The 72,089-nt window shown below is 45.1% G+C and overlaps 1 protein-coding gene and 1 pseudogene across 1 annotated transcript; both read right to left on the bottom strand.

Moving 5' to 3' along the window:
- Positions 1 to 43,407: 43,407 nt before the first annotated feature.
- On the bottom strand, positions 43,408 to 52,881 carry LOC125711304 (germinal-center associated nuclear protein-like; annotated as a pseudogene).
- A 1,222-nt stretch (positions 52,882 to 54,103) lies between these two features.
- Positions 54,104 to 57,076, bottom strand: LOC125711311 (germinal-center associated nuclear protein-like). Its single transcript, XM_048980104.1, has 10 exons — positions 56,946 to 57,076; positions 56,690 to 56,843; positions 56,215 to 56,479; positions 55,965 to 56,062; positions 55,500 to 55,890; positions 55,145 to 55,396; positions 54,932 to 55,061; positions 54,564 to 54,743; positions 54,318 to 54,468; positions 54,104 to 54,224 (listed from the first exon to the last, which is right to left on the bottom strand). Exons 2-10 carry the CDS (start codon positions 56,780 to 56,782, stop codon positions 54,138 to 54,140), a joined length of 1,647 nt encoding a protein of 548 aa, XP_048836061.1. The 5' UTR covers positions 56,783 to 56,843; positions 56,946 to 57,076; the 3' UTR covers positions 54,104 to 54,137.
- Positions 57,077 to 72,089: the final 15,013 nt, after the last annotated feature.

The following is a 72,089-nucleotide window of genomic DNA, read 5'->3' as shown; positions in this document are numbered from 1 at the left end:
TAATTTATTTAATGGTAAATAAAGTTCTTATATAGCCATTTTAGAATTAGTGCAGTCTTTCGTTTAGAATTAGCGCAATATTCTTAAAAACTGCATGTTCAAACCAAACGCCATGCCATAATAACTGCTTTACAGATATTTCATTCAGGAATCTATGGAGGGTATACTGTAGGTAGGCCTGTTTGTGTGTGTGTGTGCGCGCGTTTGGGTGGGTGGTTATGTACATAGTGCTATAAAAACATGTTATTTTGACTTTGTAGGGACATGTTTTCGGTCCCGAAAGTAAGATACTGAATTTTATTAAATTCTGTGAATGCAGTCAAATGAATAATTCAAAAAGTCTTGCATTTTGTTTGGTTGCTTACTGTTACTGCTTGGTAACTACTGCAATGTTTAAGGTTGCCATAGTTAGGATTGGGGTTACGCCCATACAAATGAATGGAGAATCCCCACAAAGATTGAAATACCTAATCTCTGTGTGTGTGTGTGTGTGTGTGTGTGGAGTAGGTGTATATTACATTGTGGGGACCAAATGTCCCCCACAATGTGACAAAAACCCCGTTATTTTGATGTTTTGGGGGGCATTTTCAGGTACTCACAAAGATCTGTAAATACAGTCAAAAAACTAAAAATGCCAAAAGTCTTGTATTTGGTTTGGTTACATATGGTTAAGGTTAGGGGTTGGTAGGGGTTAAAGTTGTCATGTTGGGATTACAGTTTTCCCCATAGAAATGAATGGAGAGTCCCCACGAAGATATGATTACACAGCTGTATGTGTGTGTGTGTTGTGTGTGGTATCAGATCAGTCCCTGAGAGTTCAGTAGTCAGGCGCCATGTTTCTGAGTCTGGTTGTGGAGGCCTGAATGCTTTTCCAGATGCCAGAGTGAAAAGATTATGTGAGGGGTGGGTGCGGTCATCCACAATGTTGGTGGCTTTGCGGATGGAGCGTGGGATGTGAATGTCCATGATGGAGGGGAGAGAGACTCTAATAATCTTCTCAGCTATCCTCAATATCCGCTGGTCTTATGATCTGAGGCGAGGCAGTTCCCTATTCAGACCGTGATGCAGCTGCTCAGGATGCTCTTGTCTAAGGAATCAAAAATGTGGTTCCATGGGGTTCCAGACAGTGACCTTTTTTGGAGACAGTGAGACTAAATTTTATACCTAGGTGCACCAGTTATGACATTGGTCAGGTAGGCTGTGGTCTGTTAGTTGGTGACAAGTGGCTGGTGATCCATGCAACCCAAGCAGAAGTGAGCAGAACTTGTATCAGCCAAATAGACAGGAGAAAGCGGATTTTTCATTGGACTTCAGGACTCCTGAGTAACAGATAAAGACAGAGAAACAGCAAAGTTATGGAGAATCAGGAAGTAAGTGCCAGTCTGCGCAGATCTGAGGTCAGTGAGACACACATAAGGCTCCTCTGATGCTCCTCTTCATCCGCTGATGGGCCTCCAGGTGAGAATCACAAATCAAACATAATAACAACTGACACAAAGGCCTGAGGTCAGACCCTCTGTATGCAGCACACAGTGTGTCTGCAGTCTCACCCTCACATCGTGTATGATGACATTTCTGCTTTTTAGATTAAGTGCCTGTCTGAGAATAACTTCTGCATCATGCTAATTATTTAGCTGTTTCGTGCTCATGGGCAAAAGAAAAATGAGGATTAAGTTAAATATATCAGAAATAAATTTCTAATGTGGCTCAAGGCCACAGTAAAGTGGACCATCACATCAAGTAAGTACAAAACAGCCTTTACTAATACGCTAAGGGTTAAAACAACATATAAGATGTACATAATCTGACAGTATATCAGCGTGAGAGCAAGGCTGGCCCTGGAAGTGGTGTGCATGCAATGGCAGAGCAAAGTTAGAGACACCCGCTAAAAACTTTCATTTCATCTCACTTGCTCCTTTCTTCTTTTTCCTTCTTTTTTTCCCTCCTAATCTGTCCATCCTCTTCGGCCAGCTCACCCACTGCAATACTTTACGGGTTAAAAATGAAATAAATACATTTTTTAAATTTAAAAAATGAAATCGATCAACATGAGAGGCCTATACAGAGTTTATAGAACCCCTCATGGTAAAGCAAACATGTTTGTCACAGCAGTGCATTCAGACCATGATTCTGCTAAAGCTGCCGGACAGGACAAAGGGAAAAAAAAGAAGAAGGTGGGGGTCAGTGCAGCAGTGGGTAGTTCAGGTCCAGAATGTAAAAATCCAGACCAAGATTTAGTTTCAACCAAACAGCTGAGTACTCTGTATCAGTGTCATTCTTAAAGTCGTGTTTCAACTTCTGGCAAAGTTCTCCCAGGAGCCCATCTCTGTTGTATGTACAGTCGGCATGTAATTCATTCCTGCCCAGATCCCTGACAAACAGTTGGAGGCAGAATTACTTGTTATCAGAGTATGTGAATTTTTACACACACCAGCAGCTGTGACAGAATAAGATATTTCCTTTATACTGCTGCCACATAGTGGACACAAAGAAGACTGCAGTCAATTCTAAAATCAGTCGGTCAACATGCTACCACCACAGACTATAATCGGGAAGTGATCAAACTTCATGGAACAATATGAATATAAACAAACAGATGTAGTAAGTATATTGTGCAAAATGTATCTTCATCTTAACTACGCTGAATGGTGGAGTCCCAGAGTAAGTGATCCTCACCTGGAGGCCCATCAGTGAAGATGAAGAGGAGCATCAGAGGAGCCTTATGTGTGTATCGCTGACCTCAGATCTGTGGAGACTGACACTCACTTCCTGACTCTCCTTAACCTCACTGCCTCCCTTTTTGTGGGTTTTAAATGTTTTAAAAATCATCCATCTATCTTTGATTTTCATAAACTGTTTGTGCACTGATGCATTTCCTGTCTATTTCTTGTCTGTTAAAAGGAAAACAGTTTGATGCTGCTGTTGTCCTGCTCTTACCAGGAATAAATATTTTGATTTCATCTAGAATCTTATCATTTTAGAAACATGATTTCATAGCAAAATTATTGATAGCTGGTCTTCACAGTGAATCATTCATGCTCACAGAGTTTAAACTACAAACAAATTAATCAAATAAGTCTAGTTCTTTTCTAAACTGTTACTTCCTCATATTGCAAATGAGCAAAGAGCAGTGAAATCAGACTTATTCTGAAAAGCAGAAAAGTCGTCATACAGGATGTGAGTGTGAGACTCTGCAGAAACACTGTGTGCTACATACAGAGGGTCTGACCTCAGGCCTTTGTTTCAGTCTTTATTATGTTTTATACAGTTTTAAAATGTCACTGCAGTAGGTCCTTTTCATATGTGTGGATCAGCACAAATCAAGAGGTCCGTTAGGAAGGTGTCTGTATGACAGGGGTGGGGGTATCCTGGGGGGGGGGGGATGGGTGGGGGCAAAGTCAGGTAATTCACTTCATCTGGGTCTTATCAGCAGTCCTGTGTTTCTCTCAGCACCACAATGATGTTTCACACATAATGGGGTCCGTGGGCCTCCTCAGTTATATTCAGGCTTTCAAAGTTCTTCAATCATAAAAAGTCACATGGATCTGACACTCTGACACTGTTATATTAATTTGTTTAAATTCATTGAAAATACTATATATTACAGCTAGTATTTGGATCCGTCTGCTCTTTATCCGTTCCTCACTGGCATACCTGGGTCTCTGTGCAGTGCTTTCCGGAAGCATCAGAACCATTCATAAGGGAATCTATGTGTGGCTGCCCTCTAGTGGATACACAAAATTCGGCTACTTAAGTAGCTTGACTATATTTCCCTCCTAGTTTAGTTTAGTTCCTAATTTAATTTAACAGATGAAACTGAAGGCAGAGCTGGAAATTAGTTTAGTCATGACTTCAGAAGTTACGCTGACATGGGATTCTGTACAATCAGAGATGAAGCTGCTGGATGGGATGGTCATCGCCTGCTTTTTCTGACTGATGTAGGTCTGGATGTAAAGTTACAAACTGCTTAATGTGTATCAATCTGTTTTATAATGTTCACACAAAAAGTGCTTTTAATGTGTCTGCACCTTGTATCTCCCACAATGTGCTTCTGCATTTGATATCTTCTTGACTTGGGGATAAAGAGATTTAACTGGATGGATTTTACTTTTGTGAAGCACTACAGTCCAAAGCTGAACTGATTGTTCAAAGCTTTTTGGTTTTTAAGCAAAACTACTTCATTTAATTTATCTGAAACCCACTTTGCGCCTTTCTAGACTCAACAAAGCATCATTGCCAACAAAATAAGTGAGTTACAGTTAAATCAGGTAAAGAAGTTTCATTTGGAATTTACTGATCCAGGTTTTCAGCACCACGGACACCAACTAGACTTACTGTCATTTAATGGGAGTGAAAGCAGAAACCAATAGATCACACAGGGATATTTTCATTTGATGGTGTCTTTCTTTTTACTTTTGATATGCCGTCTTCCTCCTTAGCTGATATGTGAGGCTGCTGTCAGCTGAGACAAGCTGGTGTGATTTTACGCAGAGTGATAAGTGGGCGGTCCTGTTTTCGTGTGTTACATTTTCATTTGATGTTGGCCAATATGTATGTGGTACTGTTTCCTCCTTAACTGATATGCACAGGCTGTTGTTAGCAGAGACAAGCTGGTGTATTTGTACCGCAGATTGAAAAGTGGGCGTTCCTGATTACATCACTCTTTTAAAGAGTCCCTGATTGGTGGGCTCTGACGAGGAGGGGTGACCTAAAAACTCCAAACCATTTATCCATCCATCCATCCATCCATTTTCCAAACCGCTTATCCTACTGGGTCGTGGGGGGTCCGGAGCCTATCCCGGAAGCAATGGGCACGGGAACAACCCTGGATGGGGGGCCAGCCCATCGCAGCCAAACCATTTAAGTTTGCGAAATTCATTTTTAATAATTACCAATTTCAGAAAAATATGAAATGTTTTGTAAAGTATCAATTTATTAATCATGTATTTAAACAAATTATGACCAGTATAAAAGACACATACAAAACTGTACAAAAGTCTTGGGCTGTCGAAGAAAATGATGTTCAAATGATCTTCATCTTGGTCTAGAATTATAATATTTACATTTACATTTACAGGATTTGGCAGACGCCCTTAGCCAGAAATTATGCAAAGACTGCAAAGAGATGGACTGACACAGAGGCGGAGCTATGGATAGGCCTGGGTGGGATTGACAGCTGGGCCCACCCATTCAGATTAATGAAATTACATTTTTTATATATAAATTACCGGCTTCTAACTGTTCCTATACATCACTGTTGTTACTGTGGCAAGTACAATAGAATGTGTGAGCTCCCTCTAGTGGTGCTCTAGGTAGAACACCACAGTCGTAGGTGTATTATTGTTGCAGTCACCATGTTGTAAATATATAAGCCAATTTAAGAAAATTTGGGGTAATGAGTTTCACTCAGAAGTCCATCCATCAGCCACTTTTCCATATTTAAAGGCTGCAGGAGGATGCTCACATGGAAAAAAAAGACTAATTCATTTCTTTATCCAAAACTATTTCTTTCCTCATTCATTAAAACGAAAAGAGCTTTAACTTGTGCGTGCATTGCTTCATTTTAAGCAGCATTATGGAGTATCATTGAAGATAGAAAAGTTTATGAAGGGTCTGATTTTCGACATCTTTTACTCCTGGTTTGGGCTATAAAATTGGAAGGAGTTGCCAAACATGACCGTGCAGGGTCTGCGCTGTTCTCATCTGTGAACAGTGTGTGGGTTTGTGGGTCAGGCATAAATTTGGGGGGAGGGGCTCCCTCCAGCATTAAAATAGGGAGATATCCCCCAAAATAATATAATTCTTCATATTCAAAAAAGTACAGATAAAATTAATCTATCTCACCAGTTAATGTAAAGTTTTTTCACCCCAAGCACACCTACCCTTCCCGAAAATGGTTTAGTCTGAAGTCCTGCTCTGGGGTACGTTTCCTATACCACGATGCACTTTGCAAAAGACAAATATATATCAGGAAAATATATAGCAGGAGATGAAAGAAAAAAGATACATTCTGCGGGCCATGGCTGCTGCCGCCTGGCAGAGGGTATGAGGAGGAAGTGCAGGGACGATGTCAGCATCACCAAAAGGATGGTTGCAGCACTCTGGAGGGAGCAGGTGAGGTGGGCTGGGGGGAGCACCAGTCTGCATTCTCTCACTCCTGGGGAGGACCGAGTATTGGCCATCCTAGATCTCAGAAGCACTTGAGGGAGTCCCGGGGTGCATAAATCTCTGTAGTCTACCCACCTCCCAGACATCTGTGCTTTCTACTCCCCAGCCACTTCCTCTTGGCCCACCAACATTTGTCCCCCTGTAGTGCGATCACCAGGGTTCCTCAATGTGTGGCACCTCCACACCTGGCTCCTCTACATCAGCCATCCCTCCTATAGGCCCCTCTACATCAGGGCGACACTGTCCCCTGAGTCCCCAGAATACCTTTCAGTCTGGTAGATCACCAAACCCCAACCATCCTGCTTCCTTGTCACCACACGCCCCTCCTTCCCCCCACGCACTCAAGCCCACTGGTGCAGAAACATTCGCTGCCAATGTAGTGAAGAGCTCCTCAGGTCTGAAGGTGGAAAAAATATCTGTTCTGAGGGGCATCCGGGAGGAACCGGCAGCCCTGATGGAGCAGTATGAAAGACACCATAAAGAGGTGATCGCCTACCGGAGAGAGACACTGGCCTTACTGGCCCAAAGGGTCAGGAGGCCCAGTGTGACAATATACTGTATCTCCCCACCTCTTAATGTCAAGGGCGCCTCCAAGGGGCGGCCACATCCCTCCTTGGAAACCTCTGGCCACCCCTGTGGCAGCCCCCAAATATGGCTGTAGAGAGATTGTTTTATAGCGAAAGCTGTGGTGCACTCAGGGACCATTAACTGTGTAGCACCTGGGGCCTGCATCATGAAACTGAAAGTCTGAGTTAGAACAAAAGTTTTAGCCTAATAAAGTCAAACAAATGCAATGCGCGATCATAAAAATCATGCCTGTAAGAAGGCTCCTGCAGTTTTAAGGGCGCACCGGTGCATGCAAAGGACTGTGGGTGCACTGTGGGGACACCGAGGCACGCGCTGACAGCGTGTTAGAACTTAAAGTTTTTCCTGGTCAGCAATATATGGAAGTCCTTACATTATATGTATGTATTAAGTTATATAATTGTGCTATGTAATTACCGAATGACGCTAAACTCATTTAGTTTGGCTTTAATTATGCTGATGTTTAATGCCGGTGTTGTGCTGCAAACTGCCCCTCTGCCACGGATTGTAATCTTTCATTTTAAAGGAAGTGTAACTTCATTTATCTTGCTTTAAGCAAACTGAAAACTCACATTACTTGTTTATAATGATATTTTACAGACAAACCTGAAGTTAAGATTAACTACCTCCTGTAAAACGTCGCAAATGTGACATGATTTAAAGGCGACAGTAATGCTTCGCTTTTCGACGACAGACGCCTTCAGTCGCAAGAAGTGTTTCATTTTCTTGAATAATATTTTTGATACTTTGTTGAATTAATTCTGCCTCGATATTTTTGATATTCTGTCTTCTTTTCATACTTATAATGCGGCGAATAGCTTCATACTCGGCACATCACACCTGGAAATAAAATAACATCGAACTAAGCAACAGAAGTAATCAGAACATAAGAACATAAGAACTATACAAACGAGAGGAGGCCATTCGGCCCATAAAGCTCGCTTGGGGAGAACTAAACTAATAGCTCAGAGTCGTTAAAATCTTATCTAGCTCTGATTTAAAGGAACCCAAGGATTCAGCTTGCACTACATTATCAGGAAGGCTATTCCATACTCTGACTACACGCTGCGTAAAGAAGTGCTTCCTTAAATCCAGCTTGAAATGTTCTCCCGCTAATTTCCACCTATGGCCACGAGTTCGTGTATTTAAACTAATGCTGAAGTAACTATTTGGTTGAACAGCATCCAAACCTGTTAGAATCTTATATACCTAGATCATGTCCCCCCTCAATCTCCTTTGCTTGAGACTGAACAGATTTAGCTCAAGTAACCGTTCCTCGTATGACATTCCTCTAAGACCAGGAATCATTTTTGTAGCCCTACGCTGCACCTTTTCTAAGGCCACAATGTCCTTTTTAAGATATGGTGACCAAACCTGCACACAATATTCTAGGTGAGGTCTCACCAAGGAATTGTATAATCTTAGCATTACCTCCCTTGACTTAAACTCCACACACCTGGAGATATACCCCAACATCCTATTGGCCTTTTTTATTGCTTCCCCACACTGGCGAGAATGGGACATGGAAGCATCAACATACACACCAAGGTCTTTCTCATGATCAGCTACCTTTATTTCAGTGACACCCATGAAATACCTGTACTTTATATTTCTGCTCCCTAGATGGAGTACCTTACATTTATCGACGTTAAATTTCATCTGCCAGGTATCGGCCCAGTCACTAATTAAATCAAGATCCCGCTGTAGCTGCTGAGCCACTAATTCAGTATCTGCTACACCACCCACCTTGGTGTCATCTGCAAATTTCACCAGTTTACTGTATATATTGGTATCCATATCATTTATGTAAATTAGGAACAATAGTGGTCCTAAAATCGAACCCTGCGGTACCCCACTATGAACGCAAGCCCACTGTGACATTGTGCCTCTTATAACTACTCGCTGTTTCCTATCTGTTAACCAGTTATCAATCCAGGTGGCTACGGTACCTAAAATACCTGTCACTTTGAGTTTAAGTAGGAGCCTCTTGTGGGGGACAACATCAAAAGCCTTTTGGAAATCTAAGTAGATGACAAGTAGTCAGCACCCTGCACTTCTTAGTATTTAGAAGTTATGTTTTTCATTGGGTCGAACTTGCTATATCTTGACGTTAAAATTTAGAAAGCTATGTGATTTAAAAGTACTTTTTTCACTTTAATATGACATTATTTTATTAATGCTATATTATTCGTTAAACTTTTGTTTTAGTAGTGTGTGAGATCACAATCACCAGTTACAGCTACTCTTTGCTGAAACAGACATTAGACTAATTATGTCTGGATAACTGAGTACATACTGTATTGTGCATTTTTTCCCAGTGGCGAGTCTCCAAAGTTAGCCAGACTTCTGCATCAAGCTGCAAGGATATTAATGAGACAGTCTGAAAATTCAGACATAGTTGTAGCAGAAGCGACATCACTGGTGTCAAATCAAACACCTGGGGTGTCAACCTCAGCCAGTCTTTCTGCACTTGTTGCACATTCTGAATTTAACACATCTAGACAGGACCAGATTGAAAGAAATCTAGTCCAGATGTTCCAGTTGTATGACCGTTTTAAGAGGACAAAGGGACCCATACCAAAGGGTGAAATAGAGAGCAAGTATAACAACAGAGTCATGGACACATGACTTCTTCTGTTTTGCGGAAAAAGATGTCCATCCTTTGCCAGAAGAACATAGTCATTTACAGAACTGTGGCCTAGGTAGGAAGCGAATAACATTCCCAGATAAAAATGGCAATTACAAAGACCTCTGAGATGTCCTGTATGCAGCTTATCCACCACTTAATACTTCTGGAGGATTTCAAATTTTGGCATGTTTTAGATCAATATATTTGGAACCTCTGCCAATACCACCCAATGGATATAGCGTGAAATACCTTAGAACAGAGAGTGGTTTGAATCAGGCAGTCGACTATATCCGTCCACTCCGTCCAAGTTAGCATAAGCACAGATGGATTGTGTAAGCTTAATGAGGTTAGTCACAAAAAATCTTGCCTTTTTTGTACACTTGTAAATGTTTCATGAAAGCATCTCACTTCTCCTACGAAATATCTTCAATTTCTTTAAACTACTACAAATAATTACTAAATAGAGTTATGTTCAGAGATTTACATATGTCTTGTTTGTATTATGCTGTGTTTAACTGTTATGCTTTCTACCTTAAGGGCCAAGCATTGGTGCTGGAAAAATGTCAGACCTGTAGAAATTATATTCCCATGCAGTCTCTAGTTCAGCATGTTGAACAGTGCTCAAGGTAAAATACATGATTTAGACTTTTTTTGTCTTGCATCACCTGAGACATTATTTCAATGTGTGTTAAATGGACTTTAAAACTCGCTGAGCATTTGTTAAAGTATTTAGATGTATGCTGAGTGATTTTAATGTATCATTTAAATGAAAATGTCTTTATATTCCTCTTCTTGTAAAGCAAAACCAACAGCCAGATACCAGATGCCAGGCAGAGGAAGCACCTTGTACTTCACAATCACTAGCTAACATCCAAGCTGATATCACCCCGCAGATTTTAACTTCCACTGTTATAGACACAGAAAGTCCATCTGTTTGTACATACAGGTATGATTAATGTAAATGAGGTCTCAGAAAGATAGAAAATGTAAGAACAACCTCAAATGAGCAAATTTTTTCAGGGACTATTTGGACCTTGTTTGCTCTGATGTGAGTGAGTCAGAGGATGAACAAATCAGTCGAGCTATAGAAGAGTCATTGATAGAAATGTCAAGTGAGTTTAATGTTCAAATGTCGCAATTTTGTTATGTAGTGTTTTTTTATGTTTGGTTGTGTGACTGTCTTTTCAGGCTGCAGGATGTCTTGCAGATGCTGCAAAAGGAATATTGATAAGGATGAAGCTCTTCGCTTCAACATCAACCGGAAGAACATTTAGGATGGTGCTGTCCGCACAATGAGGAGACCAAATTTCTCTGCCAGAAAGAGAATTGATGCCAAATTCACTTATGAGGGAAATTCTGTAGAAGCAGTTTATATGGGTGGCCCAATGAGGGAGTTCTTCAGACTTGCATTTCAACATATAAGGCAGAGCCCAGTGTTCACAGGTTCTGACTACCAGCGAGTTTTGGAGTGCCATATATGTGTGTAAGTGTTGCAGAGGGAAACCATCAAACATTTCATATATATGTCAGGCTTTGGTTACTGTTGAGAATGTAATTGCATGATTTCTCATCTTTCTCTGGTAGCTTTAAAAGAAAACAGCTACTTTTATGCAGGAGAGTTGATTGCAATGGGCATAGTTCAAGGAGGACCATCCCCACGTTTCTTTGCTCCAGTCTTGTATCAAGCCATAGTGTCAGGTGCAGAAAGTGCAGACATTGAGGACATTCATGATCATGAATTAAAAAGCTTGCTGTCAGAGGTAGGGGAAGAACGTGAATAATTGCATTTCAGACTGCTGTACAATTTTAAAATGGTGTTTATAGCAATGTTTACGTATTCTTTAGTACGTTTTGTCAGTTCTCTTTATGCTCATGTGCATTTGAAAAGCTTGATATTAATGTTTGCATGAACAAATAATTCACTGTAAAAATAAATGTTTTCAATCCAGTGTCAAGTTGTGGCTTCAGAGTTTAAGAAAAACCTGAACAAAGCTGTTGAAAGATGTGAGACCCACCTGATGCTGGCTGGATGTCTGCGAAGCATCTCTGTCAGTAATAAAAATGAAGTGGTGCAAGACGTCATTAATTGGTTTGTCCTTCAGGATAAGGAAACACTTTGAAAGGCATGTTCCTCATCATGTATTATCCATGTTCAAAGTTTATAGGGCATTCAAAATTAGTGGATGTTTTTTTTCTCTTTTGATCAATGTATCAAAATTTTTTATAGGTTCCAGGATGGGCTTCGTAGCTGTGGACTACTGGATGCTATCCAGAGCCATCCAGGCGTATTCAGAACGGTATTTACAAAGATCAACGAAAAGCTTACAGCTGAGAGTATTGAACAGCAGTTTACAGAACAAAGGTCTGAGCGAGGGAGCGACAAATACAAAATCGAAAATGAAGCTATCTCTTGGATGCTAAGAGAAGGTATTCCTCAACCACAATTAGAACCAAACTTAAAAGGATGTGGAATTCTAAAGAATGATGGTTCTTCCTAATATCAGCACTACATATATTTAAGTAAAATTCAGCCTTATTTACTTTATACATGGAACCTGGCAAAAGCAGCCAGCCATTACTGACACATGAGAAATTATAGATAGAACATTTTTCTTCTAAAATGTATAGTAATTTGTATCAAAATTGTAACTAATTAAAAATTAACTGACTAAGTATATATGACTATACTATACGCTACATAGTGCAGGACAGTTACACTTATTTTTGCATTGTTCATTGATTTTGCATATGCTTCATACAGGTTGATAGAACTGTTTGTTGTTACATTATTTTTACACTACAGAGACTTAAACTGTGCCTTATTGGCTCTTAAACTCAGAATCTCTCGAGTCCCCTTTAGGAACAGGCTGGGTCATATGATTTGACATGTTACACACTGGATAACTGTAACAGGTTTTCTCCTATATATCCCATACATGGGGATGGCACAGTGGTGCAGTGGTTAGCACTGTTGTCTCACAACTCTGGGACCATCCAACCATCCATCTTCTGAAACTGCTTCTCCTGTTCAGGGCCGCAGGGGCTTCTCCTGTTCAGGGCCGCATTTAAACCCAAATCCCAGAGGTGTGAGGCGAAAGCGCTAACCACTGCATCACCGTGCCACCCGCCTCTGGGAACATACTGCGGTTAATTGGAGTTAACAAGTTGACCATGAGTGTGAATGGTGCACACAGGCAGGCATGTAAGTAGGCAGGCATGTAAGTAGGCAGGCATGTAAGTAGGCAGGCAGACAGGCAAGCGCGCGCGAACACAGACAGGCAAGTATGCACACATGCATAAAGGCACTCCTCCAAACAGTCAAGCACACACGCACACAGGCAGGCACACACACACATAGGCACGCACAAATGTACGCACACAGGCACGCACGCAGACACACACACACATAGGCAGGCACAGACACAGGTAGGCTCACAGGCACTCAGAGGCACCCATGCATGCAAGGACACACAGAGACACAGGTGCATACAAGCACACAGGAATGCACGGACACAGGCACGCAAGCACAGGCATGCACAGAGGCATGCACACACACAGACATATACACACAGGCAGGCACACACACGGACACACACAGGCGCGCAGACAGGTAGGTACTTACACAGGAATGCACGCACCCACACAAGCACGCATGCACTCACACAGGCAGACATGTACACAGGCACGCAGACAGGTAGGTACTTACACAGGCATGCACACATGCAGGCACGCATGCACGCACAAAACTCCTCGTCCTTAACCCAGGACTTCCAAACATAAGCAAAACACAGTTACAATATTAGTTGTAATTATTAGCATTAGTAAGATTCCCCTTACATTGCATAATAGGTAAGAAATAAATGGATGTAGGGGCGGCATGGTGGTGCAGTGGTTAGCACTGTTGCCTCACACCTCTGGGACCCAGGTTCGAGTCTTCGCCTGGGTCACATGTGTGTGGAGTTTGCATGTTCTCCCCATGTCATCGTGGGGTTTCCTCCGGGTACTCCGGTTTCCCCCCACAGTCCAAAAACATGCTGAGGCTAATTGGAGTCGCTAAATTGCCCATAGGTGTGCCTGTGTGAGTGAATGGTGTGTGAGTGTGCCCTGCGATGGGCTGGCCCCCCATCCTGGGTTGTTCCCTGCCTCGTGCCCATTGCTTCCGGGATAGGCTCCGGACCCCCCGCGACCCGATAGGATAAGCAGTTTGGAAAATGGATGGATGGATAAATGGATGTAGAGAAGAAACATGTTTACAATTCAAAGTATATTAGAGATGCTGTAAGTATGTATGTGAAGGGTTCAATGGGGCTAATCCCACAATGATTAAAAACAATTTGACAAATTCAAATAACAGGCTGAGAAGGATGTTCAGCTTCAGCCACCGGCTCTCGTTTTTGACAGTGGGGTGTAATTTTGCCGGTTCTTTCCTTTCTTCTGTTTCCCATACGTTGTTTGCAGAGGCCCCTTCACCACATCGCCATGTGATGTGGACACCTTCACACTGCCTGCTTCTAGATCATTTATGTTGAGGTGTTCCACTTTAGTTTCAGCAATGTGTAAATTAACATCATTCAGCTGGAATTCATCGTCTACAACTTCTAATAATAATAATAATAATCAATACTTTATTAATCCCTGTGGGGATATTGCGTTTTTTGTGTCTCCCTCAACATGCCCTTTGTGGAGTAAGTTGTCTGTGAAGGGCAGCTACCTGTTGGGGCGTCTAGGGAGCTGGGGGGAATTAAGGGCCTTGCTCGAGGACCCGCAGACGTGCTGAGGCTGGGTTTGAACCGGTGACCTTCCGATTACAGGCACAAGGACTTGGTCTATGTATTGACCCCTGCCCCCCAACTGTGTATGAGTAGCATTTATGGTGTTTCTTGAATGTGAGCTAGTACATAAACCAGCTAGTACCCACCCTTGCAAAAATACTCTAGAGTTCCGTCATACACATTCTTTTATTTTCTTGCATTGTCCGTTTTTGTTCATAGTCTGTAATTTTCCGAATAACGGCAATTTCAGATAACTACTGGAACTATGAATTCCGGAGGGGAGAATATATTCATGCAAGTTCCATTACATGCTATAGATATATTGATCTGATACCTTTCTTTATCAGACTGTTACTGTACCACTGTTAAAAACCACAGATATTTTATTCTGATTGTATGCATTTCCTTATTAGGGCACATTAGTTAGTTCTTTTAAAAAATCAGTTTATTCTGACATCGTAAATTTCCTGATCAGAGTTTACCCTCTTTAAAATGACAGGGTTACACTTGTGCCATTTAATTTCCGTAATCTGTGGCAGTCAGTGACAATGACTTATTTACTACCAAACAGCACTGAGATTGAGTAGAGTGAGGGGCTTAGGGCGTATTACGGAAGAATAAAAGCTGAGTCCTGTATCCAGGCGAGATGCGTAGCTGACAGGCTGATGAACGTTTCAAACTCTTACCTCCACCGTACTGACAGGAACGGCGAGCAGCTGTGGCGTCATGGCATCAAACTTCTGTTTCTCCAGGCAAGAAAACAACCAAGACCAGCCTTAATAATCTAAACACTTTGAAGACTGATATAAATGGTAAATATGAGGCGTGAATACCATCCAACACTACCAGTTACTCAGTGAATACTCAGTCATGCAGAAATATAATCTAAAGTTATAATTATGGGGACATGTGGCCATCCACTGCAGGTGACAATGTCCTAAACTCTTTCATACTTAAAGAACGCTTACAGTTATTACTTTGTAAGGATGCATAGAACTCCAGTTCAGTATATTTATGGAATATATACAGCAGCAACTACTTTATGGTCATTTATTAAGTAACAGACTTATTTTCTACCTGCGGGATCTTATAATTATGCTGAAATAAAAATGTAACTTACAGCGTAAAAACATGGAATCCAGTCCAAAATTTATTTAGTTTGACATGTGATCAAAATTCAGAGTAAACTAATACATGATAGCATGCATGCAAAAGATCAAGGGCAGAACAGGGGCTGTGAACCCAGTCTGCATTAAAATGGAATTAACCATCTCTCTCAATATAAAATCGGGATAATTATTCTCTTCAGAGGCATCCATAGAATAGTGTATCCATCCCCTCACTCCTGTGTATAGAGGCATATCCTAAGGCTCCGGCAACAAATTTCAGCTCAACAACAGCATCAATAATTTTACAGCTAGTTTTAAAACTTGCTTTAACATACAGTGATTGCAGAAAATGATAAACAAATTAGGTAATATTAATTAAATCATTAAAATGTGCAGAAAAGGTTTTGAAGTTTACATCACGATAAATGAGAACTACACGTGATTACTAATTACTGTTAACTAATTTGCTGTCTGGACTTTTTACAGTGAGGGGGGAAAAGTCATTATATGTCAGGATGCCAGTCAGTGGCACAGACACAAGTTGGCCAGATGGCCTATTCATTCAGCACCAGCCCATCAAGTAGAGAATTTATTTACGTAGTTTTAAGTGGACAGATTTCTGACTAATTTTCAAGCATGTGCAACAAGTAATGACAGATATTGACGTTAGTTTCACACATTCAAAAATATTCAGTAACTGCGTTGCTTGTGACATTTGCGTTTGGTTTATACTTTCATAAGGTGTTCGAATTTTTAACCAATATGTTTTGTTTTGCCATTTCCAAATATATGTGTTATTCTAACATCCGGAATACGGCACGTATGGTAGATGTTCATGGACGTGGATGGTACTCACACAAAGGATGTGAGGACCGACTTCAAATAGCATATCTCGGGGGGGCCAATAGTACTATTGGCACACGTTTCCCTTCGTATCAAAACATGGGTTAGTATGACGTGTTCGTAGTGAGCATATATATCCTCTATCAGTTTTATCACAATCTCGTATATCATACCTTTTGTTAGTATAGGTATCTAGCTATTCTCCCTTTACCTGTAGAGTCCATTAATCACGGCGGGGGTTGCGGAAAATAAGGAGGACGCTATAGCGGATCAGTCCAATATTTATCTTCTCCGTCAACTCCGGGAGAGAGAGCAACAGGACAGAGACAAAAAAAATCCAAAATCGAGGTAGTGAAAACAGACAGGTGGTCAGGCGATCGGCATCGGCAGTGAGAGGGCTAGGCTATAAGCGAAGGGCGGAAGAGGCAGAACAGAGGTGGAGACAGGTCAGGGAATAAACGCTGGAACTTAGCACGGAGGGCTGAAGACCGGCAGGTGTGCCAAACACGAATAAAAAGGCTCGCCGATTACCCCGACGGGCATCAGCTGGTAGAGGAGGGCAAACGGTAACCGGTCCTGCCGGTTCTCGGGACAGGTGTAGAAGCGCTACGGCCGCTGCTCAACTCCCTCCTAGGGAAACAAGCGGGGGTGTGGCAGGGGAGTCCCGCGTGACATCATAGGGGCTTCCCCTGGGCGATCCACGACACCATTATGCCCCTCCAGCTATTATGGACAACCCGTGGAATCTACATTGAGCTTGGTGTGTAGCTACATTATACATTCCCCCATGCCCAGTGCATAAAGTATCATTACACTGAGGTATTTCAGGCTTTAGATGTAACCACATAGTAGAACTAATACTCCACAGTTGCTTCCATGCACTATGATTAGATGTCAATAACATTCGTTGAACATTATTTCGTTGTATTTTGGCATTTAACATAGCCATAGTACATGCAGTCCAATTCATCCATCGAGTTCGGTCACAGCCACTTGAGGGGGCACTCCGGCAGACGCAAGGATGTTCTTCCCCCTATAACACCCCCTGCAGAAGTACATCTCACTTCCATTAGTAGGGGCCAGTTCAGCATGGTTGGTTTGCTGGACAGGTGAAGTTGTCTTGCTGTCGATCTTGTATGCTGCTTCTCCATCCAATCCTAAAAGTGGAAGTGTGCTCCAGCTCGGTCATTGGGACTGTATCATAGCCGAAGGCTGTCAGCAGCATTGGCCACGCCGTCCACCAGGGCCATTGCGCCATCCTTCACGCATAAAGAAGAACTGACATCCACATTACTGTAGTTTTCTCATAAATAACATTTATTAGCTGGGATACGTCACCAACTTTCGGCGCCTGGCTTCATAACGGCCACAGTGTTATCTTGTCCCACTGTTTCTATAAGGAAACATTCCAATTATTCCTTTTTCTGGATCTATTTTTATAAATGAATTGTGAAGGAAAAGGAAAATATGCAAAGGAGGCCAAACTAACACTGCAATCTGGAGTAATGTATTTTATTCTTTTTATAATAATGGATGAAGTTTAGCTTCCTTACACTCTCTCTGTACCTCTGTTTCTAATGCGGGTTTACGTGAAGAGTTGTACTGTATTTAATCTAACTACAGCTAGATCAGTACCAGAGATAAAAACACTGGATGTCGCGTTGAATACAGCCGTCTTTGGGAGCGAATGCGTCAACAGAGCCGCCATCTTGGGACGGGGTAGAGCTCCTTTTAAATGAATGAACGTCTATCAGGGACAAGCTGGCATTCAGAAATAAAGAACCATAAATGGGCAAATTTGAGAAGCGATTTTTATTGTCTTGGTTCATTATAAATGTCAGACATGTATTTACGACCGAGCCACGAGTAAATCGACAGGGAAGCGGTTTTTCTTAACACAGCCTACTTTTATGTTCAAAATGTAATGCGCATATAGGTATTTTTTCATTCTTCCAATCGAAATAAACATACACTACTCTCCTACTACGTGCAGAACAATGCAAATACAAAACACCACAAAAAAGGCCAGCAATGTTAGCTGAAAGACCCTGGTAATCTCCATGATAAATCCCATTGTGTTACCACTCATGCATTTACATTAATGCAGGCCGGCTCGTGGCATTGGCAATATAGGCAATGGGCCAAGGGCGCCATTCATCCAGGGGGCGCCACAAACGGAGGAAGAAAAAAGTGTAACATTCCACTATTCTTAAAGCTAGTTGGTATTAATGTGTCTTAATATGAAAAGAACAAGCCCACATGAATTTACCTGCTAAACAAAGCCTATTAAGTAGTAATAATAATAATGATGATGATGACGATGATGATACATAACTTTCCTATGAGCCCCCCCCCCTTGTAACCTCCCTCAATAACGAACACAAGTTGATCTCTGATCACGGGCATTTATTCACATATCTATCCGGTCGAGCATGCCGTGAGAACTAGATAAAATAAAGCACATACATCAAAAAATGAATAAGTAAAAACACAGGCAATTTCCTAAAAATAACCAAACACAAACAAATAGGCTACAGCTCGCTCACGCCATTAACTTATGACTGCAGCTCATACAGTAACTCCAATATCCATGAATATTGACATTATAACTTAAAACACTTTCTCAGCCGCATAACAAATGCTGCACTTATAACTGAGCAAAACAGAAAATGTTACCAGCAAAACTGACCAGACCTCAACCCAAACGCAACATTAGTTCCGCTATAGTTTCCCTACGCCTGGGGGGGCGCCGGCGCTGATGCTCGCCTAGGGCGCCTCATCGGCTAGGACCGTTACTGCATTTAAGCATTTGGCAGACGCCTTTATCCAAAGCAACGGGCATTTGTATAGACTTGTAGAGAACTATAGACAATGAACTGTACACAATACATTTTCCAGACAAAGAAAATACTTTATTTTTTTTTTACATTTAATATGAAAGATGAACATCCGTTTACCTGCTTTTTGGAAAAATAACTATAGACAGGGCAGGTCCATACACACAGGCATCTTGTGTATATTTGTCAAGAACTATAGCCAATGAACTGCAATATATACTGGTGTCAGTACAGAAGCTGTGTCTTTCCTGTGACGTGGGGGTGGGAAGACAGAGGCTCTGTGTCTAGTATTTAGTATCCTTGTAACAATACTATTTTACACAGTTTCTTCCTCAAACTGCTGCTCTGTAGTTGGAGAGTATGTACTTTTGCCACATGGTCTTCTCTCAACTTGTGAAAGCAAGACAAGTGAAATTAAATTGAAATGATGGTTGCCAATGCCATCTTGAGTTTCAGCAATGTGATCACAACGATTAAATATATCCTGAAAACCTACATCTGCTTTCACAACCCTATTCAACAGAGACTGGATGTTGGAGGCCTGTCTGATGCACTGCTCAGCTGAGCCAGTCACCTTTACTGTACCATGGCTTAGTATCAGCAGGCCTCCATTGTTACGCAAGGTCAGCAGATGATAGTTCTGACGAGACGTGAAGGCACGGCTGTACTAACCAAGCTACTGCAGCACATCACACTTCAGCTTCTTCACGACCTGCCTAACAACAAAACCTGTGATATACACCAGAGCATTCTCAGTTAGGGCTCCAAAGCTGGCTGGCAAGTAGCTATGGTCTAACACAACACCAGTGACTTGCTCAAAAGGAGAGGACCCTCTTGTGTCCCTGTCCTTTGGCATGGCTTTGAACAGCAGAAATGCCCATGTTGCCTACATCAAAAGCTTTCTTGCATATCTTGCAGTATGCCCGATGTACATTATCTGTCACATGCCCTATCCAGTACCTGAACTCAGGATTTATCGTCCATTCCACCTTAAACGTACACCTCCTTCACATGATTCTGCTCTCCCTCACTTCTGTAATTAGAAACACATTCTCTAAATTAACCATTATAGGCTACTATTTTCCTGCAACACTGCCTATTAGTGTCAAAGATATTAAATACAGTAATGCACAAAAATGTAGGCTAAACAGAAATACTGATCCAATACAGATTTTCTGTAGGCTAACTGTGGTAAACTGAATGTGAAAGCATACCCATATAATTCCTCTAGAGGGAGCTAACGTTCTGGGGAATAATGGAAGCTAGCTAGAACAAGAAGTTGAGCCAGAAGCCGTTAAGCCTGTTTGTAGTAGTGCAAATAAACGGCACAAGCCAAGTAATATTTATTGTGTGGTGATTACTGGGCTTGAAGGATATCACAGGAACCTACACAAACACACAAACACAGGCATTTAGATGTAGGCTTCAAGTAGCCTAAGCTCAATTTGTTTTTAAATGAAAGAGCTCTAAGTCTAATCATTTTTAAGACTGTTATCGTCTTTGTGCTGTTTCAGATTTGGTTCACTGAATTTATTTGCTTAACAGTGGGACCACGTAGGCCTCCAAAATGATTTTAGATCGATTACCGTCATTGACAATTAGCACTATGCTAACACCTAATGGGAACTGCCATTAACAGGCTAACAGAAATTAGCATCGCCAATTTACTTGACATGTTTAACATGCGGCCTGGGTCCACATCAGATGGTATGAAGTAACAAAACTATCAGTTGCACCATATGCACTGTGGTCATACTTACAGTCATGAACTTGAGAAATTTCAATTGATGAACTGATATCCTTTTGTTCTCCTGTCAGCTACTAACAAGCTAGAGCAACGAGAGTCAAAATATGATAGGTCGCATTAAGTTGATGTCATTGTCCAAGGTATGCATAATGAAAACGAAGCGGCGGCCATTTTACTGGGGTGCGAGAGACAAGAGCAGCAAGAAAACTGGAGAAAAACTGAGTAGGGGCTATGCTGTAACAACGCGAGACCTCGACGAGAAGCACGGCAGTATTGAACACGGCGGTGCGCAGCTGACTGCAAAAAGGTTATCAATCGGATTCTTTCCACGCCAACTTATCTCTAGACAGCCTTAAAGGTAATCAAAATTCATTTCAGTTTTCGTTTCAAATTTAGCATCCTGGAGCACAGTGAAATTCTGAACAGTTTAGAAAATTGTATAGACGAGTACTTCAAGAGAATTGCTATGCGGAAATCAGACAAAACACCGACCACTTCCACCTGTAAAAATAACTCGTCCTCCAAGAGAAGCCGCCCCGAGGACTCCCCAGAAGCGGCTTCTCGTAATACCAACGATGTGACAGACATTTTGGAGTCTATAGATATACGACTATCCTGCTTAGAGGCGCGTCTGTCCCTAATGGAAATTCTCCATAAAGAGTTCCAGGCTTTGCGTGAGTCAGTGGAGTACAGCCAACAACAGGTGGAATCACTTGCTGCAGAGAATGCGACCCTCGGGGAATCGGTAAAATCCCTCACAGATGGAATGATGCGCCTTTCGGAGGAAAATTAAAAAATAAAATAAACTATCATTGACCTCCAGGCCCGCCGCATGACAGACAATTTAGTAATTTCAGGCATCCTGGAGAAAGCATATTTTAGCACTTTGAAATTGCTAAAATATAAAGTGCAATACAAATAAAATTTATTATTATTATTATTATTATTATTATTATTACAGTGAAAGAGTTCATTCTAACTCAGCTAAAACTCCCGGAGGACACAGTAAAAACCATCAGCTTCTATCGAGTTCACCACCTAGGAGTGAAGAGACCCGACGGACGCAGACCCAGACCAATAGTGGCTAAATTCGAGCACTTTAAACAAAAAGAACTGGTTAAAAGCCTCGGCCGGGAATTAAAAGGAACAAACTTTAGCATCAACGACCAGTTTCCCAAGGAGATCCTGGAAAGAAGGAAGATCCTGTTCCCTATAAGGAAAAAATTCATCGACGGAGGCTCCCGTGCTGTCATCGCGGTCAACAAACTGTATGTCAGCGGATGGGTCTTTTGCCACGGGACCCGGAGCCGTACAGCATCTTCCAAATAATAAAGTCCCAGGTCCCGATGGTTTCCCAGCAGAATTCTACAAAGTATTTTGGCCAACGTTAGCACCCGTTTTTATCAGAATGGTTACTCAAATTCAGAATGATCACTCGCTATCTCCAAACTTGAACTATTAGCCTGCTTCTGAAACCTGGTAAAGACCCAACGCTGACATCGAGCTACCGCCCAATCTTACTCATAGACGTAGATCTTAAAATAATTTGCCAAAGTCCTTGCCAAAAGATTAGAGAAAGTTAGTCCATTTCTTATACATCCTGACCAAACAGGTTTTTATCAAGGGTAGACACTCAGCCAATAATACACGTAGACTATTGAATGTTATAGACTATTGCTCCATTAACAAATTAGAAACCACGGTTATATCTCTAGATGCAGAGAAAGCATTTGACAAAGTAAATTGTAAATTTCTATTTGCAGTTCTACATAAATTTGGATTTGGTTCATCCTTCATAAGCTGGATTAAAACACTATACAGCTCTCCAAATGAACGTATTAGGACAAATGAACTATTTTCTCAATCCGGCGGACCCTCCTTTCCAGGACCCCCGAATAGACCTTACCAGGGAGGCTGAGGAGTGTGATCCCCCTGTAGTTGGAGCACACCCTCCGGTCCCCCTTCTTAAAGAGGGGGACCACCACCCCGGTCTGCCAGTCCAGAGGTACTGCCCCCGATGTCCACGCGATGCTGCAGATGCGTGTCAACCAGGACAGCCCCGCAGCATCCAGAGCCTTGAGGAACTCTGGGCGAATCTCGTCCACCCCCGGGGCCCGGCCGCCGAGGAGCTTTTTGACCACCTCAGCGACCTCCACCCCCGAGATAGGCGAGTCCACCATATTGGAAGGCGTGTCGGTGGGATTGAGGAGGTCTTCGAAGTACTCCCTCCACCGACCCAAAACGTCCCGAGCTGAGGTCAGCAGCGCACCATCCCCACCATAAATAGTGTTGATGCTGCACCGCTTTCCCGCCCGGAGCCGCCGGATGGTGGACCAGAATCTCCTCGAAGCCGTCCGGAAGTCGTTCTCCATGGCCTCACCAAACTCCTCCCACACCCGAGTTTTTGCCTCAGCGACCGCCAAAGCCGCATTCCGCTTGGCCTGCCGGTAGCCGTCAGCTGCGTCTGGAGTCCCACAGGCCAGAAAGGCCCGATAAGACTCCTTCTTCAGCTTGACGGCATCCCTTACCACCGGTGTCCACCAGCGGGTTCGGGGATTACCGCCGCGACAGGCACCGACCACCTTGCGGCCGCAGCTCTGGTCAGCCGCCTCCACAATGGAGGCACGGAACATGGCCCATTCGGACTCAATGTCCCCCGCCTCCCCCGGGATATGGGAGAAGTTCTGCTGGAGGTAGGAGTTGAAACTCTCCCTGACAGGGGATTCCGCCAGACGTTCCCAGCAGACCCTCACTATACGCTTGGGCCTGCCAGGCCTGGCCGGCTTCCTCCCCCACCAGCGGAGCCAACCCACCACCAGGTAGTGATCGGTTGACAGCTCCGCTCCTCTCTTCACCCGAGTGTCCAAAACATGCGGCCGCAAGTCCGACGACACGACTACAAAGTCGATCATCGAACTGCGGCCTAGGGTGTCCTGGTGCCAAGTACACATATGGACACCCTTATGCTTGAACATGGTGTTCATTATGGACAGTCCGTGACGAGCACAGAAGTCCAATAACAAAACACCGCTCGGGTTCAGATCGGGGGGGCCGTTCCTCCCAATCACGCCCCTCCAGGTCTCACTGTCGCTGCCCACGTGAGCATTGAAGTCCCCCAGCAGAACAAGGGAGTCCCCAGGAGGAGCGCTCTCCAACACCCCTTCCAAGGACTCCAAAAAGGGTGGGTATTCCGAACTGCTGTTTGGCGCATAAGCGCAAACAACAGTCAGGACCCGTCTCCCCACCCGAAGGCGGAGGGAGGCTACCCTCTCGTCCACTGCGGTAAACCCCAATGTACAGGCGCCCAGCCTGGGGGCAATAAGTATGCCCACGCCCGCTCGGCGCCTCTCCCCGCGGGCAACTCCAGAGTGGAAAAGGGTCCAACCCCCCTCAAGGAGACTGGTTCCAGAGCCCAAGCCGTGCGTCGAGGTGAGTCCGACTATATCTAGCCGGAACTTCACAACCTCGCGCACCAGCTCGGGCTCTTTCCCCATCAGAGAGGTGACATTCCATGTCCCTAGAGCTAGCTTCTGCAGCCGAGGATCGGACCGCCAAGGTCCCCGCCTTTGGCCGCCGCCCAGATCACTTCGCACCCGACCCCTATGGCCCCTCCCATGGGTGGTGAGCCCATTGGAGGGGGGACCCACGTGCCTTGTTCGGGCTGCGCCCAACCAGGCCCCATGGATGTAGGCCTGGCCGCCAGGCGCTCGCCATCGAGCCCCACCCCCAGGCCTGGCTCCAGGGGGGGGCCCCGGTGACCCGCGTCCGGGCAAGGGAAAACGTGGTTCCAATATTTTTCTCATCATAAGGGGTTTTTGAGCCGTGCTTCGTCTGGTTCCTCACCCAGGACCTGTTTGCCTTGGGTGACCCTACCAGGGGCATAAAGCCCCAGACAACATAGCTCCTGGGATCATTGTAACACGCAAACCCCTCCACCACGATAAGGTGTCGGCTCCAGGAGGGGTAGAAACATGATTTCATAGCAAAATTATTGATAGCTGGCCTTCACAGTGAATCATTCATGCTCACAGTTTAAACTACAAACAAATTAATCAAATAAGTCTAGTTCTTTTCTAAACTGTTACTTCCTCATATTGCAAATGAGCAAAGAGCAGTGAAATCAGACTTATTCTGAACAGCAGAAATGTTGTCATACAGGATGTGAGTGTGAGACTCTGCAGAAACACTGTGTGCCGCATACAGAGGGTCTGACCTCAGGCCTTTGTTTCAGTCTTTATTATGTTTTATACAGTTTTAAAATGTCACTGCAGTAGGTCCTTTTAATATCTGTGGATCAGTACAAATCAAGAAGTCCATTAGGAAGGTGTCTGTATGACAGGGGCGGGGGTGTCCAGAGGGGAAGGGGGGCAAAGTCAGGTGATTCACTTCATCTGGGTCTTATCAGCAGTCCTGTCAGACTGAGTGCTGTTTGTCTTTCTCTCAGCACCACAATGGTGTTTCACACATAATGGGGTCCGTGGGCGTCCTCAGTCATTTTCAGGCTTTCAAAGCTCATCAATCATAAAAAGTCACATGGATCTGACACTCTGACACTGTTATATTCATTTGTTTAAATTCAATGAAAATACTATATATTACAGCTAGTTGGTGGATCCGTCTGCTCTTTATCTGCTCCTCACTGGCATACCTGGGTCTCTCTACAGTGCTTCCCTGAAGCATCAGAACCATTTATAAGGGAATCTATGTGTGGCTGCCCTCTAGTGGATAAACAAAATTCAGCTACTTACATAGTTTGACTGTATTTCCCTCCTAGTTTAGTTTAGTTCCTAATTTAATCTATCTGATGAAGCTGAAGGCAGAGATGGAAATTAGTTTAGTCATGACTTCAGACAAGGGATTCTGTACAATCAGAGATGGAGCTGCTGGTTGGGCTGGTCATCTTTTTCTGACTGATGTAGGTCTGGATGTAAAGTTGCAAACTGCTTAATATGTATCAATCTGTTTTATAATGTTCACACAAAAAAGTGCTTTTAATGTGTTTGCACCTTGTATCTCCCACAATGTGCTTCTGCATTTGATTCCTTCTTGACTTGGAGGTAAAGAGATTTAACTGGATGGATTTTACTTTTGTGAAGCACTATAGTCCAAAGCTGAACTGATTATTCAAAGCTTTCTGGTTTTTAAGTAAAACTACTTCATTTAAATTATCTGTAACCCACTTTGCGCCTTTCTAGACTCAACAAAGCATCATTGCCAACAAAATATGTTACAATTAAATCAGGTAAAGAAGTTTCATTTGGAATTTACTGATCCAGGTTTTCAGAACCATGGACAGCAACTAGATTTACTGTCATTTAATGGGATTGAAAGCAGAAAACACAGGGATGTTTTCATTTGATGTTGTCTTTCTTTTTACTTTTGATATGCCGTCTTCCTCCTTAGTTGATATGTGAGGCTGCTGTCAGCTGAGACAAACTGGTGTGATTTGTGATTGGATTGGATGGTGGTGTGATTGGAGCGATAAGTGGGCGGTCCTGATTTAATGCGTACATCACCCTCTAAAAGAGTCCCTGATTGGTGGGCCCTGACAAGGAGGCGTGACCTAATAACCCCAAACCGTTTAAGTTTGTGGAATTTGTTTTTAATAATAACCAATTTCATAAAAATACTAAATGTTTTGTAAAGTATCAATTTATTAATCATGTATTAAAACAAATAATGACCAGTATAAAAGACATATACAAAACTATGCAAAAGTCTTGGGCCGTCAAATAAAATGATGTTCATCTTGGTCTAGAATTATAATATTTTGTCCATCAAAGAGTGGCAGCCCAGTCATTTCAAAATCTCTTCTAAGTCAGTACAGCATTTGCACCAACCATCTAATACACCCATATATTTTTGACTTGACCATTAACACAACTCCTATGGCTAATCAATACATCATTAACATTTGTTTAATAATTAAATTAATTAAGCGAGCTGGTGGTGAAATTTAACAAATACATGGAATGGCTGAGGTGCCCCTGAGGAGAGATTTTGTAACCAAAGCGTGGTTCATCTAGTGATCCAACAAGGCATCAGCAACTTTTTGGAGAAAAGGAGAAATTCTTGTTAGTTTTTATTGTGTTACTTTTAATTTGCATATATTTTAATGATAATTGTGTTTTTGTTCTGAGCAAATATACAAAACCCAGATAAATAGCATTAAACATTTTCTTTGATGGCCCAAGACTTTTGCATAGTACCGCATTTTTTCAGAATTAATAGACAATTTAATAAAATCCAGTCTAACCTTCACTAGTTAACTATTATTAAACATTAACCAGCAAGTGGCAGCAAAGCGCTTGTGAATAAGTGGCCAATACGTGGTTGTACAGGTTCCCAACAGATAATCCAACACTGCAGATCAACCTCTCTGTGTTTAACTGACTCTCTTGCTATGACTGTACAGACTTAGCAGGGTCAAGTGAAAGAGGCCTCACTGCAGTTAACATAACCGTGTACCTCGGCCGGTTGGGGAGGTTCTTACCATCTGTCCGCAGGGGGTCCCTGCTTTTGGGGTATCCACTCTGCGGGGGGGGGGGGGGGATCCAATAGAGGAGGAGGAGGGACTCAACCTGGATGTCTTTTGTCTTATGCAGTCTGAGAGTTGACTGAATGCTGGGGCGGGGGTAGTTTTTCCTCTGTGGTGGGGTGTCTTGGGCTCTGTGGGGCCTGCTGATGCCACTGCCTTTGGCCCCGGTCTGGATGGGCCTGGGCCCCCCACCTTGGATGGATTTCGGGGGGGGGGGGGGGGGGGGTGCCTATGGGGGTCAGCGGGGGAGCTGGCTCCAGAGGGGGGGGAATTTGGCCCCCCGCCATTCCTTTCCTCCCCATCCCGAAGTGCCTCCCTTCTCCCGCTCCATCACACCACCACACACGTAGGGCTTTGAGGTGCAGGTGCGTTGCTGGGATACAGGGGAAGTATCCCTCCTCTGTCCCCTCGCGACCACATGTACCTCATTCATACACTACAACGTAGACACTCTCATTACTTACTCTCTCACAACACATACATTTAGGGCCTTGGGGGTGGGCACACAGAATGGCATCCAGAGGGCGGTCTGTTCATTCAGCCTTACCTCTGGTGCCAGGGCCCACATCTCAATTTTAATCACACATAGACATTGAGGGTTCTGGGGAGGGGCTGAGCTAACACCAGCTGTTGGTCGGCAGGGGATGGTTATCGCTATGCCCTTCACCTGTTTTAAAAGCACTTTAGAACAACACGCACCAACAACACATCTGAGCGGGCGAAGGGGGGCATGGGGTCTTTTCACACCCCCGTTCCCTGTTCGCCATTTGGGGCTGGGGGCTGAGAGGAAGAGCTGTGGCCCCGCCGCCACACTCCCTGCCGGTGGATGGGGCCCCCGGCCGCTGGTGCGTTGGTGGTTCTCGATGTCCAGGGCTGGGTGCTTGGGTGGGTGCTGGCTCACCCTCGGCGGTTGCCTGGCGGGGTCTGGCCCTCCTGGCTCTGTCGGCCCTTGCTGGGGGGTGGGGGGGCCCTTGGATCTCTGGGCCCAGGGCCTGGTCTGTTCTGGTGGGGCCGGCCGCCGGCGGAGCTTGCGGGCTCAGCGCCACGGCCCCCTGGGGCTCCTGCACTGTGGCTGCCGGATGGCCTCCCTCCGGAGCTCTCCTCTGCCCTTTTCTGGGTGAGGGATGCTATTCTCCCTGCGGTGGTCCTCCGGGGGCTCCCATGCCCTGGGGGGCCTCTGGATGTCTGGGGTCCGGGCCTCCTCCGTGTCTGCTTCATGTCCTGAGGGATGGGGCTGTGGCTCCCCACACACACTACTAGACATTTACATGGAGAAACCTTTTGAACACCGGCGCGCTCACAGATACAGGTGTGCACACAGGGGTACAAACAGGTTCTCACAGACACAAACAGGAGTACAAACAGGATCTCACAGACACACGCAGGTGTACAAACAGGTTCTCACAGATACAAGCAGGTGTACAAACAGGTTCTCACAGATACACGCAGGTGTACAAACAGGTTGTCACAAACACACACTGTCTTTATCGGCTGTTGCTCCTTAACATGCTCATTGTGATTCGTACAGATGTTGGTTGTTGTTTTCTCTCATCAGCAGGTATTGAAGCAGATTATCTGTGGTTTTCTTTCTTCTTAATTGTTTTTCTCTTTTCCCTCCCTCCCTCTCTATTTACCTTCCTCTCCGTTTTCGTCCTTCTGTCCCCCTCTCTCTCCTTCTCCCTCTCTTGAGGAAATAAATAAAAATAAATAGAAATAAAGTAGTCCTCCGCAGAGGGGGGGTGGTGGAGGGAATATATATATACATATATATATAAAATATATATATAACCATTTATTTCCAGCTTGTCTGACTCATTCTGCTCCACGAAGGTCATCTCCTCTGCCAGCTTCCTCTAACACAGGGAGACCCTCTGCTTCTCTCTGATTGGTTCCCGCTTTCTACAGGAGGTCCAGTGCAGCTGAATGGTGATGATGGTGCAAATCAGATAAAACACACCAGTCCCAGCTTTCAGTACAGCATCCAGAACCTGCTCCCACCTGTCAGACATCAGTGTGTCTGTCAGTCACACGTATCACAATTAAACCTGAAGAACAGAAGAGTGAATCTATTCTGACTGAAGTAAAACCATCTTGATGATCAACAGCAGCACCGATAAGCCCAGTCCTACATGCAGAGCCAGCTGGACCAAAGAGCTGAATAAGAGGGTGGATTTGAACAGTAAAGTCTTACGTGCTTTATAGCAACACGGTACAGCCATCTGTACTACTGTATTACACAGGTTACATGTGAGGAACAGGAGACATTAACAAAGAGCATGAAAATAGCTAGAGATTATCACATAACATGTTACACTATTTTGTAAAAACAGGCCTGCAGTCGTTCCCCAGCAGCATAGGGCACAAGGCAAGGGCTCACCCTGGATGGGATGGGATCTCAAGTTTATTATTAATAAAATAAAATAAAAAATAATATCTTCTTCTCTTAAAATTAAAATGACAGTTTCCCATTACTGTGTGATCAGGTAAATGCTGCTAGCTGGATCCCCACACTACTGTAAATGCTGCTGAATGCTTACCTCAGTTTTTCATTATCCCCTCCTTCTTCATCATGTGCAGAGAAAAGGAGAGCAGTGGAAACAGGAGAAAGGATCGTTAATAAAAAGCAGTGCTCTGTTAGTCAATAAAGACTAAGAAAAGGTCACTCTTGAAACTGAAATATAAATTATGAAAGGTATTCTACAGAGAAAATGATTAGATGGAGAACAATGAATTAGTGTCATGACCAAAGTATTCACATCCCACGGCACTGATAGTGAACAGGTGAGATAAATGATTTTATTAACTTATTATAATGTATTTATTGTAGCAGGGTGGCACGGTGGTGCAGTGGTTTGCAATGTCACCTCACACCTCTGGCACGTGTGCTCAAGTCTCTACCAGAGTTCTGTGTGTGTGGAGTTTGCATGTTCTCCCCGTGTCATTGTGGGGTTTCCTCCAGGTACTCTGATTTCCCCCCACAGTCCAAAAACATGCTGAGGCTAATTGGAGTTGTCAAATTGCCGGTAGGTGTGCTTGTGCGAGAGAATGGAGTGTGAGTGTGTCCTGCAATGGGTTGGCACCCTGTCATGGAACGTACCCTGCCTTGCACCCATAGGGACCCTGAATTAGACAAGCAGTTTCAGACAATGGATGGATGCAGCACTGGAACAGATATTACAGAGTACAACTGTAACACTGGCCTACGCTGCAATGAAAAACCACCTACAGACATGTTAGTCAGTCTTCACACAATTAGACTGATCATAAACTAGAAGACACACATTCTATATTAGAGACACCAATTAGGCTGACTGTGTGTTTTTGGATTGTTGGAGGAAACCCACACAGCATGTAGAGAACATGCAAACTCCACACAGAAAGAGCAGAAGCCAGATTCAAACCCCTGAACATGGAGGTGTGAAGCAACAGCGCCACCTACTGGACCACCGTGCCACTATCATTGAAACAATAATCCCAATAAATAATTGTTTCACAACAGCTGATAAATATCCTCACAAAGAAGCACAAACCCCTTTGTGAGTGAAACTGCTGGGTTTCAAAAATAAAATAAAATTAGTATTTATCTATTTATATTCAAGCACAAAGGATTCACAGGCAGATTTAAATCAATTACTTACGTTTGACAGTTATATGAACTGGAATCTGCAGGTTTCCAGCAGCACACCAATGCCAGCCAGTGTCCTTCCTCTCCAGCCCACTCATTGTCACAATGAAGGTTTTATTTTCTGTGTCATCCCTGATCAGGACAGGCCTCCCATGCAAACTCACTGATCTCTCTGATGCACAGGAGCCCTCAATCTTACACCACATCCTTTGTCTTTTGTTGTTTCCATAGTAACACTGTCTCCATCCACACCCGTCACCTCCTGTTTGTCCACTGACAGCCCTGGAGGACTTCAACACACAGGTAAAACACTCAAAGACTTGCACAGCAATGAAATGTTTTATGAATGTCAGCCCATTACAACATACATACTGTATGTAAATGTTTGGCCAATAAACTGACATTTTTTAACATATTGCTTATCATATTTAACCTCATGAAGTCGCCCGATTTAGCTGACACTGTTACTTCTTCCAAGTCTCGTTTATCATATTGAATTAAATTAAAATGCAGATTTTTTAAATATTAAAACATTTTTCCATCAGTGTTTGTGTTAAGGTCCTTCCTTTTTGACTCAGTGACATGTTACATACTGTGCATCTCATTGGCTACAGTCTGCAGTACAGACATCTTACCATCAGTGACTGACAGATTAACCTGATCAGAGAGGCTCCACTGATCTTCACACCACACCAGTACCAATCGGAGTCCTCAGCTGTCAGATTGTTGATGGTCACAGTGAAGACTCGCTGGTCAGGATCATCTCTGACTCACACTTTACCCTCCTGTGGAGAGTCAGTGTGTACTATGGGAGTACATGACCTCACATTATACCCTCTGCACCAGTATTTCACATGAGTTTTATATCTGTCACCATAGGAACATGGGATTGTTACAGATCATCTTCTCTGTACACAGGCCCATTTCACTGTAGACACACTGTCAGCACCTGTGGGGAAAATAATTAACTGAATAAGGATTTTCCATCTTATGACATCTCTAAGTAATTATGCTTGGTTTGTGTAATACTTAGATTAGGTCATGTGTAATTAACAGAACAGTGATGATGTATAAAAGTCAAAGACCATCATTTTACTATAAGAACAAGGAAAACAAAACTAGTGTCTGATCTTGGGAAGGGCTTCAGCAGGATGTGGGATCGGGAATCTGAGCCTGGCAGTGTTTTCTAGGGTCTGAGAGGAAAATCAGGACCTTAAATCCCTAGTAAAAGGCCTAGATGAGGTGAATGAATGGGCTTGTCACTGTGTGGGATGGCCACACCCCTTCAGTACTATGGCCTTACTTGTAAACATATCCAGTCCTGTGATACAGGCCCTCTCATATTCCCTCTATACATGCTTCCTTTGGGCTCTATTTGTGAACGTTATTATGTAAAATATCATTGCTATGCTGGTGATACGCAGCTCTATCTGCCATTAAAACCTGGTGACTGCTGCTCTCTGGTGGCCCTTTCTAACTGTCTGGAGGATATTAAGAACAGGACAGCAATGACTTTCGTCCAGATTAATGAAAACAAGACAGAGGTAATGAGTTTTGGTCACTGTTCATGATCTCAGAGAACAATTAGGGCCTCATTCAGAAAACTTCCAGTCACATACTAAAAATCTTGGTGTCATCTTTGATTCATCACTGAGTTTGATAAACAAATAAATGCTGTTGTGAAGGGGTGTTTCTGTCAGCTGAGTTCAATAGCCTGGCTTAAACCACACCTTTCAGCCAAAGACCTGGAGAGTTACTCCTGCTTTTATCCTGATTGGGTTACTGCCGTTCTCTGTACCCAGGTTTACCAGAAGCATCTTTATTCTGACTACACCTTGTTCAAAACGGTGCTACCAGGCTCTCAACAAAAAATAGACACCAAATTTCCCCTGTGTTGGCTGCATTGCATTGGCTACCTGTTAAGTTTTGAGAATTTCTGAGAATACAGTTTAAAGATTTCTTATTTCTTTCTAAGGCGATACATGGCATAGGTCCCCAGTGCGTCTCGGAGCTAATTCAGCCTTACACCGCTTCTTATTAGATGCATCTCTGTACTGACCCTGCACACACAGGAACACATTTTATTTATCTATTTAATCTGACTATTCTGCTTTGCACATCATGTATTTAACATTTATAGTGATTTTATATTTATTACTAGATTATTGTATAACTTTTGCACTGTTTTTTGAACTTGGTTGTTGCTTAGTCTTGTTTTTCCATGGAGCACCATTATACCAAAAATAATTCCTTGTAGGGTCAACCTACTTGGCAATAAACCACAATCTGATTCTGATTATTTTTTGTGTAACATTGGCCAATGTCTCTACTTTTACTATATATTTATATTATTTTGACCTACAGCACTTTGGCACAACATAGATTGTTTTTAAATGTGCTATAGAAATAAAAATAATTCAACTTGATATAGAAACGTATTTCAAGTCATCCATCTTGCCGAGATGGGGGTTGCGCTGTGACCCCTGGTGGACAAATTATGCAGCAACAGTACTCATATCATGGTTGAAAGTTCTGTCTTCAGTCTCTCTGTTTCTTTTTAGTTATCATTAATTGGCCATTATAAACCAAATGCTGATAGCGATTTATCACAGACTCCTGCATTAATGAATTAAAATATTCATGATGAATAAAGAAGATGAATTGGCGCTAATGTGTATTTTTACTGTGTTATTGATGAGATAAATATTACAGTACACGGATCGCTCTGGTGTCTCAGAAATTGTCTCCATTTTTTCATACCAATTTATCATTAGTACAGTAGTGCTTGCAGTTCACAAATGCTTTGGCCTACAAACAATTTGGTTCACAAAAACAAAATTTGGTCAATGAACAAACTCGACCAGATTCCTTTTTTTATACTAGTGTAACACCGGCGGGGCGCATATCCCAGCATGCCCCGCGTACAATTGTAAATAGAAGGACCACGACAGGCACCCAACAAGCACCGAACCCAAATACACAGATGGGAAACACAATGTTGTCAGAAGCTGAACTGCGAAATGCAGATGCAGTGAGAGATTTACACACACTAAATACACGTTAGGATCGGACAGGGTATACACACAAGACATGGGCAAAGTGTAAAGTGAGGTAGACCTTCATGGGTCAGTCCATTGCAGGGCAATGGAAGCTGGAGAAATGCCATGTGAACAGCAGAAATGTGGTCATACAGGATGTGAGGGTGAGACTGTGTGCTGTATACAGAGGGTCTGACCTCACGGCTTTGTTTCAGTCTTTAGTATTGTGATGACATTGTGATAGCCCAGTGATAACTATACTGGATGGGTGGTACCCCTTTAAAGACACTTCCGGCATGTAAATGGAGAACGAAATTATAGTTATACCGAATCTCCTACACACAATACCAAGGTTACCAACTTTGCTCAGCTGACCGGAGTGAGACGTTCAATTCCCGTAAGATTTCTTTGCGCCAGCCTGAGAGTCTGAAAACACGTCACACCAGATGCATGAGAGATGGAAACCTGGGATATTCAGTCGAATCAGATCAAATATGATGCTAAGTTAGTACTAAGTTAAAATATGTTCCGGACTTGTAACATACACCCATGATTTGGAACAGTCAGCAGGCAGTCTCTGACCACGCCCCCTACACTCGGTCCGGCCCCTGGCTTTTCCTGAATTCTGATTTCTTTAGATAAACATTGACTTCATTCATATTGTTATTGATTTATCGACAGACCATCATACGTTTTAGACGTTACAATAACAACACTCTATTGATCCCCAAAGAGAGAAATTCTCTCCTTGCCTGCCCCCTCTTACTGTCCATGATACACAAGCACATATGTAGAAAAACGTCAGCTTGGAAGCCAAGGCTGGACTTAACCTACTCTTTAGGGTTCAACTGGAAACTGCCCCATGGCCGAGCGGTCTCAAGCCTCCCACGCAGTGTAAATGGCCTTTCAAAGTAAGGTGTATTCTGTTCTCCGAAGTAAGGCGTGGGTTCGAATCCAACTTCCGACAAAAGTTCTTCAATCGCTACAGCAGAATTTGAGCAACTGCTTGGCTTTAATTGCTTTGTTTTATTTTTGCGTTTCAGGCAAAACTACATAACACTTAAAGACACTTCCGGCATGTAAATGGAGAACGAAATTATAGTTATACCGAATCTCCTACACACAATACCAAGGTTACCAACTTTGCTCAGCTGACCGGAGTGAGACGTTCAATTCCCGTAAGATTTCTTTGCGCCAGCCTGAGAGTCTGAAAACACGTCACACCAGATGCATGAGAGATGGAAACCTGGGATATTCAGTCGAATTAGATCAAATATGATGCTAAGTTAGTACTAAGTTAAAATATGTTCCGGACTTGTAACATGCACCCATGATTTGGAACAGTGGCCAGGCTGTCTTTGGCCACGCCCCCTACAGTCAGTCCGGCCCTTGCCTTTTCCAGCGTCTAGTCGGGAAACTTCGACGCGTTTCGTACCGCTGGCACGAGTTCGGCTGCTTCGTTTCAAAATGTTTAATGTAGAACAGCGCTATGAAAGCAAATGTTAAAAGACATTATGTCAGGACTTTCACTGAAGGCAGCAGAGCATCATATGTTACTGCTAACGTTTCGTGTTGTGTTCAGGTTGTTAAATAACATATACTGTCATTCTGATTTCTTTAGATAAACATTGACTTCATTCATATTGTTATTGATTTATCGACAGACCATCATACGTTTTAGACGTTATAATAACAACACTCTATTGATCCCCAAAGAGAGAAATTCTCTCCTTGCCTGCCCCCTCTTACTGTCCATGATACACAAGCACATATGTAGAAAAACGTCAGCTTGGAAGCCAAGGCTGGACTTAACCTACTCTTTAGGGTTCAACTGGAAACTGCCCCATGGCCGAGCGGTCTCAAGCCTCCCACGCAGCCTAAATGGCCTTTCAAAGTAAGGTGTATTCTGTTCTCCGAAGTAAGGCGTGGGTTCGAATCCAACTTCCGCCAAAAGTTCTTCAATCGCTACAGCAGAATTTGAGCAACTGCTTGGCTTTAATTGCTTTGTTTTATTTTTGCGTTTCAGGCAAAACTACATAACACTTAAAGACACTTCCGGCATGTAAATGGAGAACGAAATTATAGTTATACCGAATCTCCTACACACAATACCAAGGTTACCAACTTTGCTCAGCTGACCGGAGTGAGACGTTCAATTCCCGTAAGATTTCTTTGCGCCAGCCTGAGAGTCTGAAAACACGTCACACCAGATGCATGAGAGATGGAAACCTGGGATATTCAGTTGAATTAGATCAAATATGATGCTAAGTTAGTACTAAGTTAAAATATGTTCCGGACTTGTAACATGCACCCATGATTTGGAACAGTGGCCAGGCTGTCTCTGGCCACGCCCCCTACAGTCAGTCCGGCCCTTGCCTTTTCCAGCGTCTAGTCGGGAAACTTCGACGCGTTTCGTACCGCTGGCACGAGTTCGGCTGCTTCGTTTCAAAATGTTTAATGTAGAACAGCGCTATGAAAGCAAATGTTAAAAGACATTATGTCAGGACTTTCACTGAAGGCAGCAGAGCATCATATGTTACTGCTAACGTTTCGTGTTGTGTTCAGGTTGTTAAATAACATATACTGTCATTCTGATTTCTCTAGATAAACATTGACTTCATTCATATTGTTATTGATTTATCGACAGACCATCATACGTTTTAGACGTTATAATAACAACACTCTATTGATCCCCAAAGAGAGAAATTCTCTCCTTGCCTGCCCCCTCTTACTGTCCATGATACACAAGCACATATGTAGAAAAACGTCAGCTTGGAAGCCAAGGCTGGACTTAACCTACTCTTTAGGGTTCAACTGGAAACTGCCCCATGGCCGAGCGGTCTCAAGCCTCCCACGCAGCCTAAATGGCCTTTCAAAGTAAGGTGTATTCTGTTCTCCGAAGTAAGGCGTGGGTTCGAATCCAACTTCCGACAAAAGTTCTTCAATCGCTACAGCAGAATTTGAGCAACTGCTTGGCTTTAATTGCTTTGTTTTATTTTTGCGTTTCAGGCAAAACTACATAACACTTAAAGACACTTCCGGCATGTAAATGGAGAACGAAATTATAGTTATACCCAATCTCCTACACACAATACCAAGGTTACCAACTTTGCTCAGCTGACCGGAGTGAGACGTTCAATTCCCGTAAGATTTCTTTGCGCCAGCCTGAGAGTCTGAAAACACGTCACACCAGATGCATGAGAGATGGAAACCTGGGATATTCAGTTGAATTAGATCAAATATGATGCTAAGTTAGTACTAAGTTAAAATATGTTCCGGACTTGTAACATGCACCCATGATTTGGAACAGTGGCCAGGCTGTCTCTGGCCACGCCCCCTACAGTCAGTCCGGCCCTTGCCTTTTCCAGCGTCTAGTCGGGAAACTTCGACGCGTTTCGTACCACTGGCACGAGTTCGGCTGCTTCGTTTCAAAATGTTTAATGTAGAACAGCGCTATGAAAGCAAATGTTAAAAGACATTATGTCAGGACTTTCACTGAAGGCAGCAGAGCATCATATGTTACTGCTAACGTTTCGTGTTGTGTTCAGGTTGTTAAATAACATATACTGTCATTCTGATTTCTTTAGATAAACATTGACTTCATTCATATTGTTATTGATTTATCGACAGACCATCATACGTTTTAGACGTTATAATAACAACACTCTATTGATCCCCAAAGAGAGAAATTCTCTCCTCGCCTGCCCCCTCTTACTGTCCATGATACACAAGCACATATGTAGAAAAACGTCAGCTTGGAAGCCAAGGCTGGACTTAACCTACTCCTTACGGTTTAACGGGAAACTGCCGCATGGCCGAGCGGTCTCAGACACCACGCACGACGTAACTGGCCTTCCGACGCAAGGGATATTCTGTTCTCCGAAGTAAGCCGTGGGTTCGAATCCCACTTCCGACAAAAGTTCTTCAATCACCACAGCAGCATTTGAGCAACTAATTGGCTTTAATTGCTTTGTTTTATTGTTGCGTTTCAGGCAAAACTACATAACACTTAAAGACACTTCGGGCATGCAAATGGAGAACGAAATTATAGTTATACCGAATCTCCTACACACAATACCAAGGTTACCAACTTTGCTCAGCTGACCGGAGTGAGACGTTCAATTCGCCACAAGTCTGCACACCCAGATAACACGCATATAAAACGTATGCAACAGTTGTGTTACCTTTTAAATAGTCTGTAGGTTTTGCAAACTACTCTAACGCCTTTGGTGTCGCTGATTTTACGTTTATACTAGTGTAAAATAGACTTGCCGTAAGATTTCTTTGCGCCAGCCTGAGAGTCTGAAAACACCTCACACCAGATGCATGAGAGATGGAAACCTGGAATATTCAGTCGAATCAGATCAAATATGATGCTAAGTTAGTACTAAGTTAAAATATGTTCCGCACTTGTAACATGCACCCATGATTTGGAACAGTCAGCAGCATACCTGTCAAGGTTTGGATTTGAAAATAAAGGAAATTTTCCGGCACCCGCCGAGAGCCATCCCACCACCGCAACCAGGCTCCAGTATCCCTTACATTTTAAGACAGGTGTACAAGAAATATAAAATAACCATTTGTCATTTACATTTTATTTTCATTGCACATTTTCTATTAATTTTTCATGTTCACTCATGCGGCTCTCTGTCATTCACTAATGACTTGGATTTTTCATGCCGACTGACATCGTTCCTTCCCCGTGGGAGACACTAAAATCGTATTTACAAATCTTACAGAACGCGTGACTGTGCCCCATCCTGCTCCTCTTTAGGAAAGTAAATTCGTCGTCCCATTTTCCGATGTATTTACATGACTTCTTTGTTTCTTGGCAGGGACGCCTTCTCCTTCTACACATCCATCCATCCATCCATCCATCTCTCTCCTTTCTCGTTCCCGCTGTTGGGACTAATCTCGCGATAACTGCCACCCAGGCTATGCAGGTGGCAGTTGTCGCGAGGCTACTGACAGTTCAGTTTGGAGAGGCAGAAGAATTTTTAAATATATATATATATATTATTATACGGGAGATTTACGGGAAAATACTAATACGGGAGGACGGCGGGAAAGAGAAGTAAAATACGGTAGTTTCCCGGCCAAAACGGGAGACTTGACAGCTATGGTCAGCAGGCAGTCTCTGGCCACGCCCCCTACAGTCGGTCCGGCCCCTGGCTTTACCAGCGTGTTCGCGAAAACGACTTCATTTATTTTCTTATTGATTCATCGACAGACCATCATACTTTTTAGACGTTATAATAATAACACTCTATTGATCCCCAAAGAGAGAAATTCTCTCCTTGCCTGCCTCCTCTTACTGTCCATGATACACAAGCACATATGTAGAAAAACGTCAGCTTGGAGGCCAAGGCTGGACTTAACCTACTCCTTACGGTTTAACGGGAAACTGCCGCATGGCCGAGCGGTCTCAGACACCACGCACGACGTAACTGGCCTTCTGACGCAAGGGATATTCTGTTCTCCGAAGTAAGCCGTGGGTTCGAATCCCACTTCCGACAAAAGTTCTTCAATCACCACAGCAGCATTTGAGCAACTGATTGGCTTTAATTGCTTTGTTTTATTGTTGCGTTTCAGGCAAAACTACATAACACTTAAAGACACTTCGGGCATGCAAATGGAGAACGAAATTATAGTTATACCGAATCTCCTACACACAATACCAAGGTTACCAACTTTGCTCAGCTGACCGGAGTGAGACGTTCAATTCGCCACAAGTCTGCACACCCAGATAACACGCATATAAAACGTATGCAACAGTTGTGTTACCTTTTAAATAGTCTGTAGGTTTTGCAAACTACTCTAACGCCTTTGGTGTCGCTGATTTTACGTTTATACTAGTGTAAAATAGACTTGCCGTAAGATTTCTTTGCGCCAGCCTGAGAGTCTGAAAACACCTCACACCAGATGCATGAGAGATGGAAACCTGGAATATTCAGTCGAATCAGATCAAATATGATGCTAAGTTAGTACTAAGTTAAAATATGTTCCGCACTTGTAACATGCACCCATGATTTGGAACAGTCAGCAGCATACCTGTCAAGGTTTGGATTTGAAAATAAAGGAAATTTTCCGGCACCCGCCGAGAGCCATCCCACCACCGCAACCAGGCTCCAGTATCCCTTACATTTTAAGACAGGTGTACAAGAAATATAAAATAACCATTTGTCATTTACATTTTATTTTCATTGCACATTTTCTATTAATTTTTCATGTTCACTCATGCGGCTCTCTGTCATTCACTAATGACTTGGATTTTTCATGCCGACTGACATCGTTCCTTTCCCGTGGGAGACACTAAAATCGCATTTACAAATCTTACAGAACGCGTGACTGTGCCCCATCCTGCTCCTCTTTAGGAAAGTAAATTCGTCGTCCCATTTTCCGATGTATTTACATGACTTCTTTGTTTCTTGGCAGGGACGCCTTCTCCTTCTACACATCCATCCATCCATCTCTCTCCTTTCTCGTTCCCGCTGTTGGCACTAATCTCGCGATAACTGCCACCCAGGCTATGCAGGTGGCAGTTCTCGCGAGGCTACTGACAGTTCAGTTTGGAGAGGCAGAAGAATTTTTAAATATATATATATATTATTATACGGGAGATTTACGGGAAAATACTAATACGGGAGGACGGCGGGAAAGAGAAGTAAAATACGGTAGTTTCCCGGCCAAAACGGGAGACTTGACAGCTATGGTCAGCAGGCAGTCTCTGGCCACGCCCCCTACAGTCGGTCCGGCCCCTGGCTTTACCAGCGTGTTCGCGAAAACGACTTCATTTATTTTCTTATTGATTTATCGACAGACCATCATACTTTTTAGACGTTATAATAATAACACTCTATTGATCCCCAAAGAGAGAAATTCTCTCCTTGCCTGCCCCCTCTTACTGTCCATGATACACAAGCACATATGTAGAAAAACGTCAGCTTGGAGGCCAAGGCTGGACTTAACCTACTCCTTACGGTTTAACGGGAAACTGCCGCATGGCCGAGCGGTCTCAGACACCACGCACGACGTAACTGGCCTTCCGACGCAAGGGATATTCTGTTCTCCGAAGTAAGCCGTAGGTTCGAATCCCACTTCCGACAAAAGTTCTTCAATCACCACAGCAGCATTTGAGCAACTGATTGGCTTTAATTGCTTTGTTTTATTGTTGCGTTTCAGGCAAAACTACATAACACTTAAAGACACTTCGGGCATGCAAATGGAGAACGAAATTATAGTTATACCGAATCTCCTACACACAATACCAAGGTTACCAACTTTGCTCAGCTGACCGGAGTGAGACGTTCAATTCGCCACAAGTCTGCACACCCAGATAACACGCATATAAAATGTATGCAACAGTTGTGTTACCTTTTAAATAGTCTGTAGGTTTTGCAAACTACTCTAACGCCTTTGGTGTCGCTGATTTTACGTTTATACTAGTGTAAAATAGACTTGCCGTAAGATTTCTTTGCGCCAGCCTGAGAGTCTGAAAACACCTCACACCAGATGCATGAGAGATGGAAACCTGGAATATTCAGTCGAATCAGATCAAATATGATGCTAAGTTAGTACTAAGTTAAAATATGTTCCGCACTTATAACATGCACCCATGATTTGGAACAGTCAGCAGCATACCTGTCAAGGTTTGGATTTGAAAATAAAGGAAATTTTCCGGCACCCGCCGAGAGCCATCCCACCACCGCAACCAGGCTCCAGTATCCCTTACATTTTAAGACAGGTGTACAAGAAATATAAAATAACCATTTGTCATTTACATTTTATTTTCATTGCGCATTTTCTACAAATTTTTCATGTTCACTCATGCGGCTCTCTGTCATTCACTAATGACTTGGATTTTTCATGCCGACTGACATCGTTCCTTCCCCGTGGGAGACACTAAAATCGCATTTACAAATCTTACAGAACGCGTGACTGTGCCCCATCCTGCTCCTCTTTAGGAAAGTAAATTCGTCGTCCCATTTTCCGATGTATTTACATGACTTCTTTGTTTCTTGGCAGGGACGCCTTCTCCTTCTACACATCCATCCATCCATCTCTCTCCTTTCTCGTTCCCGCTGTTGGCACTAATCTCGCGATAACTGCCACCCAGGCTATGCAGGTGGCAGTTGTCGCGAGGCTACTGACAGTTCAGTTTGGAGAGGCAGAAGAATTTTTAAATATATATATATATATTATTATACGGGAGATTTACGGGAAAATACTAATACGGGAGGACGGCGGGAAAGAGAAGTAAAATACGGTAGTTTCCCGGCCAAAACGGGAGACTTGACAGCTATGGTCAGCAGGCAGTCTCTGGCCACGCCCCCTACAGTCGGTCCGGCCCCTGGCTTTACCAGCGTGTTCGCGAAAACGACTTCATTTATTTTCTTATTGATTCATCGACAGACCATCATACTTTTTAGACGTTATAATAATAACACTCTATTGATCCCCAAAGAGAGAAATTCTCTCCTTGCCTGCCCCCTCTTACTGTCCATGATACACAAGCACATATGTAGAAAAACGTCAGCTTGGAGGCCAAGGCTGGACTTAACCTACTCCTTACGGTTTAACGGGAAACTGCCGCATGGCCGAGCGGTCTCAGACACCACGCACGACGTAACTGGCCTTCGGACGCAAGGGATATTCTGTTTTCCGAAGTAAGCCGTAGGTTCGAATCCCACTTCCGACAAAAGTTCTTCAATCACCACAGCAGCATTTGAGCAAATGATTGGCTTTAATTGCTTTGTTTTATTGTTGCGTTTCAGGCAAAACTACATAACACTTAAAGACTCTTCGGGCATGCAAATGGAGAACGAAATTATAGTTATACCGAATTTCCTACACACAATACCAAGGTTACCAACTTTGCTCAGCTGACCGGAGTGAGACGTTCAATTCGCCACAAGTCTGCACACCCAGATAACACGCATATAAAACGTATGCAACAGTTGTGTTACCTTTTAAATAGTCTGTAGGTTTTGCAAACTACTCTAACGCCTTTGGTGTAGCTGATTTTACGTTTATACTAGTGTAAAATAGACTTGCCGTAAGATTTCTTTGCGCCAGCCTGAGAGTCTGAAAACACCTCACACCAGATGCATGAGAGATGGAAACCTGGAATATTCAGTCGAATCAGATCAAATATGATGCTAAGTTAGTACCAAGTTAAAATATGTTCCGCACTTGTAACATGCACCCATGATTTGGAACAGTCAGCAGGGGGGGGGGGGGGGGGAGGGATTATCTGCTCCTTGCATTTAAAAGTGCATAACAGAATTACATGACAGTGAGCGCAGGGGCAGGTAGACATTATTTCAACAAGCAGAAAACTATCAGAGGAAGCAGTTCATAATGAACATCATACAGAATACAGGAAGTCCCCAGAATAGAAGATCCATCCTAAGTCAGTCTTAAAGTCAAATTTATTGGTGTGAGTAATACTACAGAACATTATAGTACAGTAATATTAAAAATAACTGCATACAGTACTGTACCTCAAGCCCACGAAAGAATAAAGCAGGGTGATGTTTTCATGAGCATCATAAAGTAATGCATATGTTTGATATTAAAAATATACAGGTGTACAAGAAAAATACAGACTGCTTAGTGAACTGCTGTGATCTTCAGTTCAATTACATGAACTTTCTTTAAGAATCTAAAAAAAGACATACTTTTGCAATGGTGTACAATGCAGATATTACCTAAATTGTTAATTTTGACCAACAATACACAAGGTTAAAGAAACAGCAGTAACAACCCCACGTATGAGTGTCTAATATGGGCAAATAACGTCACAGGTTTTAAAGATTCTGCAGCAAATTGTGATTCAATTTAAAAGTACAATAAACAAAGTTTCATGATGGAAAAAAAACAAAGAAATAGCCATGGGTTTCTAAATACAATAACATTTTAATATTTAAAATTTGCACAAAAAAAAACCCTAAAAAACTGTCCATTTCCTATGACATGTTTTCCCCCCAGTTACAACACTCCCAATGTTGTGTAAATTACTGTACATCATACTCTTCAAAGCAATATATGCACAAGTACCACACAACTAAATATACTGCAGAAATCAGGCATAAGAGAGACAACTTGTGGCAGTCAACGGCAGACATCAGGTGGGTCACATGACACTCAGTCATCAACAATGTCCAGAAGGCAGCTTAGCTTCAGCTCACATGCGAGCTCCTCCTCCCGGCTTGCAGAGATCAGCTGCTCCAGCTCCTGTAGACGCCTCGCCATAGAACTGGCAGCTCCCCTGGCCTGGTCACTGCGGACACTGCGCTCCTTCTGCTACAAAAATGGGCACAGAAACAGTCTCAACTGATGAGCACAGGGTACTTGGGGTCTTAAAATGTGAGCAACTGTGTAGCACAGGGTCAATACCAGGGCAAGTGCAGGTGGGGCAGCCATCTTTGGGGAGGGCACTACGATCTCCGGTACAGACAGTAACGAAGAAGGCAAGAAAAGTGGTGAGGAGGAAGAGGAAGGGCCCAGGGACTCGACGTCAAGCCAGGTACGCAGCTGGTCCTCGAACCTGCAGATCCAAGTCAAACAGGAAATGGCTCAATGTTTATGCCACAACTCACATGAGAGAGTACACGTGTGTAGCATGTCTGTTCTCTGTCAGACCTGCGGCTCTGTTCTTTCTCCTCCTCAATGCGAGCCAGGAGGTCCTGGGGGCTGGAGGCAGCATCCAAAACAGGGGCAACACCGGATCCGGACTCAGGGTCCTCAACCATGCTGTGAAACAGCTTCTGTTGAAGACGTGGCCTGGCCATTCGAGGATGAGGCCACATGCTCTGGTGACACCTGCAATGGCAGAGACTTTGGATAAGAAGCCAGTATTGTACACCACTCTTGGGGATATGAGCAAGACTGGAAGCTGATGGCTTTCCCTCTTCTTCCATTTAATAGTAAATAATATTCATTAAATCTGCAGGTCACTGTTAACAGTCTATCTGGAATGTGTTAGATTTACATGGCTGGCTGGCTCTTACCCTGCCTTCCCCTGCTGCTTGTCCCTGTGCGTCTGCTTTACGGCATCCACCCAGCAGGACGGCGGTATGAAGCCCTGCAGCCCATCGCTCAGGAAATACACCGGGATTTCTCCGTCGTCACTGATGACATCTGAAGATGGTGGGATAGGTTCACACCTGCATGGCATCCCCAGTAGGCCCCCCCAAACGTCAGACCCACCCCACCCCCCTCACCTTCACTCACGGGGCACCCAGGAGGGTTCCAGTCCAGGAGTTGGTGCTCTACACAGAGCATGACAATTTCGTCCCAGGGCACCTCCCAGAAAGTGGGCTCCTTGTCCGGCCCCCCACCTCGGCCCACACAGTCCTGACGCAGCCTCTCCAAAAGGTTCTCCAACTGGGACATAAGGAGTGGCTGGCTGTGGCGGGACCATGGGATTTGAGATACGTACTGGAAGATGGAGGCAACCAGCTGGCTCCAAGGAGCTGGGTGGGGGGAGCGGTGGCAGCAGCAGAAATTTAAGGAAACAGACTAAGAAGCAGCCACTTAGCAAGAAATCCGAATTCCGAATCTGAGGCATGGACATACCCCCCACGGCTGGCAGCGGCCAGTCGGGCAGCCGCAGGCTCAGGACTGCCCCCTGGAGCCACTCCAGGTGCTCAGCCGAGTTCCAGAGCAGATGTGGTAGGCAGTCACCACCCCCTGGCACCGAGAACTCTGCCACGGGCCAGGAGAGGCCAGCCAGACTCGGGGACGACACAAGGCCAGCCAAGAAAGCCAGGACAGTGTTGTAGAGGCCGATGACGGGTGCAGGGCCCTGGGAGGGCAGTCCCGCCATGTCACGGTCCCTCCGATCACGGTGAAGCCTACCAGCAAACTCGCGGCAGAGCCCGGCCTCCACAACCTGCACCAACGTCTGCGAGACGAGCCGGGCTGGTGCCGTGGAGCGGGCAGCGAGCCACCTGACGGCATGGCGGATCTGCGGGGATACGGGGGTGATAGTCAATGGGATGGTTCAATCTTACCGAGGCCAGCGACAACATGCACACTCACCTGCTCGGATCCTTGGGGTTCGTTCGTGGTCTCGGGGATATGGACGAACATGTACTCTGAAATCAAACCTTCCTCAATGAGTGTCTGAAGCATCAGGTCTTACAAGGAAAGGAAACCGATGGTCAGACAGGAGGAACAAACCAACTGTATTAGCTCTGCATACGTAAACATAGCCTCAAGAGAAATGCTATAAGTAAAGTAAGCGAATCCCACGCGACACCTGTTGTCATAGACACGGTTAGTGTCACACCTTCCTCTAGCCGTTCATCGCTGGCCCTGTGCCCAGCCTGCCCTGGGACCACCACCACCAGAGGAAGGGCCTGTGGCCAGGCATTAGCCTGCTGGATCTGCCGGAGCTGCAGCAGGGCGGATAACAGGAAGATGTCCCCGTCTTCCTCATCAGCCCCGGGACTGACTGCCGAGGGCAGCAGCATCAGCAGGGCGCCCATGCCCATCAGCCCCTTCCGCTTCTCCAATGCCAACTGGCCTTCCTCGCTGAGGGGCCCGCGGGCCACCTGACCCACAGTGAGAAACATGGCCTCACTTCCTGCACTTGCACCCTTCGCAAACATCTGTATTACCACAGGACCTGCTAATATCACATAGTGCCAGACTATGCTAGGCTATGTTAAGCTATGCTAGACTAACATTAATGACAGAACATGCAACACAGGGGCATGAAGCCTGTCGATATTCATCGGCAAGTTCCCCCCTATCTGCCACACCTTCACACACACGTGCACTGTGTGCATGCGCTCCCCCACGCTCCGCAGGCCGCTGCTGATGCTCAAGGTTTGCATGTGTCCGTTGGGGACCATCTCCCTGTGTTCTTGCTTCTCCGAGTTACCGAATTTGGACTCCAGCCATTCTGTCAAAATCCTGCATCAGAGATGGGAGGGGGGCACAAATGTAAGCTCCAGGACCTCTAAACCCAACTAACACCCAATCCCTCCCCGAACGACACCCAGTTCCCCCACTTACTGGTTAGCAACACTGGCATCTCTTTCATGATCACTTGGCAACAAGAGGGCTGCCTTCCAGAAGATTGTGTCAGATGGGTTCGAGACGCTTGCTGCCACCAGACTGAGCAGGTCCAGTGGCCCCCACACAGATTCGCTGAAGTGGATGGAGATGTAGATGAGCACATGGAGAGTGATGGATGGCTAACAGCTACTCTACAGTAGCACCATACCTCAGGAGCTGCTGGTAGAACAAGTGGACCTTCATCTGATGCTCGGTTTCCCTTCGCATCTTCGCCAACCTGCAGAAGGCAGCAGAGTGTCAGCATCGGTACACTTAACACTACAGCAAATCAATGGCCAGCAAAATAAACGGACAGGACGGAAGTCATTTTGGGAAGTACTGTCTAATTCAGCAGAGGTGCCCCGATCCAATATTCAAGATACCTAATCAGACGGATCGGACATCGGCCACATGTGACCGATCCATGTTCAATAATTATTTAGTTATTGCCAGTCTATTTCTTCTTATACTGAGTGGTACAATCAAATCGCACAACAGCTTTCCCCCCTTTTTTATTTTTTGTGGCATTCAAGCTGAACGTTAACGCTTCCTCGGTTTTTTGACACTCAGTGTGTGTGAGTGCAGTGACTTCCCCTGCTATGACGTCATGTGCATGTCCTTTGTAGTGGAAGGATCAGGTGATGGTAGCAAATGCAACTTGCATGCTTGCGAAGCAAACTAACATGTCTAAAACCTGGAAGAATTTTATGCTTGAAACAACCAGTAGCACAGCGATTTGCGATCTTTGTAAAAACAAAGTAACATTCAGTGGAAAATCCCACTAATAGTGCACTCAATTAAGGCAATGCAAGTAATATGAAAAAAAGCGATGGATTTGGAAGCCAGCTTGGGCTGTTTTGCGCACTCGCTATAGCTTGATACACGAGGTGCTGCTATCACAGTGAAAAGTGACGCATGCCACTTGGGTGTACTTGTGAAGATATTCAAACAACTGCAAAATGTCTCAAAAATGCTCAATACAAGATGCACAAAAGAGGTGGAACAGTATCTTATGTATGTTTCTTGTGGGCTAATTAAAACTTCTTTTCCATTTGTATTTACTAGCTTGGAAAAAAAAAAAAGAGCTTTGGTACTGGATCATACTCATAATCAGCCAATACCTTATGTTCAGGTATCAGGATTATATTGGCACTGAAAAAGTGGGATCGGTGCACCTCTATTATGAATATTATGTCAGCATTATTATGCTGTGAGAGAGATGTACCTGGTGCAGGAAACAGAGAGGTCCCCAGCGTGCCCCAGGTTGACCACGCCCCGGGCCAGCCTGTCCAGGCAGGGTGAGGGGGGGGGCACTGGGGGCCAAGGCCTGCAGCCTGAAGCGGGGGTCCACACAGCCAGGGGCAGCAGGAAAATCACGCATCTGTCGCTTCAGCTGCCTGCGCACGGCCACCACATCACGCCACCTGCAACACATGCACAGGGTGAAGCCCGGTTGTCGGCGAGCATGTGGGCAAAATATCTGGTCCCCTTACCACTGCCCCTTACCTTTTGATGAACCTGCGTATACTCAGAAGCTCTGCTTCCAGGACGTCTTGGGCCAGCAGGGTGAGCTCACCACACAGCGTCTCCTCCAGCAGTACCTCACACACGTCTTGTGAGCTGCGAGCCACACATTCTGCCTGCTCTTCTTGGGCACGCCTGGCACGAAGGGGCATGCGTTCAGCCTATATACAGTTATCTGAACACTCTCTATGACCTCTGATCCCCCTTGGCTCACCAGTACCTGATCTCTGTTGAGGCAGTCTCCACGATGCAGTCGCGCAGCACCTCCTGTGTGATCTCGGCACACAGTGTCTTGCTGAGCCGGGCCAGGAGCTCCTCGTGTTCCTGCTTTCTCCTGACAGAGACAGGCCCATCAGATGGCACATCCCCTCAAAATGCACCCACCCCTCCTCCCCAGCCCAGACAGGTGAGGCCTACCTGGCTTCCTCCATCCTGCGCTTCTCCTCAGCGATATGCTCCCTCTCTGCCTGGATCTCGGCAGCAGAAACCTCCCGCAGCATCTGCTCCACCACCTCACTCAGCACTGCCTCCACCTGGCCGTTGCACATGCTGCAACAACCCATCCACATCACCAAACTGGTGTTGGTTGAGTGTGACAACCCTCTAGAGGCCACTGCTCCCTATCTGGCTCACGCTCCTACCTGAGTGCAGCAGAGATGTACTCGGCTCCGGTGGCAGCCACGTCAGCCACCTCGGCCTGCACTACCTCCTCCAGCATGGCCTCTACCTCCGTGGCGATGTCCTGCAAGGGGGGGGGGGGGTTATTTGTCATTACTATGGCAATACCAACACACTGCTACTGGGTTGACACGCAGCAATGAGCAATCTATCACCTGCTCTGTGTAAACGGGCTCCGGTGGGGGAGGCGTAGGTGGGGCGACTGGTGGTGCCTCCGACGGAGATGCCCCAAGTGCTCCACTCTCCTCTCTACCAGGGAGGCCAGCTGACTCCGCTGGGTCGCTCGGCATCTTGGATCGGTGCTGGAGGGCCCGCGCATCCAGCTCAATGGGGGGCCTCTGAGGGGAGGCTGCTACAGCGTGGGCAGGAAAAATGACAAAATTACAATCAGAGGCCAGAAGGTGGACGAAGCGTAACAGTTAGCGGAAGGTGGAGTGCAGACGCACCAGCCCTGGGCACACTGCCTGCCTCCGCTGGCTGCCCATCCCCACGGTACTTGTTGCGGCTGTCAAAGCTGTTGACGAGTGTGTGTTGGGGTGGGTTGGGCAGTGGCGCGCCGTTGACCACTTGGCCCACCAGCACCTCCCGCTTCCTTGCGATGGCCACAGAGCGCTTTGGACGTGGCTGGATCTCAGGCTCCTGGTACGCTGTCCGGCTTAGCTCCACCATGCTAGGGGGAGGGCAGAGCTTCAATAAAATATACCACCCATCATAGATTAGCACCCCCATCAGAGATAAGCCACCCTGCCCCCAACACAAAAGGGACAACGAAGCACAGCCCAGCCTTACCCTGCATCGACCGCGAGCCCATACTGCAGCGCGAGGTCCGAAGCCTCGCCGGCATTCTGGAACATGAGCATCCGGACCAGGTCTTCGACCGGGAATGTGGTGGAACCACGGGAGCTGTAGGCCACATTCAGGGCCCGCAGAGCCTCACGGCGCACCTGTAGGGGGCACCAGAGCGGTCCAGGTAAGTGAGGTATTGGGGCTGATGAGGATGTAGGGAGCGGAGCAACGGCTCCCCCACCTGGTCGAAGTAGCGGTGCAAGATGCAACCAGCCAGATACGAGGCCACCTTGACCAGCTTGAAGAACCTCACGAAGTTGTTGCTGTTGACAGCGGCAAAGGCCTGGACGGCAAACTTCACCTCCGGAGAGTTTCGGAGCTCCGCCCGGAATTGCTGCACCTCCCTGCAGGTAGGGAGGGAATGAAATGTCAGCTGGAGAGGTGCCACGGTGACACGGGACACCGACTGCCGGCCAGCCACCCACCGGAGGATGTCTCCATCATTGAGCTTCAGGAGCACGCTGTACTGCCGAAACTCTGCCTCATGAGGGCAGTAGATGTTCTTGCTGGCCAGGTCCTGGTACATCTCCTTGAGGCTCTGCAGGCATTTGGTCAGGTTTTCATTGTTGATCTTAGCATCAAAGGACATCATGGGCTCCTGGCACAGGTGGTGTGCGCAGTGGATGTGGAAGCGGGCGCACTTTTCAATAAGGGACACCGTAAGCGGGTCGCACAGGTGCTGCTGAGTGATATCCTGCAGATGGCCCAGAAAAAGGATCAGGGCGAGGCCCGCAGGGCACAGGAATAATGAGACACGGACTAATGTTGCTCACCTTCCGGATACCTCGTGTGCGGTTCCACACAAAGTCATACCAGTCACGGTAGTTGTCCTCACCCTGGTCCATGACCTGGGTAACCAGGTAGTTCATGGTCATGTTCAGCACAGTAATTGGCCGCAGTTCATGGGGGAGGGGCTCCTCCTGGTCAGCAGAGGACCTGCTGTACTCCTTAATGGCAGCAGTGTGGTCCACCTGCGTGGGGTGCAGAGGGTGATTTGCAGCCTGTGGTCTGTCAATTCATGGCGGGGAGGGGGAAGCATTAGGAAAGAGGGGCAGGGGTGGTGATACCTTCTCCGTGTTGGGGATGACCTCAAAAGAGCTCAGTTGGTTCCGGGTCTCCCTCATGTAACGCTCCTTCTCCGGACACATGTCAGGACACGTACCCACAAACACCTTGGACAGATCCAGGTCGGTCCTCTTGGGCCGAGCTGTGCCAGAGGAGACCGTGTCAGCTGGCGATTCACTTTGGGGTGGGAGGGGGGGGTGGCTCAGCAACGTGACCCTAGGGGGACCTACCCTGTCGCAGGATCTTGTCCCGCTGCTCTAGCAGACGATACTTCTCCTCTGCGGTTTCAGCTACCTGGCCAATCAGGTGGAAGAGGGGAGAGGGGAGGCTGCTGGCTAGATGTTCGGATTCGAGGCCGTCTGGGCTGGGCTCCATCTGCGGCTCACTCTCAAACTGCAGGGCCTTTGTCGCCAGGGGTTTCTTGGCTGGTGACCTGAGAGGGACAGACCAAAGGCTGAAGAGCTTCTAAAAGCTGGCAAAACCTGGGCTCCTTTGAACACCTGGCCAGTAGGGGGCATAGCAGCCAAAGAACTCAGTTTGACTTTAATGTCACGAATCCGAGCCTGAGGTAAAGAGTTTCTTTACCAGATGACCTAACATAACTCAAGCTGCTTGGAAAAAAAACAAACAAAATGTATACATAATAAAAAACCAGAGTGATCCAGATTTTTATTTTTTTTTAAAGAACTTGCATTGGGTTTCAAAAAGGTGATTTTCTTCCCTAACTTAATTTAATAAAGACCCGGCCATCTTATTGTAAAATTGAGTTATTTACTCTTACGGTAAGAGAATGATTTAAAGACAAGATTACCCTCTGGATAGGGATGAGCTGGAGGACCAGCCGGAGGTGGATTTGGAGAGGGCTTTGCAGACAGGGGCTGACTCAAAGCCTCCTGCCTGGCTCTGAGGATCAGGGTCATCTGGAGGCCTTTGGCCCTTCTCTCCTGGACCTAAGAGACACACAGAACCAGTTCATCGAAACAGCTGACATGGGAATGAAAGGCTGCAACGAGTCACAAAGACCCCGCCCTGGCCTTGGCTCGATGCACAGATAGAGAGCACCGTAATAGTCACTCACTCTGCTTCTTCCTCTGCCAGAAGATGGTGAGCTCATGCCTGCGCAGCAGTTTGCCCTTCTTCTTGGCTTTGGCAGCAGAAGCCTGAAAGATACCAAAAGTCAGTGAGGAAAGCCCGGGAGATCATGGACGAGAGCACAGCCTAATGAGTACAGCGACCAAGCCCCCCCCCCCAAAGGTGTGCAAAGCCATTGCTCACATGGTCGTGGAAGTGCACTATGGCCAGGTTCTTCTGGGGCCTGCAGAAGATCCGCTGCACACGTCCGAACTGGCGGAAATGTTCCCCCAGGATGTCCTTGCTGTTAAGACTGGCTGGAATGTTCTTGCATTGGAGCACCATGGCTTCGGAGGGTGACATCCCCCCCAGGCTGTCTGTGCTGTCCAGGCGGCGGGCACGTCTCACTGTTGATGCTGCCTCAGTTTCGGGATCTGTGGCAAGTGTCACAGAGTTCAGTTTTTCAGACTATACTTGGCTTCGAACCCAATGTGCTTCTTCCTGGGAGTACTCACCCAACTCCTCCGCCCTCTCAAGGACCTCCCGGGTTGGGGCCTGTGACCTTGGCGGCGTTGAGGGTGAGTGGCTGGTGGTCGGTGCCATCGAACCCTGGTGCTCCGCCTCCCCCCAGTCTGGCTGTGGCTCCTCACTCCTCTTCGGCTCTCGCCGGGTCTGTAGGGCCGGTGTCTTCAGGATGCTGGTCAAGGCACTGCGAAAGATGCTGCTGACAGGCCCCCGGCCCCGGACCAGGGGCCTCTTGGGAGGGTGCCTGGGGGCGGAGTCAGCACCAACTTGGGGCTCCTCTGATAAATGCTCCACCATCTCCTCCTTCCGCTTGGTACCCTTAGCCGCTGCCTCCCCTGCATTCTCCCCCTCACCGCCCCCCCCCACGGACCTCACCAGACACAACCCCAGCGTCAGTCTTGGGTTTTAGCGGACCAAAGCTGACAGCACCAAACAGTGGCCGGGGCTCATGGAGGCTAGAGGCAGAGTACCTGGAGACAGAGGCGGCCTGGGAGGTCCCCCCACCCAGGCCACTGCCAGCACCAACGGAGGGTGCTGCTGGTTTCGAGAAGCTGAACTCCTGGGTGGTGCTGAGATGTGCATCTTTGGTGGGGAGGATGCTGCTGGACACTGCGATGGGCTGTGAGAAGCTAAAACCTAATGCTCCAGAAAGGAACTCAGAGGCAGCAGGAGCAGGCCCACTGCTGTCCATACTGGTAGCGGTGGTGCTGGATGGGCTGGAACCAAAAGACTCGGACACAGCCTGGGACACAGCCGGTTCAGGACTGGCGCTATAAATAGGTTTGAACACAGCTGCGTCTGACGGCTTGAAGCTGAACTCTGAGGTGCTAAATCCGCGGCCCTGAACGCTTCCAGGGGAGAATACCGAAGAAGACCCTGTGGACAACTGTCCGAATCTCAGTGGTTGACTAGACCCCGAGGAGGGGGGAACAGAGGAGGCGGAGATAGCGTTAGAGCCGCCGAAGCCGGGTGTGTGCTGAGCAAATCCGCCGGTCTGTCCGAAGGCAGAGGTCTGGGGAAAAGCCGAGTTCTGGTTAAAGACAGAGCTCTGACCGACCCCGGCCGGCTGCCCGAAGGAGGGCGGCGGGCCGAACCTGGTGTCGCTCTGTACAAACGACGGGGTCTGACTCCCAGAACCGGGCATGCCGAAGGTCGGGGCCTGTCCAGACGCCGTCCCGCCAGGCTGCCCGAAAAGGGATCCGGTCTGGCCGAAGGCAGACGATGTACTGAAGAGCGAGGTCTGGCCGGTGCCCTGGCCGAGGGCAGGCGGCTGCACGAAAGGGGCGTTCTGCTGGCCGAAGGAAAAGAGCCCCGAGGTCGGGGCGCGCGGAGACTGAAACGCTCCGCCTTGTGTTCTGCCGAAAAGCCCAGACGGATTCATTGTGTAAAAAGCCCAAAAATATGGCCTTCAAAAGTCGAAACAGAGTTCTTACAGCGCGGTAGATTTCGGCGTCCTTCGGCCTGGGAGATTATATCCGCGCCTGTGTCACATCTGCGGAAATATACAAACTGGCAGCTCCCCTGGCCTGGTCACTGCGGACACTGCGCTCCTTCTGCTACAAAAATGGGCACAGAAACAGTCTCAACTGATGAGCACAGGGTACTTGGGGTCTTAAAATGTGAGCAACTGTGTAGCACAGGGTCAATACCAGGGCAAGTGCAGGTGGGGCAGCCATCTTTGGGGAGGGCACTACGATCTCCGGTACAGACAGTAACGAAGAAGGCAAGAAAAGTGGTGAGGAGGAAGAGGAAGGGCCCAGGGACTCGACGTCAAGCCAGGTACGCAGCTGGTCCTCGAACCTGCAGATCCAAGTCAAACAGGAAATGGCTCAATGTTTATGCCACAACTCACATGAGAGAGTACACGTGTGTAGCATGTCTGTTCTCTGTCAGACCTGCGGCTCTGTTCTTTCTCCTCCTCAATGCGAGCCAGGAGGTCCTGGGGGCTGGAGGCAGCATCCAAAACAGGGGCAACACCGGATCCGGACTCAGGGTCCTCAACCATGCTGTGAAACAGCTTCTGTTGAAGACGTGGCCTGGCCAGTCGAGGATGAGGCCACATGCTCTGGTGACACCTGCAATGGCAGAGACTTTGGATAAGAAGCCAGTATTGTACACCACTCTTGGGGATATGAGCAAGACTGGAAGCTGATGGCTTTCCCTCTTCTTCCATTTAATAGTAAATAATATTCATTAAATCTGCAGGTCACTGTTAACAGTCTATCTGGAATGTGTTAGATTTACATGGCTGGCTGGCTCTTACCCTGCCTTCCCCTGCTGCTTGTCCCTGTGCGTCTGCTTTACGGCATCCACCCAGCAGGACGGCGGTATGAAGCCCTGCAGCCCATCGCTCAGGAAATACACCGAGATTTCTCCGTCGTCACTGATGACATCTGAAGATGGTGGGATAGGTTCACACCTGCATGGCATCCCCAGTAGGCCCCCCCAAACGTCAGACCCACCCCACCCCCCTCACCTTCACTCACGGGGCACCCAGGAGGGTTCCAGTCCCGGAGTTGGTGCTCTACACAGAGCATGACAATTTCGTCCCAGGGCACCTCCCAGAAAGTGGGCTCCTTGTCCGGCCCCCCACCTCGGCCCACACAGTCCTGACGCAGCCTCTCCAAAAGGTTCTCCAACTGGGACATAAGGAGTGGCTGGCTGTGGCGGGACCATGGGATTTGAGATACGTACTGGAAGATGGAGGCAACCAGCTGGCTCCAAGGAGCTGGGTGGGGGGAGCGGTGGCAGCAGCAGAAATTTAAGGAAACAGACTAAGAAGCAGCCACTTAGCAAGAAATCCGAATTCCGAATCTGAGGCATGGACATACCCCCCACGGCTGGCAGCGGCCAGTCGGGCAGCCGCAGGCTCAGGACTGCCCCCTGGAGCCACTCCAGGTGCTCAGCCGAGTTCCAGAGCAGATGTGGTAGGCAGTCACCACCCCCTGGCACCGAGAACTCTGCCACGGGCCAGGAGAGGCCAGCCAGACTCGGGGACGACACAAGGCCAGCCAAGAAAGCCAGGACAGTGTTGTAGAGGCCGATGACGGGTGCAGGGCCCTGGGAGGGCAGTCCCGCCATGTCACGGTCCCTCCGATCACGGTGAAGCCTACCAGCAAACTCGCGGCAGAGCCCGGCCTCCACAACCTGCACCAACGTCTGCGAGACGAGCCGGGCTGGTGCCGTGGAGCGGGCAGCGAGCCACCTGACGGCATGGCGGATCTGCGGGGAGACGGGGGTGATGGTCAATGGGATGGTTCAATCTTACCGAGGCCAGCGACAACATGCACACTCACCTGCTCGGATCCTTGGGGTTCGTTCGTGGTCTCGGGGATATGGACGAACATGTACTCTGAAATCAAACCTTCCTCAATGAGTGTCTGAAGCATCAGGTCTTACAGGGAAAGGAAACCGATGGTCAGACAGGAGGAACAAACCAACTGTATTAGCTCTGCATACGTAAACATAGCCTCAAGAGAAATGCTATAAGTAAAGTAAGCGAATCCCACGCGACACCTGTTGTCATAGACACGGTTAGTGTCACACCTTCCTCTAGCCGTTCATCGCTGGCCCTGTGCCCAGCCTGCCCTGGGACCACCACCACCAGAGGAAGGGCCTGTGGCCAGGCATTAGCCTGCTGGATCTGCCGGAGTTGCAGCAGGGCGGATAACAGGAAGATGTCCCCGTCTTCCTCATCAGCCCCGGGACTGACTGCCGAGGGCAGCAGCATCAGCAGGGCGCCCATGCCCATCAGCCCCTTCCGCTTCTCCAATGCCAACTGGCCTTCCTCGCTGAGGGGCCCGCGGGCCACCTGACCCACAGTGAGAAACATGGCCTCACTTCCTGCACTTGCACCCTTCGCAAACATCTGTGTTACCACAGGACCTGCTAATATCACATAGTGCCAGACTATGCTAGGCTATGTTAAGCTATGCTAGACTAACATTAATGACAGAACATGCAACACAGGGGCATGAAGCCTGTCGATATTCATCGGCAAGTTCCCCCCTATCTGCCACACCTTCACACACACGTGCACTGTGTGCATGCGCTCCCCCACGCTCCGCAGGCCGCTGCTGATGCTCAAGGTTTGCATGTGTCCGTTGGGGACCATCTCCCTGTGTTCTTGCTTCTCCGAGTTACCGAATTTGGACTCCAGCCATTCTGTCAAAATCCTGCATCAGAGATGGGAGGGGGGCACAAATGTAAGCTCCAGGACCTCTAAACCCAACTAACACCCAATCCCTCCCCGAACGACACCCAGTTCCCCCACTTACTGGTTAGCAACACTGGCATCTCTTTCATGATCACTTGGCAACAAGAGGGCTGCCTTCCAGAAGATTGTGTCAGATGGGTTCGAGACGCTTGCTGCCACCAGACTGAGAAGGTCCAGTGGCCCCCACACAGATTCGCTGAAGTGGATGGAGATGTAGATGAGCACATGGAGAGTGATGGATGGCTAACAGCTACTCTACAGTAGCACCATACCTCAGGAGCTGCTGGTAGAACAAGTGGACCTTCATCTGATGCTCGGTTTCCCTTCGCATCTTCGCCAACCTGCAGAAGGCAGCAGCACTGGTTGTCGCGTTGAATACAGCCGTCTATGGGAGCGAATGCGTCAACAGAGCCGCCATCTTGGGACGGGGTAGAGCTCCTTTTAAATGAATGAACGTCTATCAGGGACAAGCTGGCATTCAGAAATAAAGAACCATAAATGGGCAAATTTGAGAAGCGATTTTTATTGTCTTGGTTCATTATAAATGTCAGACATGTATTTACGACCGAGCCACGAGTAAATCGACAGAGAAGCGGGTTTTCTTAACACAGCCTACTTTTATGTTCAAAATGTAATGCACATATAGGTATTTTTTCATTCTTCCATTCGAAATAAACATACACTACTCTCCTACTACATGCAGAACAATGCAAATACAAAACACAACAAAAAAGGCCAGCAATGTTAGCTGAAAGACCCTGGTAATCTCCATGATAAGCCCCATTGCGTTACCACTCATGCATTTATGCAGGCCGGCCCGTGGCATTGGCAATATAGGCAAATGCTAAGGGCGCCATTCATCCAGGGGGTGCCACAAACGGAGGAAGAAAAAAGTGTAACATTCCACTATTCTTAAAGCTAGTTGGTATTAATGCGTCTTAATATGAAAAGAACAAGCCCACATGAATTTACCTGCTTAGCAAAGCCTATTAAGTAATAATAATAATAATGATGATGATGATGATGATGATACGTAACTTTCCTATGAGCCGCCCCCCCTTGTAACCTCCCTCAATAACGAACACAAGTTGATCTCTGATCACGGGCATTTATTCACATATCTATCCGGTCGAGCATGCCGTGAGAACTAGATAAAATAAAGCACATACATCAAAAAATGAATCAGTAAAAACACAGGCATTTTCCTAAAAATAACCAAACACAAACCTAAATAGGCTACAGCTTGCTCACGCCATTAACTTATGACTGCAGCTCATACAATAACTCCAATATCCATGAATATTGACGTTATAACTTAAAACACTTTCTCAGCCGCATAACAAATGCTGCACTTATAACTGAGCAAAACGAAAATGTTACCAGCAAAACTGACCAGACCTAAACCCAAACGCAACATTAGTTCCGCTATAGTTTCCCTACACCTGGGGGGGGGGGGGTGCCGGCGCTGATGCTCGCCTAAGGCGCCTCATCAGCTAGGACCGTTACTGCATTTAAGCATTTAGCAGACGCCTTTATCCAAAGCAACGGGCATTTGTATAGACTTGTAGAGAACTATAGTCAATGAACTGTACACAATACATTTTCCAGACAAGGAAAATACTTTATTATTTTTTTTACATTTACGGTAATATGAAAGATGAACATCCAGTTACCTCCTTTTTGGAAAAATAACTATAGACAGGGCAGGTCTATACACACAGGCATCTTGTATATATTTGTCAAGAACTATAGCCAATGAACTGCAATATATACTGGTGTCAGTACAGAAGCTGTGTCTTTCCTGTGACGTGGGGGTGGGAAGACAGAGGCTCTGTGTCTAGTATTTAGTATCCTTATAACAGTACTATTTTACACAGTTTCTTCCTCAAACTGCTGGTCTGTAGTTGGAGAGTATGTACTTTTGCCACATGGTCTTCTCTCAACTTGTGAAAGCAAGACAAGTGAAATTAAATTGAAGCGATGGTTGCCAATGCCATCTTGAGTTTCAGCAATGTGATCACAAAGATTAAATATATCCTGAAAACCTACATCTGCTTTCACAACCCTGTTCAACAGAGACTGGATGTTGGAGGCTTGTCTGATGCACTGCTCAGCTGAGCCAATCGCCTTTAATTAATTTAATTAATTAAATTAAACTTAAGTTGCTTCAAAATATTGTTTTAGTTTTGTAATTGATGCAATTTAAGTTTTAACAATAGCAGTCAGTGGTCAGAGACTTTTGCACAGTGTCAGTAAAGTAGAACAAGTTTATCCACAATTTCTACAGATTCAAATGAAATAATAAATTGATCATAACTTACAACTTGGAAGCCATTCTTGAGAAGTTGTTCAACAAAAGATGAAATCTTCAACAGAATCTGGAGCTCTTGTCTCGCTGGAAGCAGAGGTAGAGTGACTTTACATGTGCAGGTCTCCTCTCCTTTGGCACCTTACAGGGTCCTCGTCACCCAGTTTAATTTGCGGTTTAGAAGCATTTTTTTAAAACATGTTGGGATTCAGTTGCAGCGCGCTGACTTTGTGTGTTTCGGGGCATATCTCAGGACGGCAGGATACCAAAATGGCGAAAAAAAAAAAAAGTTTACGTCATCAAAATGGCGCCCGTGATTCTCTTTGGGTCCTAATGACCCAGTATTCAAATTTAATGGGATTAGGAGCGGAGCCTGCATTCAACTACCATGAAAAAAAAAACAACTAAATACTAATCAGATATGAAACCAAAGCGCTATGGCAATGCAGAAGGGATGGGGCTAAAGGTATGAAAGAATGATAGCTAGTAATAAACAGCTAAACTTGTAATAAAAAGCAGGCTCCGAAAAGACAGCCCACTGTGAATACGCTCAGAGTCCTAAGGACCTAGGATTCAACTTACCTAGTATTTCGCCGAGCTGGGCCTCTCCAAACGCTAGCACCGTGCAAAACCCTTGCAGCACCGTGGAAGACTCTCTCACTCCAGCGGGGGCGGGTCCGTAAAGAGATCGGCTGCCGCTTTCGCCGAGCTGGGCCTTTCCAAACGCTCTCACCGTGCAAAAGCAATGTAGCACCGGAAAAGACGCATTCACTCCCGCGGGGGGGTCCTCTGGGCTCGACTGCTGCTTTCCCTGAGCTTCCCCAAACGCTGTGCCAAAAGCCTTGCAGCTTCTGAGCAGAAGCGTCCACTCCTGAACTGGGGGGAACAACGGGGGAGGGGGTTTCGGCGCTCATGCAGGAATATTTTGCGACTTTGCTTTTCATCTGGGATTTAGCTCTTTACATAGAAGGTAAACATTGTGCTCTGAAATATCCAGAATGTTGCAAAATAGCAGCGAAATGTTTTTGTTTTGAAATGGGCTGGGGTGTTTGTATCCATTTAGTTTCGTTCTTTGCATTCCCCGTACACGTGATAGCTTTATGGCAGTAATTACTCTGGGCGCCTGCCTGTCTGGGTGGTCGGCTTCTTTTATCTTTTGTCAGTGACCAAATGGTGAGCTAGCAAGAGGTACTAAAAATAGCTTTACAGCAGGGAAGGACCAGGCACAGTTACTGAGCAGAAAACGGTCAAACGGTGGCAAAAAGCAACCAAATATATAATGGCATGCCCTTTTTATTTTCTTTTAATAAATTGTTTTTTAGAAGTCAGCATATTTTATACAACAAATTATGCATTTTGCATGACAAATTGCAGTTCAGAGTGTTTTCGAGGCTTTGGAATAAACAATTACCCAAATGTCGGGAAAGCCCATTGAAATGAATGGGAAGCGAGAGGCATAAAGCACTTTGAGGGGCTTGCGCAGTTACTTGGAGCGTTATAAAAGCAAACCATTTGAATATGTTTGCTCTAAAGAGATCCAAATTCATAAAAAAGTACAAGTCATTACATTTAATTTTTTTTTACATTGATTTAACAATAAATATTGTAATTGCCGCTAAGTGTCGCACTTACTTTGACCGGCTTTCCACGGTCTATGTCGACATCTAGTGGTAAAAAAAAAGCATTACATTACACATAAGGGATGACTTTTTGCAGTAAAGACGACATTTTTTGTATTCGCAAATTTAAAAAAAAAAATATTAATAAAACTATTAAAATTGGGTCACGAGGACGCGCAGCAGAATCATAGGATGGTGAAATTTGAGGAGCCAAAGTGTTATAACATACCATTCTGACCGCGTCCCCCACCTCCGCCCCCCGTAGCCCCGCCCTTCAGTGTCACTGTGAGGGACACCTTGAAATTCAAATGTGAAAGAAATGATAAGAACTGAATTTATATTTCTAAATAAAGTGATAAATCGATAGTGCAGTTGTAAAACTTCTGCACGACTTCGCCACCACATCACATTTCCATCCATCCATCCATTTTCCAAACCGCTTATCCTATTGGGTCGCGGGGGGTCCGGATGCTAAGTTATGTTGCTGCTCATATACATTTGATTTATGTCTGTCTTTGCCATTTAAAGACCATGTTGTGACTCGGGCAACTTTAATATAAACTACTGGAGCTGAAATATTCTCAGTTTTACAATCCCTTGATTAATATGGAAGATCGTAATTTAATATAAACAGAATGGTAATAATGAAAGTTTGCTTTCTTGTCACAGTAATCTACCGCAACGCACCGCATACCATCGGAAGGCTACTGCGATTCTGAGCAACATTGGCAATATGATCCATTTTTTTCGCCGTTATTACCCTGAAATTTCTGACTGAAATCGCTACCCCGCTCTAACTCACACTCGGACTCACCCACTCTTCGCAGCGAGCCAGCCTTAAAGGGCCCGGATCGCATTAAAGATTGTAATACAGATTGTTCTAATCCGTACTGTTCTGACACAGGCAATACATAAAGTGACTACTCATATTAGCAGGAGGATAGGCTGAGTGTATAATGTTCCTAATATTTTGGTGTATTGCTCTTCATGCAATGGGGCTATCGGCATTACTGGTTGTAAAAAATAATAATGATGATTATAATAAAATTTTTGGTACATTTATCTGACTCAATCTTTTTTTTTTACGTATATGTGATCTCAGCGCAATTGTTGTGTTATTATTGGAATCTTCGACGCGTTTCGTACCGCTGGCACGAGTCCGGCTGCTTCGTTTCAAAATGTTTAATGTAGAACAGCGCCATGAACGCAAATGTTAAAAGACATTATGTCAGGACTTTCACTGAAGGCAGCAGAGCATCATATGCTACTATGTAGAAAAACGTCAGCTTGGAAGCCAAGGCTGGACTTAACCTACTCCTTAGGGTTCAACTGGAAACTTCCCCATGGCCGAGCGGTCTCGGACTCCAAACACAATGTCCTTCCGAAGTAAGGTGTATTCTGTTCTCCGAAGTAAGGCGTGAGTTCGAATCCAACTTCCGACAAAAGTTCTTCAATCACTACAGCAGCAACTGGTTAGCTCTAATTGCTTTCTTTTATTTTTGCGTTTCAGGCAAAACTACATAACACTTAAAGACACTTCCGGCATGTAAATGGAGAACGAAATTATAGTTATACCGAATCTCCTACACACGATACCAAGGTTACTAACTTTGCTCAGCTGACCGGAGTCAGACGTTCAATTCGCCACAAGTCTGCACACCCAGACACACGGATATAAAACCTATGTAACAGTTGTGTTACCTTTTAAATAGTCTGTAGGTTTTGCAAACTACTCCAACGCCTTTGGTGTCGCTGATTTTACGTTTATACTAGTGTAAAATAGACTTGCCGTAAGATTTCTTTGCACAAGCCTGAGAGTCTGAAAACACGTCACACCAGATGCATGAGAGATGGAAACTTGCCGTAAGATTTCTTTGCGCCAGCCTGAGAGTCTGAAAACACGTCACACCAGATGCATGAGAGATGGAAACCTGGAATATTCAGTCGAATTAGATCAAATATGATGCTAAGTTAGTACTAAGTTAAAATATGTTCCGGACTTGTAACATGCACCCATGATTTGGAACAGTGGCCAGGCTGTCTCTGGCCACGCCCCCTACAGTCAGTCCGGCCCCTGCCTTTTCCAGTGTCGAGTCGGGAAACTTCGACGCGTTTCGTACCGCTGGCACGAGTTCGGCTGCCTTGTTTCAAAATGTTTAATGTAGAACAGCGCTATGAAAGCAAATGTTAAAAGACATTATGTCAGGACTTTCACTGAAGGCAGCAGAGCATCATATGTTACTGCTAACGTTTCGTGTTGTGTTCAGGTTGTTAAATAACATATACTGTCATTCTGATTTCTTTAGATAAACATTGACTTCATTCATATTGTTATTGATTTATCGACAGACCATCATACGTTTTAGACGTTATAATAATAACACTCTATTGATCACCAAAGAGAAATTCTCTCCTTGCCTGCCCCCTCTTACTGTCCATGATACACAAGCACATATGTAGAAAAACGTCAGCTTGGAAGCCAAGGCTGGACTTAACCTACTCCTTAGGGTTTAACTGGAAACTGCCCCATGGCCGAGTGGTCTCATTCGCCCGACTCAACGTAAACGGTCTTCCGAAGTAAGGTGTATTCTGTTCTCCGAAGTAAGGCGTGGGTTCGAATCCAACTTCCCACAAAAGTTCTTCAATCACTACAGCAGCAACTGGTTGGCTCTAATTGCCTCGTTTTATTTTTGCGTCTGTCTTTGCACCTTATCTGTTTGGCACTATCTGCAGACATCGTAACACTGTCTGGCTCTTGTTCCGAAAAAACATTATCAAAAGAAGGAAAAAAGAATATTTAAAGAAGACAAAAAAATCTTCCAAATGGAAAAAACTTAACAAAAAAAAAAAACAATATCCAAAGAAGAAGGAAAAACATCCAAAGGGAAAAAAGAAGAACTGAAGGGACAACGAGGTAGGGGGAAATACAAATTTCGTTTCGTTGGAGTGCCAAGCTGTGAAAGGCATTTGGCCAGAAGCCAAGGTAAGTGTTGTACCTGTTATTTTAAAAAAGCAGTTTTCAAAATGCTGCTTTATAATCGTTTGAGATAGTCAGCCAGTGTGACTAGTGAAGGCGTTTTGAGTTTACCTACATAAAGTTTTATTTCTATTTCTATTCTATTTTTATTTCTTGCGTCACGCAAGAAGGTGAGGCCGGGACATAAATACCCTGTGTCACGTGGGACCTCGGGACGCTCCAGTGGGCCAATCTAATTAAGAACTGAGTCCATGAGCCTCCATATTCCCATCTCTTTAGCCCAACAGAACTTTTCTCAGCATGACACTGACATCAGGTATATGAGTTCAGCCCCCATATCTATGGCCCACGGGAAGCAGGGGGAGGGGCAATATTCCCTGCCCAGTTTGGTTCCTTCACTCTGAAAGTTTTCCCTTAATGCTTTCCGCCTCTTCTCTTTGAGCAGGTCTGTGATATATAATGTTATAGGTGGTTTATCGCATCAAGCCTTATTCCTACCCAGTGGTGCTGTAAATTCATTAGTGTGGAAATGGCGTAGTGTGAACCGGTGTATGTGTCCACTTGTGTTTGGATTTGCTTGCAAAATGTCTTTTTGTGTATTTGGTTTTGAACACAGTACTATATTGAACAGACTTTCCTGAAGCTTTAGTGAAATAGTGGGCTTATTTTGCATATGAACTTCAAAGCTGGAGATTTTAGGTCCAGAGAGTACAAATCCAGACCAAGATTTTGTTTCAACCAACCAGTTGAGTGCTCTGTGAATGTGACTTCTTATACTACTGGTTGGTTGAAACAAAATCTTGGTCTGGATTTGTACCCTGTGGACTGGAAGTCTCCACCTCTGATGAACTTACAGTTTTGAGAACAGAGTCGCAGTCTCAGCAGATTTGCTTTCATTGTAACTCTGGATAAGAAAGATTTCACCGTGTTTAAATGTTGGTGCCTTTAAATTAAACTACAAAATATTCAGTGTTTATTCTGTTATTTTCAAACTAGCAAACAAGTGTTCATTTTGTAGAAAGGTTACATATTTGTTAAATCAGTATTTGTCAGTGCCTATAAATTAAATGCTTAATTTGCACAGCCCAATGGAATACTCAAAATTAAACATCAAACAAACCTATGTCAGAAATTATTTCAATTTAGACTATTGATAAGCCAATGTTCATGATATATCAGGAGATTTTTTAAACTGCCATATTTGAAAGGTTACCTCATTGATGACATTTATCAGCACTGCTCTTACCTGAAAGATATCAGCAGAAATGCACTGTGGACAGGTATCTGCCCGCTGTGTTTACAGTGTCTTGAAGTCCTTAAATCAACAGTGTCAAGTTTGTTTGGACAAAGTTTGTTTTTTTTTTCCTTTGCATGTTTTTCCTTCTTCTTCGGATATTATTGTTTTGTTAATTTTTTTCCCTTGGATGTTTTTTTTGTCTTCTTTAAATATTCTTTTTTTCCTTCTTTTGATAATGTTTTTTCGGAACAAGAGCCATACAGTGTTACGATGTCTGCAGATAGCGCCAACTGAACGCAGTGAAGCAGTATCACCTAGGGCATACTCTTGAACCACCCGCAAAGTCCCCTTGTTAGTTACGTATACATCCATCCCACCATCCATTTTCCAAACCGCTTATCCTACTGGGTCGCGGGGGGTCCGGAGCCTATCCCGGAAGCACTGGGCACGGGGCACGGAACAACCCAGAATGGGGGGCCAGCCCATCGCAGGGCACACTCACGCACCATTCCTGATTATATTATTGCACTATATAAATAAAAAGTAAACTTAATACCAGTTGTGGTAATAAAGTGCACAGAGAGTAAGAGAGAGAAGGGCTTCACATAAACTTATGTTCATTAGCATTTAGTATTCTGATGGCTTGGGGGTAGAAGCTGTTATTAAATCTGGTTGTTCTGCAATGCATACTGCGGTAACGTTTACCAGAGGGCAGAAGTTCAAACAGCTTATGGGTGCGTGGGATCTTTTACGATCTTAATGGATCTATTGTGGCAACGTGAGTAGTGAAGTTCTTGAACCGATGGGAGAGAGCCTGGAGAATTATTTTCTCTGTCATCCTCACCACTCTCTGAAGCGTCTTCTGTTCAGCTGTAGAAATTAACATTAAAGTGTCATTTGTATTAAATATAATTATGCATATGTAGAACTAGGGATATGATCCTATTAAGTATGACAGTTCTGTCTTATTAATACAGGATCGACATCCACAGTAACTGTGTTTATCTATCCATCTGTGTGCATGTGTGTGTGTGTGTGTGTGTATGTGTGTTTGTGGGGTGTCTGTGTGGATGGTGGCGGCCTGGGTCCGTGCTTGCTGCTCAGTCCTGGGTGCGGTTGGTCTCCTGGGCATGGTTGCTGGCCCCTTTCCTCTGGCTGGTGGCCCGGGGGGGGCTCGGGCCTCTCCGGCGTGGTTGGGGCTCTCTACTGGGGGCTGGTCGGCCCCCGGCCGCCTGGGGTCGTAGGGGCCCTGGCCTTAGCTCATACGGGAGCGGCCGCGCCCTCGCATTTGGGAACCCACCTCTGGTTCTTTGGGCCTCATGCCCTTTTGGCTGCGGGGGCTGCGTCTGGGACCTCCCTCCTCCCCCGGCTGGAGTGGAGGCATGGCTGTTATTGGGACGTGGGGCCCGGCTCTTCCGTGCTCTTTGGGAGCTGCGGACGTCCTGGTCCTCCCGGGCCTGTCTCCGCCGACCTCTGGCTCTTGTGGGGTGTGGTTGCGGCCTCCCACCCTTGCTATTTAGTCCATTTCATGGTGAAAACACACGCACACAACATACGCACACAACACACGCACACAACACACGCACACTAGCCTGCATCTCGCCTACACAATTGAGCACACATGCACGTATACTTGCACGCATCCATCCAAGCACACACTAAGATTTTATATGCTTGTATAGTTGTGTTACTTTCTTTACTCTTTAATTTTGTTTGTTCCTGAATTCATCCTTTTCTGGATAATTTCACATTTCTGAATTTATCCACTCTTGACATGTTTCTCACTTACTCCTTTTTTCTTTTTCCTTCTTTTTTCCCTCCTAATCTGTCCCTCCTCTTCGGCCAGCTCACCCACTGCAAAATTTTGTCTGTGTTAAAAATAAAATAAATAAATAAAATCAAATAAAATAAAATAAAGAAATCGATTAACATGAGGAGTCTATAAAGAGTTTATAGAGCCCCTCATGGTAAAGCAAACATGTTTGGCAGAGCAGTGCATTCAGACCTTGATTCTGCTAAAGCTGCCGGACAGGACAAAGGCGAAAAAAAAAGAAGAAGGTGGGGGTCAGTGCAGCAGTGGATAGTTCAGGTCCAGAAAGTAAAAATCCAGACCAAGATTTAGTTTCAACCAACCAGCTGAGTACTCTGTGTCTGTGGCACTTTACACAACTAGTTGTTTGAAACAAAATCCAGGACTGGATTTTTACTCTCTGGACCTAAACTATCCACTTCTGGATCAGTGTCATTCTTAAAGTCGTGTTTCAACTTCTGGCAAAGTTCTCCCAGGAGCCCATCTCTGTTGTATGTACAGTCGGCATGTAATTCATTCCTGCCCAGATCCCTGACAAACAGTTGGAGGCAGAATTACTTACTATCAGAGTATGTGAATTTATACACACACCAGCAGCTGTGACAGAATAAGATATTTCCTGTATACTGCTGCCACATAGTGGACACAAGGAAGACTGCAATCAATTCTAAAATCTGTCAGTCAACATGCTACCGCCACAGACTATTATCGGGAAGTGATAAAACTTCAGGGAACAATATGAATATAAAAATACAGATGTAGTAAGTATATTGTACAAAATGGATCTTCATCTTAACTACGCTGGATGGTGGAGTGAGAGAGAGTGAGAGCCTGTCCCAGAGTAAGTGATCCTCACCTGGAGGCCCATCAGTGAAGAAGAGGATGAAGAGGAGCATCAGAGGAGCCTTAAGTGTGTATCACTGACCTCACATCTGTGGAGACTGACACTCACTTCCTGACTCTCCATAACCTCACTGCCTCCCTTTTTCTGGGTTTTAAATGTTTAAAAATCATCCATCTATCTTTGATAAAAATAAACTGTTTGTGCACTGATACATTTTCTCTCTATTTCTTGTCTGTAATAAGGAAAACAGTTTGATGCTGCTTTTGTCCTGCTCTTACCAGGAATAAATATTTTGATTACATCTAGAATCTTATCATTTTAGAAACATGATTTCATAGCAAAATTATTGATAGCTGGTCTTCACAGTGAATCATTCATGCTCAGAGTTTAAACTACAAACAAATTAATCAAATAAGTCTAGTTCTTTTCTAAACTGTTACTTCCTCATATTGCAAATGAGCAAAGAGCAGTGAAGTCAGACTTATTCCGAACAGCAGAAATGTCGTCATACAGGATGTGAGTGTGAGACTCTGCAGAAACACTGTGTGCCGCATACAGAGGGTCTGACCTCAGGCCTTTGTTTCAGTCTTTATTATTTTTTATACAGTTTTAAAATGTCACTGCAATGGGTCCTTTTAATATCTGTGGATCAGTACAAATCAAGAAGTCCATTAGGAAGGTGTCTGTATGACAGGGGTGGGGGTGTCCTGGGGGGAGGGGGGCAAAGTCAGGTGATTCACTTCATCTGGGTCTTATCAGCAGTCCTGTCAGACTGAGTGCTGTTTGTCTTTGTCTCAGCACCACAATGGTGTTTCACACATAATGGGGTCCGTGGGCGTCCTCAGTCATATTCAGGCTTTCAAAGCTCATCAATCATAAAAAGTCACATGGATCTGACACTCTGACACTGTTATATTCATTTGTTTAAATTCAATGAAAATACTATATATTACAGCTAGTTGGTGGATCCGTCTGCTCTTTATCTGCTCCTCACTGGCATACCTGGGTCTCTCTACAGTGCTTTCCTGAAGCATCAGAACCATTTATAAGGGAATTTATGTGTGGCTGCCCTCTAGTGGATAAACAAAATTCAGCTACTTACATAGCTTGACTGTATTTCCCTCCTAGTTTAGTTTAGTTCCTAATTTAATCTATCTGATGAAGCTGAAGGCAGAGCTGGAAATTAGTTTAGTCATGACTTCAGACAAGGGAATCTGTACAATCAGTGATGGAGCTGCTGGTTGGGCTGGTCATCTTTTTCTGACTGATGTAGCTCTGGATGTAAAGTTACAAACTGCTTAATATGTATCAATCTGTTTTATAATGTTCACACAAAAAAAGTGCTTTTAATGTGTTTGCACCTTGTATCTCCCACAATGTGTATTTGATTCCTTCTTGACTTGGAGGTAAAGAGATTTAACTGGATGGATTTTACTTTTGTGAAGCACTATAGTCCAAAGCTGAACTGATTATTCAAAGCTTTCTGGTTTTTAAGTAAAACTACTTAATTTAAATTATCTGTAACCCACTTTGCGCCTTTCTAGACTCAACAAAGCATCATTGCCAACAAAATAAGTGAGTTACAGTTAAATCAGGTAAAGAAGTTTCATTTGGAATTTACTGATCCAGGTTTTCAGCACCACGGACACCAACTAGATTTACTGTCATTTAATGGGATTGAAAGCAGAAAACACAGGGATGTTTTCATTTGATGTTGTCTTTTTACTTTTGATATGCCGTCTTCCTCCTTAGCTGATATGTGAGGTTGCTGTCAGCTGAGACAAGCTGGTGTGATTTTACGTAGAGTGATAAGTGGGTGGTCCTGATTTAATGCGTACATCACCCTCTAAAAGAGTCCCTGATTGGTGGGCTCTGACAAGGAGGTGTGACCTAATAACCCCAAACCGTTTAAGTTTGTGAAATTTGTTTTTAATAATAACCAATTTCATAAAAATACTAAATGTTTTGTAAAGTATCAATTTATTAATCATCTATTAAAACAAATAATGACCAGTATAAAAGACATATACAAAACTATGCAAAAGTCTTGGGCCGTCAAATAAAATGATGTTCATCTTGGTCTAGAATTATAATATTTTGTCCATCAAAGAGTGGCAGCCCAGTCATTTCAAAATCTCTTCTAAGTCAGTACAGCATTTGCACCAACCATCTAATACACCCATATATTTTTGACTTGACCATTAACACAACTCCTATGGCTAATCAATACATAAATAACATTTGTTTAATAATTAAATTAATTAAGTGAGCTGGTGGTGAAATTTAACAAATACATGGAATGGCTGAGGTGCCCCTGAGGAGAGATTTTGTAACCAAAGCGTGGTTCATCTAGTGATTCAACAAGGCATCAGTAACTTTTTGGAGAAAAGGAGAAATTCTTGCTAGTTTTTATTGTGTTACTGTCATGCCCGGCTCGTCCGCTCCTCGTGTGTGCCACTCCCCCTGATTACCCACGTGTATTTCCCTGATTGTCTCCAGCTTTGTCTAGTTACTTTGATTAGTCCTGTGTATTTAACAACAACAACAACAAACAACAAATTTATTTTTATATAGCGCATTATCACAACATTACATTGTCTCAAAGCGCTTTACAGTATCCTCACCCAAAGCCCCCAGTGAGTAAGCCATAGGCGACAGTGGCAAGGAAAAACTCCCTAGAAGGAAGAAACCTTGAGAGGGACCAGACTCAAAGGGGAAGCCCATCCTCCAGGGGCCGGCAGGGATAGTCAAATAGAGAGAGGAGAGCAAGGAAGATAAGCCAATGCCGAAGCCGAGTCTTCTTCCAATTGCCAGGCAACCAGAGGTAAGGCAGCGGGTCATACATGGAAGATCAGAACGGCGAGCTGGATGCAGGGACGTCACTGGTGGTGGTCGGGTGTGCTGGATATCTTGATAGATTGAGGTCTCCAGGCATCACCCCCAGGAGGAGTAGGGGAAATAAAATGTACAATTAGGCATAATAGAGGAGGCTATTGGCAGTGCTAAAAGCTAGGTGAGTACAATATGAAGTGCAATCTGCAAGCTCCGGCAGATATGGCTATGGCAGCATCAGTAGGAGGGAGAGGCAAGTGGGAATGCCGGCATGGGGAGTCCCTGAAATGTCAGCACTCCAGTTCCACAAGAGATTGCAAAGCTAGAGTGACAGCACTGACAATCCAGTTCATCCAAAGCCAATGGCACCGATCCCCACCCAGCTCTACACCTCACACTACAGGTCTGCCTGGGAGTGAAGAGTTAGCTAGGGCTAGAACTAGTGTCCCTATACGCTAAACTAAACAGGTGTGTTTTTAGTCTGGACTTGAATATTGAGAGTGAACCTGAAACCCGCACATCCGGTGGAAGACCATTCCACAGCAGAGGAGCTTTGTAGGAGCAAGCTCTGCAGCCTGCCGTAGCTCTTTCTACCCTAGGCACTAACAGATATCCCATGGCTTGAGAGCGAAGCAAGCGTGGAGGGTTGTATGTGGTCAGCAGTTCACTAAGGTATTCTGGTGCAAGGCCATTTAGTGCTTTATAAGTTAATAGCAGTATTTTATAGTCAATTCGAGACTTAACTGGCAGCCAATGAAGAGAGGATAAGACCGGTGTAATATGATCAAATTTTTTAGTGTTTGTTAGAACTCTGGCTGCAGCATTCTGTACCATCTGAAGTTTATGCAAGGATCCAGACGGGCAACCCGATAGGAGGGCATTACAGTAATCCAGTCTGGAACTTACGAAGGCATGTATTAGTTTTTCTGCATCATTAAGTGAGAGCATCTTACGAAGCTTGGCTATGTTCCGTAGATGATAAAATGCAGTTCTAGTAATACTTCTTATGTGAGCATCAAAGCATAGATCTGAATCGACAAGAACGCCAAGATTTCTAACTACCATGTTAGGTTGTGTAGGAAGGTTACCAACGTTGAGGTGGTGGAACTTATTTCTAGCAGCCTTGGGACCAATTACCAGAACTTCTGTTTTTTCTGTGTTTAACATAAGGAATTTTTTTGCCATCCAGCACTGGATATCTAATAGACAGTCTTCTAACCGAGATAGCAGTGATATATCATCAGGGTTAACAGATATGTACAACTGTGTATCATCTGCATAACAATGAAACCCAATACCATGATTTCTAATAATGTTACCAAGAGGTAGCATGTATAGGGTAAACAGTAGCGGGCCCAGGACTGATCCCTGTGGGACACCATATTCAACTTTAGTGGCCTTGGATGATTCATTGTTCACATGGGCATACTGATAGCGATCAGACAAATATGAGCGGAACCAAGAGAGCGCTGTCCCTGTAATGCCAACTACACCTTCTAACCGGTCCAAGAGGATATTATGGTCCACAGTATCGAACGCTGCAGTTAAATCTAGCAATACCAACAGAGATACACAGCC

Source organism: Brienomyrus brachyistius, chromosome 17 (assembly GCF_023856365.1).
Source record: "Brienomyrus brachyistius isolate T26 chromosome 17, BBRACH_0.4, whole genome shotgun sequence".
NCBI lineage: Eukaryota > Metazoa > Chordata > Actinopteri > Osteoglossiformes > Mormyridae > Brienomyrus > Brienomyrus brachyistius.
The sequence above is the reverse complement of the archived record's forward strand: the minus strand, read 5'-3'. Positions and strand labels throughout refer to the sequence as shown.

Bases quoted from the DNA above. Each gene is read 5' to 3' on its own strand.
- LOC125711311 (XM_048980104.1), bottom strand. From the start codon at position 56,782: ATGGTCCCCAACGGACACATGCAAACCTTGAGCATCAGCAGCGGCCTG. The intron at 56,480-56,689 runs GTGTGGCAGATA...ACTGTGGGTCAG, and splicing joins CAGTGCACGTGTGTGTGAAG to GTGGCCCGCGGGCCCCTCAG. The intron at 54,744-54,931 runs GTAAGAGCCAGC...CTGCCATTGCAG, and splicing joins AAGCAGCAGGGGAAGGCAGG to GTGTCACCAGAGCATGTGGC.